The sequence below is a fragment of the Desarmillaria tabescens genome (assembly GCF_030435595.1).
Source record: "Desarmillaria tabescens strain CCBAS 213 chromosome Unknown EV420scaffold_83, whole genome shotgun sequence".
Classification (NCBI taxonomy): Eukaryota; Fungi; Basidiomycota; class Agaricomycetes; order Agaricales; family Physalacriaceae; genus Desarmillaria; species Desarmillaria tabescens.
In genome coordinates this window covers 50,515-119,360 of record NW_026848382.1, presented here as the reverse complement: position 1 = coordinate 119,360, position 68,846 = coordinate 50,515, and the positions used below count along the sequence as shown (strand labels likewise).

General features: G+C 46.9%; 14 protein-coding genes across 14 annotated transcripts; 6 read left to right on the top strand and 8 right to left on the bottom strand.

Moving 5' to 3' along the window:
- Nucleotides 1-3,369: 3,369 nt before the first annotated feature.
- On the top strand, nucleotides 3,370-4,468 carry EV420DRAFT_1279459 (uncharacterized protein; the record flags this gene model as incomplete). The annotated part of the gene is made up of 6 exons (XM_060468144.1): nucleotides 3,370-3,466; nucleotides 3,526-3,797; nucleotides 3,843-3,956; nucleotides 4,032-4,161; nucleotides 4,207-4,271; nucleotides 4,328-4,468. Coding segments are annotated over 6 exons (819 nt in total), but the record flags the coding sequence as incomplete, so codon positions are not given.
- A 1,138-nt stretch (nucleotides 4,469-5,606) lies between these two features.
- EV420DRAFT_1169797 (uncharacterized protein) lies at nucleotides 5,607-6,011 on the bottom strand. Its single transcript, XM_060466188.1, has one exon. It carries the CDS (start codon nucleotides 5,928-5,930, stop codon nucleotides 5,673-5,675), a length of 258 nt encoding a protein of 85 aa, XP_060323334.1. The 5' UTR covers nucleotides 5,931-6,011; the 3' UTR covers nucleotides 5,607-5,672.
- A 1,115-nt stretch (nucleotides 6,012-7,126) lies between these two features.
- On the top strand, nucleotides 7,127-8,369 carry EV420DRAFT_1733624 (uncharacterized protein; the record flags this gene model as incomplete). Its single annotated transcript, XM_060479964.1, has 6 exons — nucleotides 7,127-7,226; nucleotides 7,273-7,314; nucleotides 7,367-7,614; nucleotides 7,672-7,750; nucleotides 7,803-8,137; nucleotides 8,187-8,369. 6 exons carry the CDS (start codon nucleotides 7,127-7,129, stop codon nucleotides 8,367-8,369), a joined length of 987 nt encoding a protein of 328 aa, XP_060323333.1.
- Nucleotides 8,370-13,062: 4,693 nt separating this feature from the next.
- Nucleotides 13,063-14,322, top strand: EV420DRAFT_1650809 (uncharacterized protein; the record flags this gene model as incomplete). Its single annotated transcript, XM_060478501.1, has 7 exons — nucleotides 13,063-13,185; nucleotides 13,237-13,560; nucleotides 13,607-13,744; nucleotides 13,797-13,926; nucleotides 13,975-14,036; nucleotides 14,093-14,110; nucleotides 14,161-14,322. The coding sequence occupies 7 exons, from the start codon at nucleotides 13,063-13,065 to the stop codon at nucleotides 14,320-14,322; spliced, it is 957 nt and encodes a 318-aa protein (XP_060323332.1).
- EV420DRAFT_1169699 (uncharacterized protein) lies at nucleotides 14,055-15,188 on the top strand. The gene has a single exon (XM_060466187.1). The coding sequence runs from the start codon at nucleotides 14,333-14,335 to the stop codon at nucleotides 14,948-14,950; it is 618 nt and encodes a 205-aa protein (XP_060323331.1). The 5' UTR covers nucleotides 14,055-14,332; the 3' UTR covers nucleotides 14,951-15,188.
- A 1,187-nt stretch (nucleotides 15,189-16,375) lies between these two features.
- EV420DRAFT_1650808 (uncharacterized protein) lies at nucleotides 16,376-17,636 on the bottom strand (the record flags this gene model as incomplete). The annotated part of the gene is made up of 6 exons (XM_060478500.1): nucleotides 16,376-16,564; nucleotides 16,619-16,953; nucleotides 17,005-17,083; nucleotides 17,141-17,394; nucleotides 17,446-17,487; nucleotides 17,537-17,636. The coding sequence occupies 6 exons, from the start codon at nucleotides 17,634-17,636 to the stop codon at nucleotides 16,376-16,378; spliced, it is 999 nt and encodes a 332-aa protein (XP_060323330.1).
- Nucleotides 17,637-23,377: 5,741 nt separating this feature from the next.
- EV420DRAFT_1486211 (uncharacterized protein) lies at nucleotides 23,378-24,344 on the bottom strand (the record flags this gene model as incomplete). Its single annotated transcript, XM_060470363.1, has 5 exons — nucleotides 23,378-23,445; nucleotides 23,476-23,561; nucleotides 23,758-23,822; nucleotides 23,855-24,246; nucleotides 24,293-24,344. 5 exons carry the CDS (start codon nucleotides 24,342-24,344, stop codon nucleotides 23,378-23,380), a joined length of 663 nt encoding a protein of 220 aa, XP_060323329.1.
- A 19,520-nt stretch (nucleotides 24,345-43,864) lies between these two features.
- Nucleotides 43,865-44,956, top strand: EV420DRAFT_1650801 (uncharacterized protein; the record flags this gene model as incomplete). The annotated part of the gene is made up of 3 exons (XM_060478499.1): nucleotides 43,865-44,249; nucleotides 44,310-44,565; nucleotides 44,617-44,956. 3 exons carry the CDS (start codon nucleotides 43,865-43,867, stop codon nucleotides 44,954-44,956), a joined length of 981 nt encoding a protein of 326 aa, XP_060323328.1.
- A 589-nt stretch (nucleotides 44,957-45,545) lies between these two features.
- EV420DRAFT_1486209 (uncharacterized protein) lies at nucleotides 45,546-46,626 on the bottom strand (the record flags this gene model as incomplete). The annotated part of the gene is made up of 5 exons (XM_060470362.1): nucleotides 45,546-45,590; nucleotides 45,622-46,093; nucleotides 46,256-46,381; nucleotides 46,452-46,493; nucleotides 46,538-46,626. 5 exons carry the CDS (start codon nucleotides 46,624-46,626, stop codon nucleotides 45,546-45,548), a joined length of 774 nt encoding a protein of 257 aa, XP_060323327.1.
- Nucleotides 46,627-53,567: 6,941 nt separating this feature from the next.
- On the bottom strand, nucleotides 53,568-54,419 carry EV420DRAFT_1583365 (NAD(P)-binding protein; the record flags this gene model as incomplete). The annotated part of the gene is made up of 7 exons (XM_060474727.1): nucleotides 53,568-53,675; nucleotides 53,729-53,746; nucleotides 53,828-53,873; nucleotides 53,910-54,163; nucleotides 54,227-54,228; nucleotides 54,299-54,316; nucleotides 54,389-54,419. Coding segments are annotated over 7 exons (477 nt in total), but the record flags the coding sequence as incomplete, so codon positions are not given.
- A 767-nt stretch (nucleotides 54,420-55,186) lies between these two features.
- EV420DRAFT_1486208 (uncharacterized protein) lies at nucleotides 55,187-56,456 on the bottom strand (the record flags this gene model as incomplete). Its single annotated transcript, XM_060470361.1, has 6 exons — nucleotides 55,187-55,284; nucleotides 55,327-55,375; nucleotides 55,431-55,774; nucleotides 55,827-55,905; nucleotides 55,957-56,210; nucleotides 56,357-56,456. 6 exons carry the CDS (start codon nucleotides 56,454-56,456, stop codon nucleotides 55,187-55,189), a joined length of 924 nt encoding a protein of 307 aa, XP_060323325.1.
- Nucleotides 56,457-58,213: 1,757 nt separating this feature from the next.
- Nucleotides 58,214-59,668, bottom strand: EV420DRAFT_1169631 (uncharacterized protein). Its single transcript, XM_060466186.1, has one exon. The coding sequence runs from the start codon at nucleotides 59,533-59,535 to the stop codon at nucleotides 58,432-58,434; it is 1,104 nt and encodes a 367-aa protein (XP_060323324.1). The 5' UTR covers nucleotides 59,536-59,668; the 3' UTR covers nucleotides 58,214-58,431.
- Nucleotides 59,669-61,049: 1,381 nt separating this feature from the next.
- Nucleotides 61,050-62,835, bottom strand: EV420DRAFT_1583350 (uncharacterized protein; the record flags this gene model as incomplete). Its single annotated transcript, XM_060474726.1, has 3 exons — nucleotides 61,050-61,251; nucleotides 62,202-62,485; nucleotides 62,635-62,835. Coding segments are annotated over 3 exons (605 nt in total), but the record flags the coding sequence as incomplete, so codon positions are not given.
- Nucleotides 62,836-67,203: 4,368 nt separating this feature from the next.
- On the top strand, nucleotides 67,204-68,237 carry EV420DRAFT_1279466 (uncharacterized protein; the record flags this gene model as incomplete). Its single annotated transcript, XM_060468145.1, has 5 exons — nucleotides 67,204-67,381; nucleotides 67,436-67,707; nucleotides 67,753-67,890; nucleotides 67,944-68,073; nucleotides 68,119-68,237. The coding sequence occupies 5 exons, from the start codon at nucleotides 67,204-67,206 to the stop codon at nucleotides 68,235-68,237; spliced, it is 837 nt and encodes a 278-aa protein (XP_060323322.1).
- Between the last annotated feature and the right edge of the window lie 609 nt (nucleotides 68,238-68,846).

Sequence of the window (68,846 nt, the reverse complement as noted above, 5' to 3'; positions counted from 1 at the left end):
AGAAGTGGGAGGGAAATACGCGACAGGTGAGCCGGCTCTTGGGCTTGCCTTGAGTTTCTTCTGTGTTTGTATTTTCAGGCGGAATGTTCGATTCGACTTGGAGGATTCACGCAGAACAAAAGGAACAAATTTCTCGTGGTTCTATAGCAGAGCAGTGGTACCTGAAGTGGAACAAGAACCGCGGAAATGAAAGAAATCAAGAAAGACCGCGCATAAACAATTGACACATTATCTGCATCTTGATGGACAGCACGAAATGAGGTTCATGAACTGAAGGAGCAGTTCGCCAAGGATGCATAGAATGAACTTGGATAACATACCTCAAAACATTTCTCCATGGGACGTTTGGTAGTACGCCGAAATCGCAGAGACGCATAGTCTTGAGATCACTGATCTGGAACTTCGAATGACATTAGCAACCTAACATTCTTTCCCCGACGCGTTTCGCCGTCACTGATATGCGTGTTCGACGCTCCTAACATGTCCATCATCGCCTATTGTGATGAACACGCGTCAGCGAGCGAAATGTGTCATGTCGGAACACATACAGTGCCCTTGAGAGCCATTGTGTGCCACGCTGCTCGAATAGGATTAGTCCACGACACCGAAGATGAGAATATGGAGACGTACATCCACTACTAACCCACCACACATCGACAACAAATCCAGCTCCATCATGAATTTCCATCAAGTGCTGATGTTAGTTATAAATGTTCGGCTAGTACCGACTCCAATGCTAAGAGACTTTGGCCGCGAGTGCCACGGAATGCGAATCATGCTCGTGTACTGACGCATCGTAGCTACGTCGTCGCTAGTAATTATGAGGATATATGCAAGAAGAATATGAGGTTGGACGTGGTCTCAGGAGTAGCACGAGAATAGGTAGATCCTGCCTCCAAATGCGTCCACCGTGGCAGTCTCTTACTCTCGTCACCGGTCTGTCCCTCCATGCTGTTCACCAAAACGTTCAAGTACATTGTCGTGAGGCTGATGTAGTTCTTCAAAGGGAGGAGAGGGAGGAGAACCTACGCACATGAGAAGAAATTAGCCAACGAGAAGAAAAGGAAAAATAAACCGCGTACCATGAATCCCAAGGGAACGCATAAGTATGTACATCACGATTCTCCACCACATTGAAACCGTCATCAAACATGGCACGAGTCGAAAGGAACACCTGGAAAGGATGCTACCGGAACGTGAAGCGAGAGGAAGGAAAAAGAGAGCCGAAAACGCGTCATGCCAAGCAAACCCGGTTTCGCGGAACATCGGTCCGGAGGCCGCCACCTTCTCCTTTCACTTTGATCAAGCGAATATGGCACATTAGCAAAGGACCGTGCACGTCCACTCACGCAAAGATAGGCCAAAAAATTGCTTTCCAATATACCATTCTGATGCGTTTTGGTTGTAGCTTCGGGCTTTGTACCAGCAAATATCCTCTACGGCTTGTTCAACGACTGTGTTGGGGACTGTTTTTCACGGAATCGGTACCCAAATCCTTCAACTGCTCCTACAGACTCAGAAGCCTCGGTTCAAGATTTACACATCTGGAATGGAGACTATGACAGAGTTCGATGTTCCTCTCCTACCTTTCTGGTCAGGTTGTTCAATAATCTAGCCGACTGTGAGTCAGGTACTTTATGTTCGTTTTCTGGTTTTATCGGTCGTAGGATGTGCAAATATTATTAACCGCCGATTGTCAACCGTTTCCCCTGAAGTGGGTTGTATCTTGTTCATTGTGTCTTTCCTCACTGATACAATGCAAGGTTCTAAACCAGTAATCAACACGGAAGTTGCTCATTGCTACACGGCCCTGTTGGACACGCATTCAATAGCATATCTCGTATGGTTATACCCTCTTTTCTCGAAATGGTCCGTGGTCGCCTTTTGACTTGTCTTTTCTTTCTTTCCTTTGAGGTATCCCCCTGGTCTCATGTTTTACACACTCAACCCATTCGGTTTTCAGCTCAGCGAAATAATCTTTGTCTTTAATTTTCCTCTCTGATGTTCTGGATTTCGTTTGTTCCTCGACGCTTTAGGGTAGAAATATGCAAGGTACATACATTTTGTTAGCTATAGCTTCCACCCATCTGCTCCTTCGCTCATCTCATATTCTATGTCAAGTCCGATGAAGGGTATGACATGTATCATTCCTTTCTACATCGGTCTTGCTGGTTCACGGGTGTACAATCGTAGACATTTGCTTGAGACAACGTATGCCAACTGTTACGGTAAAGAATGTTAGTCCTTCACGCGGACCCGCTAATCAATCTCACTGGACGTTCTACGTATCGATTCTCCAGAGTAGAGACAACGTCCCTGTCCTTGCTTTCACTTATTCCTCGGATTGTATTCCTAGGCGGCAAGCACGCTCTCTAGTTTCAGGATTATGCCAATGCGCCCTTTCTCATTCGCTCTCGTAAACTGAGGTAATGAATACCCAGAATTGTGGTGTATTGGATTGGGGGGGGTCCGTGTTGGGTGCGTTGGAGGGAATGTATCCATAGGTTTGGCTTGCTGGAAAGGGAGTTTATGGACTGGAATGTATTTTGTGAGTCTGCGGTGCTGTTGTTTCTCGACAATGTGAGCTCGTGAGTCTGCGCTAGGGTAATGTACCAATTTATTGTTGTGGTTTTCGCGTTTTGTGAGTCTGAAAAGGCCCAGAACGCTCAAGAATGATTTCCCGGCTGGTTGTGAACTTCCTCTTTGGCGAGAGAGAACTAATTAGTCGCTTATTGCTATTTCTGTGAGAAAAAGTCGACATCCGAGACCGTCTCAATGAAATTGGACAGACCAAATAAACACCTCCAAGATAAATACGTCGTGGGAGAGAAGCTTGTTTCTGGGTCCAAATTTAAGTAGTATCGCAGTCAGATAACGGGACAGATTCTGTACGAGGCAGGTTACTGGGGATTCGTCGAGCATTGGTATAGAAGGAAGAACGGGATAGAACGTTCAGGATACAGCAACATAAGGAATTAGACGAGCATGTAAGGGTCAGAAAGTGGGAATCCAGTGTAAGAACACATGTGAATGATTTCAGTGGAGGCAAAGAGCAAATTTAGGTCGAAATAGCACTCGAGGTTTAGCTAGAAGGTAGCCTTAAACCTAAAATTTTCGAATTTAGAAGCTATCAGAAAATCCAAAAGGCGCAGAAATCGAACCAGAGCCAAGCAAGAAAGCAGCGCGAGAAGTAACCTGAGTCCGGCACCGTTCCGAACCGGTAAACGAGATTGGTCATCGGCCCCTAAAGATGACATCGCAGGTCATTCCTTCCTTTTGCTCCCGTCCATGAGCTCTCCCAGTCCTCCTCGCAAACGCATCAAGCTCGAGTTGCACTCTCAACCACCATAATTCCAAGACGAGGAGGAAGATAACTGCAGTATATGCCTGCAATCCCTCGTTGACCGGACCGTTATCCCCACTTGTTCGCATGAGTTTTGTTTTGATTGTCTGGTTGTTTGGACTGGTGCGGGTTTTTCTTTTCCGGTGTAGTTGTGGCTGATGATTGAGATATTGATCCCTCAGAGCAATCGAGGAAGTGTCCGTTGTGTGCTCAGACGATCGGGGAGTACCTTATCCATCGGATTCGCTCACGGTATGATTATCAAAAGCATTACTTGGCGCCTCTCTCCAAGCCCGGCTTATTGCCGTTACGTGTTGTGCCAAACCAGCAGCCTGAAGTGCGTAGACGAAGGCGTAGGAGGGAAAGGGCCAAACGAGATCAGGACGAGGCAGATAAGCTGGAGAGGTCGATAGAGATGCGGCGTTGGGTGTACGAGCACGGGCTTTATGCCAAGGTACGTTAAATGTCGTTATGCTTGTGCAGTCTGACTCCCTCGTAGCATGTAGCCTCGAATGGATATACAAAATATCGGCCATACCCCACTCCGGCGCAGTTTACTACGAGCCAGGAGATGGTGAGCAAGACGACGATGTTTCTGAGGCGTGAGTTGAGGGTGTAGGATGATCTAGACGTCGAGTTGCGGTTTTTACCTTCATCTCTTACGTATGGACGACTAACGAGAAGGTAGTTCTTCATGACGTTCACGATATCTCTCATGAAATCCATCGATATATGCTCCGAGTCAGCTGTGAAGCTGCTAGCAGAGTTTTTAGACATTGATACGGGTGGTAGGGTTATGGCGGAGCATTTTGCACATGGTAAGTAGCCGTTCGTTTCTGCGAATCATTCTTTACTGAAGCGAGTAGAGGTTTACTTGTATGTGAGGTCGCCGTTCAAGGACTTGTTTGTGTACGATAGCGCCATCCAGGTGAGCAATCACAGTTCCGTTCATATATCTCCCTGTACCTAAAACTGCTTGACTAGTATGATATGCCTCCCCATATAAGCTCTCCGCCAAGACCGAGACCAAGGCGATGGCGAGAGGCAGACGAGCATCCTCACCGGAGATCCAGATCTAGGTCACCAACCCCCTGCAACCACGACGATGCACCGACATCACCTTGAGATTCAAGATGGCGCGAAGACGACGTATCTCCTGTCCGGTCCATATCCTGGTCCCCTTCGGGTCGCCATTACCCTAGCGCGAGCAGAGTGTCGTCTCCTTCCCTAGTGCGGGTGACTATACTCGATGAAGTGGACACACCTGCCTCGACTATCGATCTCATTGAACCTCCTAGACCTTCCGACGGGAAGGGCAAATCCAAAGCTACTGACGAACCGTTTCGTGCTACCCCCGAGTAATGTTGGACTTCAATCCGATGTGAAGGGAAAGTCTAGGGAAGATACATATCGTCTTTCACCGGCACCCCCCAACGTTCCCGAAATCATACGGCCGCTGTCCAAGAAACCCGTCCGTACGGCCTTGGACTCCTTACGTTCTCATTTGGGTGTGACTTCAGAGTCATCGTCATCGAGTCCGACTTTGCTTAATCGGCTATCATCAAGAAATGATGATTAGAAGAGGGGGATAACTCTGCCGATGCATCTGGCTCTCAATCCTTGGGTAATTCAACACCGGGCCGGGATCATGAAGTGCCGTCACCACTGGGAAAGGAAAAGTCGCTCATGCAGGGTAGGGCGCGTTTATTGGGGAAGCTGCTAGAGGAGAGAAGGCACGCGTCTCGACAAGCGAATCCAGTAAATGACGTGGAACGTCAGCTAAAGACTCGAGCACTGGTGAGGGTCCGGCTTGCGGCTGAGAAACGGGCGGGGCGGTGATTGTCTTGCTATTTCGTCGTGGATGGAGGTGGAAAGCTGCGGAATTTGGTTGCTGGAAGGAGAATGATGAGAATGGAATGTAATTGACAGGACTGATGCCGGAGTGCGCGAATCTCCTCTTATGGGCGGCATGTGCGAGTCCCGGGTGGGTGGAAAGGACATTTTTGTTATCTCTTTTCTACGCGCTGCGTTGAGATGTCTACCGGGGTTACGAGTTATCTCGTTGGGCGATAAATTGTGTGTTTCTCGTGCCAATGTTGACTGGAGAGGATTATCAGTTTTTCTGGGGGATCGACTAGCGGAAGGCGGACCGGATCGCCCCAGGTCCTGGGTGAGCAGTTGCATCATTAACGGTTGAGACGCGACCCGATATCCATAACATCCATATTTCACACCCGTAAGATCATCACCATAACAGAAAGATAATGTACGGGGGAGGTAATTAATGGAGTGGATGATTCTGGATGAGAACAGCCATTAATACTCTAGTTTAAATTCCATTCGATCCGCATCTTTTGTTCGGACCCTTGAACATTCCTCGCTCACTCAGAAGCTTCAACATCCAAAGCCGCGCTGTTGCCGAAAGTAAGGCACGGATACCCTCCGCATGGCTCTGGGACTGGAAGGGCACCGACAATCTATCTAATGTTGATTCCTTTGTCGCACTATACAGGAATGAGGGACTTACAATATTGGCATAGATAATGAGGGCAATTGCCCACATTGTGATCGAGTGGTGGAAATGCATTCTCCCGGGATGCAAAGATGTTTATCGTGTGGGACACAGAGGATGTGGTGCCTGCGTGTCTATGTGATAATGAACTGCTCTTATCTTCAAGCGGTGGCTTTATATGTTTGCTACATCTCGGTGGCTTCCATATATAAATTTAACATACTGTCATGGTACCTCACTACATGATAACTTTAACGAAGGATGATAATAGCCATGCCTGATTCCGTACTTTCTCTATATCCAATTGTCTCGAGATATCTGTGTCAGGTATGTAGACAGTGTAGACAGTACTGTTAGTCTGCGGTGTTATGCATACTTGCAGTTCTCTAGCCCATGGCTTTGACTCTGCCATACTGAACCACTCGAGTGTGGGCCATAGTGTTTCAGAAAGAATAATCATTGCTATGGAATCAAATTGCGGTTTATTCGGGGATGCTTCCATATATTATATTCACCATGACCCTGGTTTTCAAATTGTGATAAAGTGTTTCATCATTCACCTTCAATTCAGACATTGGAGTGGAAGTTTTTCAGTTCAGGTTTTTATTATTATTCATGGTATCCGTTGACATGTTTTGGCATTGATTGTGGAATTTGTGGTCACGTAGAATGAGTTACAGCTGAGTTGTATAGGCAGTTGATGGTCATCACTTTGGACTTCGATCCTTAATAGCAGTCGCCAGGACTTTACTTGTAATGCATCGGTTTGGTCACGTAAGGCGCCTTTTGGATTCATATTCGGTTGAATCCATGACCATATCAGTTTCATGTTCAATGGGTGATTCCAAGAGTTCAGTAGATATTGATAGACAGAGGGAAATTGAGCCGATGTCACCGAGGGAGACGTCTATGATTGAGTTGATGGGCAAGGGTGTTTGATCAAATCATGCCACGATCATCCATATCTGTCTCGAAATAGACAATAGTACCAGCGATCAAGCATCTCTCCTGCAGACATGGTATTTCGTACGTCTCATCGTGTTCCTATGATACGTATCACAGGAGTGCTCCGCTCAGCATCTCAGGTATCCTGTAGCTCGATTAGGCGTACTAATATTAGCTACATGGAACCAATGGTAGTGTTACCAATGCTCGCGCAGGGTGGTATCCCATTCATAAACCCCGGAAATCTGCCTGACTTAGCCAGTACCCTCCCTCTTTTCCCAGACAACCCAATAGCGAGCTATTGGTAACCTGGAATCCAGCACATCATGTCGCAGATTGACCCAGGCTTTGCTTCAATTCAAGTACTTGCGTTGCAGACATCTGACTCCTGGTTCAACGGAGTTATCATCGAATCTCTAACTCATGGTGAGATTTTTCTTTTTCAAAAATTCCCACCGTCTAAGCGATCTAGGAATATATACGGCCCTGCTTGGAGTTATACTCTGGCGAATACGTGCGTCCTTAATGTCACCCGATGTGTAATGGAGATCTAAAGGTCAGATCAGTAATTTCGAGCACCTCTCGGCAGACGAAGGTCCTAGCTGGAATTTCGGTTTTCATGTATGTCCTGGCTACGGTGCATTTCGCTGTTAGGTGGTTCTATGCCAGGCGGGCGTTCATCACAAATGGAGAGACAGAGGAAACGAGGTTCTATTCCCTCGCAGACTCCCTCATCGCTGGTGGTCCACTTTGGGTCCCGACGATCAGCAGCGTCGTCGGGGGCATCAACATATTGACGGCAGATTGCATCATTGTACGTTCTCGCTCAGACTTTCAGGTGACCAAGGTAATAAAGCAGCGTTCGAATTAGATTTGGAGGTGCTGGATCATCTGGGATAGGAACTGGAGGATGATCGTACTCCCTTCCTTGTGTACGCTATGCGGAACGAGTAAGTCACTCGAATGTAATCCAAGTGAAATTGAATCGCTCACTGCTCCCAGTATTCGATATTTTCTTTCTAATTGAGCAGTTGACGCCAGCGACAGATTCTCAGGGAAAGTCACCGACTCCCTGGGGGAACAGTTCCATCAACTGGGGAATAGCGTTCAACAGTATGACGCTCTCCACGACGGTTATATGTACAACGCTCATCGTATTCCGGCTTGCCCGAGCGAGGACGTCCCTACGTTTTGGGCCAAATCTGTACTACCGAGTTATGGAGATCATAGTAGAATCTGCCGCGCTGTATGCCGTTGTACTGGCGGTCTATATCCCATTCATTGCGACGAATAGTCCATACAGCAACTATCCGCAAGTCGTTCTGGCTTCTGTAACTGTGAGTATTGGGTTATTTTAAAAGAGGCATTCTGACCGATTTTGGATAGGGCATAGCTCCGACTTTGATACTCCTTCGCGTTGCCTCTGTGAGGAAGATGGATCTCGGTTCACATGCGCAACCACTATCTGTAAGGCATCTGTCAATATCTGGAGTGGAAGGCAGCGTTACCTGTGTAGAGGAGGATAGGGCAATCCTTATTAGCCAGGAAAAAACGGTTGAAGTCGTATGAGCAACGCTTGTTCATGATCATTGAGATCATATTTACTTAGATGGAATTGACGAGAATACGTTATTTACTTGGCCTGTATGTACTATAAGGCAACGATGCGACAGCAGGATATACACTTGCGCAGTAGGATGTCGTATTTTTATTTTGGCTTGAGATACGGCGGTGAGGAATCAACGATGGAGTTGTGTCTGTGTATTTCATGCACCATAAAGGGCCTATCATAGGAAATGACATGTTACCCGGTTAGAAATTAAGAACGCTAATCCACGTACCAGTTATGGTATGTTTGTAGGTCAATACACCGGGTTTAAGGGCAAAGACGATGTCCTGTCGTTGTAGCTGATCGTTAGTTGCGCGCATTGAGTACTCGACCATTCTACTTTAGAGCCGAGACGAATGGTTAGATTGTCGACCCCAATCCTCCGCCACGGTGAAACCTAACCTTTGTAGTTCAGAGTTCGTATTTCGGTGATCGTGCAAATCTAGATGGATCGTTCATACATGCGATGAGAAGCGTGAATGAGAGAGTGAGAATCATGTTTTTGACTGCGTTGAACCGGCTGTGTCAATGCCTACCGGAGATCTGTTGGGTAGGGATTGGTTCGAGTTTTGGAATCTGCGGGTATTCATAAGTCTTCTCGACTGCTGTATCTCTTCTCGACTTTACGACGGCAAAAGTAGCATGAACTGGGCACAATATCATTTTTCGTCGAAACGACGTATCTATTCTTGCGCTAGTTTTCGCATTTCCAGACTCTGAAAAGGAGTAGACTCAGACATTCAAGAGAAGAATGGGTGCTTTGTCTTAGCTTGGACTCTCTAAATGACTATAGGAGAGAGCTAACTACTCCCTTAGTACGGTGTCCGTGAGCAAGGTTGATTTGCGCAACGTGAGAGATCTTTTCAATGAATTCGCACGGAATATGAAGGACAGGAGAAATACGACCTGTACAACAAGATACACTCATTGAGTGAGGGCACCTTGTTTCCGGGACCGAATTCGTATTGAGGTCAGATAACGGAAACGCGGATTTTGATATCACTGCGAGAGGAAGCTAACCGATTGGGTGATTAGTTTTCGGAGGTGGGAGCAGTCTGACTGGCTGGATAGGTCGGCGGAAGAGAATAGATGAACGCGTGTCCTTGGAGAGAGGATCGTTGATGCGAGGAAGATTTGCCTTAGAGTGGTGGTATCATCCTGCAATTCTTCGATGATAGTATCGAAGATCTCTTGAGGGAAAGTCCTGTGAGGATACTCATGTCACGTATTAAGACTAGGCTCACTTTTTATCTTCGCGGGGACGCCGTCTCATCAGTATATTATTGAGCATGGCTTTTTTTCGATATCTGAAATCACAATGAGACCTGTATGCGAGGGACGTGACGGTTGAACGAAAAAGTCGACCGGGATTATGTAAAAGAAGCTGATGTGTATTAAGTGCCATGGCATCCGAATTTGATGGCAGAGACGCTGTCCTATTGGCGTAGGCTTGATATCTGATCGTTAGCGGTAGGTCCTACGACTAAGAGCGTATTGCTTACTAGACCATTTTAGTCTAGAATCCAACCTAACAGGGTGGATTGTCGACCCCCAACCTAGGTGCTTGAGAATGAGTCGTGTTTTGACTGAGGGCCGTGTTCTTTAGTCCTAGCTATACGTCAAACCGCAAGCGATTCTAGTAGGTTTGTGATTAGACTAGTTCGAGTTTAGGGATCTGCAGCTGTGGAGCAAATGCGATGTATGGGTCTCCGATATATTTGAGTTCTAAGGAAGTTAGTTTCCGCGGTCAGAAATGCAGATTTTCCAGTTCGAATTTTTGGGGGAAGTGTACTTGTACAGAAAGGGAGAAACAGGAAAATGACACGGATCCCGCTACCAGAGTGGAGATGGGGCCAAGGCGCATTTTTGCGTACCTCGTGGGGTGTTCGCACCCTCCATGTTTAAAAGTGAATGTTTGATCCTTATCTTGATGATGAGAGGGGATCTTAAACGGCTGGGCACTAGAAATTCAGCGTGGTCACCTGCGTGGTACCACGCGGGCCACGCAAGTCCTTAGTTGAACTTGAGTTGAACTTGTCTTGACTGTACATATATACTGCGCTATGATAAGAATGCTTCGTTAAACATTTCCTTGTATCTATTTCTTATTCTTCTGTAAACTGTCTGCAACAAATGGACCTTTGTTCAAAAATGTTTCAAAGCTCAATTTTTGTCAATTAAAGCTTTTATGCCCTCAAATCTCGGATTCCTAGGCTCCATTGGATCTTCTATGTGTCTATCTATGATTATGAGAAGGACAAATATCGAAATTTAGGTACTCTCTCATTTTCCTAGCTTGAAGTCATTAATTCGAAGACATTACAACACTGAACATCAATTCAACATCGATTTTGCATCAATTGCTCCTTGATTGTGCCAATACCACGAAATTGGTCATTTAATTTCCACAAGAACAGCCCTCCCTTATGTACGGATATACCTCCGACCACGCAAGTGACCACGCTAGCAGACCACGCAGCCACGCAGCCACGCAGGCATACCACGCAGGCTGACCACGCACCGCCACGCTGACAAACCACGCAACCACGCTCACCACGCAGGCACCACGCAGACCCATATAAGTTTGCCCTCAGAAAGTGTATCATTCGTATGATTGCCTCTTCATTTGCTTGTTTCTTTGGTGTTGTTCATATCAAGTATAGAACTCCGTATTCTTCTCATCATGTCCGCTCAACTGGGAACCCCACATTGTGTACCTTATTGCTTCTAGCTTGGCAGACCACCTCTAAGGCCTTTTTATACTGTTAGGATACTTGTAAAATTATTTACTTCAGCTGCAATACTTTTGATGTTCTTAAACTTGACAATCCAGTTTGAATGATATTTTCATGATATTGATCATATTTTGAAGCATTTCAATATCACACTAAAGCTGTCATATTTAAACTTTCAGGAATTCACAATCCAGCTGATTCTATGCAAGTACTAACAGAAAAGAACGGAACGCGTCGACTCAAGTTGCATTTGATGGACTTGATCAACTTTTGATCGAAGTCCCACAATTTGTCAACCACGCTGACGACCACGCTGACGACCACGCAGCCACGCAGGCGACCACGCAGAATTCTTCTTGCCCTAAACGGCGGAGTTTAGTTTGTGTTTTGTCAATGATCGTAATTCGTGACAGCCACGCGTCAATGGCCGAGTTACCTCATATTAATCAGTAGGTGCATCAAGACGGGACGCCCGCATCATGTCTTCCCGCAACGACCTATGTTCCGTTGTGTATAATGCATTTCGCGATCCCATTCCTCTCATCGGATCCGCTGAAGAAGTTCTTGGAAGTGTGAGGTGTGTCGGTAGTTCTTTGCGGACAGGTAGATATTGAGAACCTTCCTCTGGAGATGGGGAGTCGTCCTGGGTGCGGAAAGAATTGATTGGAGGTGCGGGTTTGGATTCTGGAGTCGTAAGTCTCACCTGACTTGGGATGGAAGCTCTTTCTGGGAAGAGGATCATTGAAAAGTGCGACATGTTTTGCCTACCTGGAGATGTACTTATGACCTCCGGCATCTCAAAATAGTAGACCGAATTTGAGGGTAGATACCCTTTCTTGTCATTGTACCGATCGTTAGTTGTGATTCCTCTGATTATGAGCACGTCACTTTAGTCCAGAATCGGGCCAGGCTGTTGTCCCTAAGCCTTGGACCGTTGGGAGTTCCTATTTGGGTGCGGGATCGTCAAGCGAAAGATGGAATAATGACATATTTCGGTCGCGTTCTTGAGTCCTAGCTTTGCGTTGAACAGGCCGTATCAGGATGTATTAGCGATCGAGAAACAGTTTCTGCTCACCGGAGACCAGTCGGGTAGGGATTGGTTCGAACTTGGGAATTTCCGGCTGTTCAGCGATTTTGCGGTACTGTTGTTTCTCGACTTTGAGACTGGAAGTAACGTGAACTGGGATGCAATATGAGTTCGCACTCAGGTAACGCACCTTATTCTCCTATTTTTGGCATTGTTTTTATGGTTTGTCTCTGAAAAGGAGCACCGTACGACGGTAAAGAGAAGAATGAGATTTCTTGTCTCAAGATATCAGAGGGGAAGGAGCCAACTGCCTGTGAGCAAAGTTTACCTATGCGGCCTTGTTTCCTGTACGGCGTCCTCTGGAACGATTAGCCCGAAATTTAAGTAAGCCGATATACATCAAGATACATACATCGTGAGAGCGAAGATTTTTTCTGCGACCGGAATTTGGTATTGCAGTCGGATAACGAAAACACAGATTCTGATATACCTAACAGGGGATTCTGCTACCGTTGAGATGAAGAAGGAGGGATGAGATATAATGTTCATGATACGGCGGCGTGCGGAATTAGACGAGCATGAAAGGGATAGAGAGCGAAAAGCCAGTGTAAGAACACGCGTGCATGGTTCCAGGGAAGCGAACGAAGAGCAAATAGAGCACCTCTGAACAGTACTCGTGCTTTGGGCTTGACGGTAGCATTTTGCCTAAGGAATCTCTAGATCGTAGACTTTCAGAAAGGGTCAGAAAATCTCAAAGCACAGAACCCAGAATACAAGGAACGCAGCCCGAAACCGGTACGAATCCCGCCGTGCGGCATCGGCAAGCGAGAAGATGTGTCATCAGCCCCTAATTGATGATGTCAGCCGATTACTTCCTTTTTACTCCCGCCCATGAGCTTTTCCAGTCCTCCTCGCAAACGCGTCAAGCTCGAGTCGCCCTCGCCACCACCAGAAGCACAAGACGAGGAGGAAGATAACTGCAGTATATGCCTGCAGTCCCTCGTTGACGGGACCGTTATTCCTACTTGTTCGCATGAGTTTTGCTTTGAGTGTCTTATTGTCTAGACTGGTGAGGTGACTTTTCGCATACCGTGGGTGCGTGTGCTGATGATTGGTGATTTAGAGCAATCAAGGAAGTGCCCGTTATGTGCTCAGACGATTGGGGAGTACCTCATCTATCGGATTCGCGGTATGATTATCAAAAGCATTACTTGGCGCCTCTCGAAGCCGGGATCATTGCCGTTACGTGCTGTGCCTGTCCGGGAACCTGAAGTACGAAGACGAAGGCGTAGGAGGGAGTGGGAGAGGCGAGACCAGGACGAGGCGGATAAGCTGGAGAGGTCGATAGAGAAGCGGCGGTGGGCGTACGAGCATGGGCTGTACGCCAAGGTGCGTCCATTATCTTTATGCTTGTGCCCGTCTCACGCCCTCGTAGCATGTAGCCTCGAACGGGTATACCAAGTACCGGCCGTACCCCACTCCAGCGCAGTTCGCTGCGAGCCAGGAGATGGTAAGCAAGACGACGATGTTTTTGCGGCGCGAGTTACGGGTGTGGGATGATCTGGACGTCGAGGTGCGGTTTTTACCTTCGACTCTTTTGTATGGACGACTGACGGGGATCATAGTTCTTCACAACGTTCACGATATCTCTCATGAAGTTGATTGATATACGGTCGAAGTCGGCTGTGAAGCTACTGGCGGAATTTTTGGACATTGATACGGGTGGGAGGGGTATGGCGGAGCATTTCGCACATGGTGAGTAGTTGTTACCTTATGAAAAGTGTTCTTTACTGAAGTGAGTAGAGGTTTATTCATACGTCAGGTCGCCGTTCAAGGATTTGTTCGTATATGATAGCGCCGTCCAGGTGAGCAATCACAGTTCAGTTTGTATATATATCTGTACTTAAAACTGCTTGACTAGTACGATATGCCTTCCGATGTGAGCTCGTCGGCAAGACCAAGACCAAGACCAAGACGATGGCGGGACAGACGAACACCCTCGCTAGAGCTCCAGGTCCAGATCCAGTTCGCCGACTCCCTGCAACCACCTTGCACTGTCATCACCTCGAGATTCCAGATGGCGCGAAGATGACATCTCGCCCATCCGGTCGATATCCTGGTCACCTTTGGGTCGACATTACCCTAGCGTGAGCAGAGCGTCATGTTGGAATTACTGTGGCTGTACGAGCCATCGGAATCAACCGGCTCCGAACCCGTTACGTACCGTACCCGCCGTTTTCTTTTCTTTACCGTTTACCTCCACGTCGACGTACATAGGCTAAACGAGTTGCTCTTATCGTCCCCCCCCCCGTGCTCGAATCTCAACACGTCATCCCCTTCAGCAGTGCGAGCGACTATACCCGATGACGTGGACGCACCTGCCTCGATTGCCGATATTGCTCAACCGTCCAGACCTCCAGATTTAAAGGGGAAATCAAGAGCTAGCGGCGAACCCCATGATGATACCTTCAGTGCTCCACTTGACGTGAAGGGAAAATCTAGGGCAAATACACCCCGTCTCTCTCCGGTACTCTCCAACGTACCCGAAACCTCATGCGTGCGGTCCAAGAAGCCTATTCGTACAGCTTTGAACTCCTTACGTGCACATCTGGGTGCGACTTCGGCGTCATTGTCGTCGAGTCCGAATTTACTCTCCCAGTTATCGTCCGGCGGTGAGAGTAGGAAAAGGGAGGATAACTCTGCTGATATGTCGTTGGGGGATAAATTGCGGGTTTTTCGTAATGTTGACCTTGGATATAGATGCGTCAGGTTAATATGAACGTTGGTTGGCTAGCAGGTGTGCTGCATTTGTTCGTGTACCGTTTCTTGTGCAAGACTGTCCGTCGTCCCCCTTTGACTGGCCGGCTCGATTATGTCGCCAGCTGAAGACTGAATCAAGCCCGGTATTTGGGGAAGAGAAGAGGGGCATGTCGTTCCGGCAGTGATGACCTTGCTGTTGTTTGTGTATTCAACTACGAAGCCTCAGTAAATCAATCCAAAGCTACCAATGAATACCTGCAGTGCTCAAAGGCAGACTTTCACCTGTACCCTCCAAACGTGGCTTTGGGTACGGGTCCGAATTCCCTCAGTGGGGCTGTTCGTTGGGAAGAACACAAATAGGGAGGATAAATTGTTGATATGCCGGAAGACCTCCTGACATATCGTCGAGCACGTTTGCTGAAGCATTTGTACGATTAGACTCAAACTGGACGAAGTTCATGACACCTTCTGGTTTGTATGGTCTCCATTCTCATTCACGAACTTTGATATCTGAAGGGTTTGAACGAGAGCCTGTGGTAGCTACTGTTAAAGGCTAAGATATAAGTGAGCTCATAGTCATTTCTTCGGAGGAATCACAACTCACCTCAGATCTTCTAGCTGCTGACTATCTTCGTCGAACCCCCGGCATCATAGATGGTAGGTACGACCGCTCGTTTATTACAGGCAAGATAAAACTCAATTTATTGCCATAGCAGGTGAGTGTTACCTGAATTTTGGAAGGTAACATGGAACAAATAAATGCGCACATTTAGTAAATAAAGAAAAAGGTACTATCTGAACCCAAACCGCATCCTAACCTTCATGCTCGGGTACCCGCAGGTTCAGGTTCAAGCCACTCTGAATCGCGGAACAGGCCTTCCGGCGTCAAGAGGCTGATGGCACATTGGTGTAAAGCAGTGGACTGCGTGCTCTTGCATCGAAATAGTGCTAGAAGCGCCATGCCTACCGCGTATATGTATGTTTAAACCTCTATCTTGAGGTGAATGTGTGAGCAAGAGCCGGGCTCACAGCATCGGATCAGATTTTCAACGGTATGCTCAGAGTACAGACTCATTTTTCCATTAAGGATATGGTACGTCTGTTTTTCCTGCATCCTTACAGGTTAGTAAATCGCTAATTTTGACGTTAAGATCACCTAAAAAATGGGAGATGGAACGACATCAAAGTGAAGTGACGAATCAGCATCAGCCTTGCTTGAGACTCGCGACCCTCGTCTTACAAGGTAGCTACATGAGAAGATCCTATTTCGTACTTGTCATATCTAGCATCATACTCAGGCATGAGACAATTCTATAGGACGGAAACATATCTTCTGATAACTGTGCTACCTACGTGTATATGGAACCGACAAGTACACACTATTATTTCCATCTTTCCGGTTATTTAAATCACTATCATCTCCAGGATGACAATTGTACGCAGCTCATACCACTTGGACCGTCTTTTCCGGACCAATGATTATCACTTCATCATTATCCACTCGTGTTTCACCGTCTTCCATTTTTGATCTCGGCAGGCGCTGTAAATGCCACGAATCCATATTATCACTTGATGGATACAGATCAGGGTCCCTAGATACAACCCGAAGAAGTATCAATGCTGGCGCGATTCCCTATTTCAAACCCCAGTAAGTGTTTTATCTTCAGCGAACCCATTTCAAACTTACAATGACAGACTCAAGGATCGCTGCTGGATACCTACTATACGGACTCTTCGTCGCTTCGAACACGATGAATACCACCAGGACAACAAGATACAGCCCGGATGATTCTACCAACATCTCTATGACGTGGTAATATGGGTTTGGCGTAAAGCATGGGGAATTCCTAGTGTTGCTGGCCTTAGCCAGACGGTACACGATGAGCGTGGTACACATGGCTGTTGTGGGCAGTCCCATAATGTAAAATGCCATTGACCAGTCGATTGAGTCCCCCTTTGAAATACTTATCTGCAAATAGTTCAAAGGTACCAGCTGCTGAAGGATGCTTAAAAGGCCAAATACTTGGATCACTGAGTGATTCGATTCTCCCAGACTAGAGTCCGGACTCTTACCTGTTGCGCATAGGGTGCATATGCAAGGAAGGGCGACGATCCTCCAGTTCCTTTCCCAGATAATCCAGCACCTCCAAATCTAATACGAATATCGATTCAGAACGTGGGTCTCCGGAAATTATTGCAGGAGACGTACGGTGACACACTCCGAGATCAGTGCATTGATGTTTCCGGCGATGATATTGATCATCAAGGCCCATATAGGGCTGCCAGTAGTCAGCCAACCCATGAGAGCGTGGTACCTTGTTTCTTCTGTCTCTCCATACGCTATGAATGCCCGCCTGATATAAAACCATCGCACGGCAATGTGCAACGTTGCCATGATGTACATGAACCCCGAGATCCCAGCGACGATCTTCACCTGCCACCTATAGATAGTTGTGCTCGACACTACAGCAGGAACTTCAAGTTTGATTGTGTTGGCTAGGATCAACTACGCACGGATTCGCAATAGTGCGATGGCAAGCACGGCTGTGTACATGCCTAGCTCATTGTAAGCTGCTGGATGACTGATTTAAATTAAAAATCTCACCGTGCGTTAGGGACTCGATGATAACTGCGTTGAACCAGGCATCAGAGTACTGCGTCGCGGATTTTTTGATAGATGCAAAATCGGAATCGATCTGAGACATTCTACGGAAGGTTAACAGCTGATTAGCGAGGAGGAAGGTGTGTGTTCATTTCGTGTGGAGACTCGACGTTTATTAGTGCGGAGCCGACATATTTTAGTCGCATTGTTCAGAGTGAGACTCCATCAAAGGTGTCGGTTTGAGCTCTTGTAGTGGCGCATCTTGGAAATATCACATCAGCCACACTGTATGTGTCTCAGACTTTCATTTGTCGGATGTCACAAACTGGGAGTCTTTGTACGTTTGGGTGGCGCGCAGTTCGGGATTTGATAGGGCATAGGAATATACCTGTTAATAGATTCAGCATCCTTTCGAGTTCAAACTCACAGCCATCGCACAGGTGATCGCGATGAGAAGAGTGGAAAGGTTCGAACGTTCGTTGTCCAGGAATGCTTCAGGTTGTCTAGACCGCATCTATGAGTGCAAATGGACGTGGCTATTAATGTGACCAAGCCGTCCTTTATATTTCTCAGACCCGTGATCCCTATTGCGGTGCACCAGTCGGTGAGTCATAGCATTCACAGAAAGTGATATTCTCAGAGTTACTGCGGAATGAATTTATGACTCTTGGAAATGCACTTGTATATGCTGTTCGAGTCGAGTCCATGACTGGTGGCTGGAACGACATTCTTCTTCAAATCAAGGTCAAGCTGAGGAGAATTGAACGTCATCGGATCTCGACTTGACTCTCCCGCACCGATTCCGCCAAACATCGGCAAGAGATATGTGTTAGCAGCATCTAAATGATGATGTTAGCACAGGAGTCTTCCTCGAACAACGCATCAAGCTAAAGCCGCCCTCGCCACTACTAGAAAACCAAGATGAAGAGAAAGATCACTGCAGCATATGCCCGCAGGTCCTGGTATATCGGGTCGTCATCCCGACTTGCTCGCATGAGTCTTGTCCCGTCGTCTAGACAGGTTCAGGACTTTTTTCGCATACAGTCAACGTTTGGCTGATAATGGATCTTTAAAATTAGAGCTATCAGGAAAGAGCCCTTCGGGCGCTCAGACGATCAGAGAGTACTGGATTCATCTGATCTGCCCGAGCTACGATTATCAAAAGCACTGTTTGGCGCCTCTTTTAAAGACAGGATTACTTCTGTTACGTGCTGCGCCGCTTCGGGAACCCGAGGTACGAAAGCACAGGTGAGAATGGGGTAGACGAGACCAGGTTGAGGCAGATAAGATAGACCGGTCGATAGAGAAACAGGTTGAGTGTATAGGCAAGATAAATAACGTTATCTTCGTTGAGACCAAAGTCTGTAACATCGACTGAAACACTGGTCCCTGTCATGAGCTCGCTCCTTGACAAACTCCGAGGTCCACAATCTCACTTGTTTGCACTCGTCGAAGATGGCTTCATGCACGGTGGCGGGGTGGGTTCGGTATAGATGTACCCAAGGAGAATGGCATGGCTACGGATGTCGCGGTCTTGGGCTGAGAGAGAGAAAGAAGTGTTAGTAAAGGGGAGAAAGGCGAGAGAAGGAGACGTACCTGCAGCCTTGGTTAAGGCGTTTGTCGCATACTTCGCACACATATGTTCTTATGCTGCTTAGTGAGGTGAGGCGATCACCACCACTGACACGACAATGCTCCCGTACTTGGAGGGGGGGCATTGTAGAGGTGATATGCGTGACGAGCCACCTTGATTCTCCATGTGGGTAATTTGCTCCCGTAGGAGCCAGTCTTGGGTAGGTATTGAGGATAACCTAGTAATAGTACCCGTCGTCCATACAAAAAGGTAATACTTGAGCCTGAGTTGATAAGAGAAAGTGCAGACTGACCTTCGATGTTAGCGCAACAATCGATTCGTCCGAAATGGTTCATGATGGTCGTCATGAGAATTGTGACAGATTCCTCAATGCTTTTGTTGGTGGCCAGGACGACGACGACGCCGGAGTCGGGGTTCTTGGGGACGATATTGCGCTAGAGTGTGACGGCATGGTGTGGGTCAGCAGCGTCTCCAGTAAGGTAGAGTCAGCGGACAGTGGATTCGGCCAAGGAGAGGGCAGTGGATTAGCTGGAGCCTTCCACAGTGCCGGTGATGAGGGCGACGTCAGATATGTGGAGGTTCACGATGACTATGGCGGCTTGTGGCCGGGCGGGGCTGGATGACTGGGGTGTGAAGTCAATGAACTGAAGGAACAATTAGGTAAAGATGCATAGAAAGGACTTGGACAACATACCTCATAACATTCCTATGTGGAAAGATCGGTACTACGCCGAATTCATAGACACGCACAGTCTTGAGATCGCCGTGAAACCCTCACATAATCCTCTCTGGGCAAAGCACATTCCTTCCCCGACGCACTTCACCGCTACTTACACGCATGTTCAATGCTCCTAACGTTTCCATCCTCGTCTCCTGTGATAAACGCGCACTAGCGAGCAAGATGTGTCATGCTAGAACACATAAGGTGTTATTGAGAGCTGTGAGCGATACGCTGCACGAATACCATTAGTTCTCAATACCGATAATTAGAATGCGGAGACGTACATCCAAAGTGCCAGGCACTCTGACATAATCTCTAACTCCGCCACACATAGACAACACATTCGGCTTCTTCACGACTTGGAATCTGGTGCTAACGTCGGTTGAAAAAGTTCGGTCGATACCAGCTCCAATGGTAAGACTTTTGCGACCGGTACCACAGAACGGGAGTAGTGTACCGACGTGTACTAGTAACGTAGTCGCGTAGTTGGCCTTTAGCGAACTGGTAATAACGAGAATGTATGCAGGCAGTGGTTGTGGGTCGCGGAGTTATCGGGGAGTATGCTGGTTCTCCCCCCAGATGCGTCTATGTCTGTCCTCCATCTCGCTCGCCGGAACAATTGGTCAGGCTGGGATAGTAAGAAGGAGGAAGGCGGGCGTTCGTGGGAGGAGAATCTACGCAGGCGAGAAGAAATTAGCTAACGAGAAGCGATGCAAAAATAGACTACGTACCCATGAACCTCAAGAGAACGCGTATGCATGTCACGGGTCTCGACCCTTGTTGAAGTCGTCGTCAAACATTGCTAAAGTCGTGCAGAAACGAAGGGATTGGAGAAGATGGCAGAGACTGGTACTGAATAACGATGTGTGGTAAAAATGAGAGGAAAGAAAGTGATCAAGAGCCGAGAACGGGCTTTGTCGAACACCAAGCATCCCCCGGGCCGTTTCCGGCATTCACTTTCATCCTTTCACTTCGACAAGGCAAAAATTTAAATAACACACGGGAAAGGAGCACACCTCATCCACTTATGGAAAAATGGTAGGCCAAAATTATGTACTTCCCATTTAGAGTCTTGACGACTTTCCAGTCTCGAAACAATGATAAACGCATTCTTCCCAGACGTGACTCTGATGGGAGGGCCTCTTTTTCACAGCGGCAGCAGCATGAAAGTACGCGTCATTTTCTCGACAATGCTTGATGCGAGAGATGCGTGCATCAACAGGCCCCGAGTTCAAGGGTTCCAGTTCAGCTGATATTCCATCCTACAGTCACGGTCCTGGGTAGATCTTTCTACGGCTAGTGCCAATCTTGTACAACTTCCACGGTAAAAAGTATTTACCTCCTTGACCCCAATCCCTACTAACCAACCTAGCCGTATTTCATAATTATCAATCCCACCTTGATTTGGGTCCTTTCCTGGCTTGTTAGGATGTGCGAATAGCCGAAACCACGAGTCTAACACTCATGAAAGTCGACAATGTGTACGCTGGTCCCTTTTGATTGTGTCTTGTCATAAACTCATACTTCGCAGGGTACTCCAAGGGGGTCCGAGATTTTTTTTTAATTACATTAAGCCCTCGTCTGACCGATCAACCGACCTCCGTGGAAATAACATACTCCGTATGGGCATAACATAGTGTATTGGTAAGCGCACTGCCACCCAGTACACAAAAGTTGCCGGTCATAGCTGGTCCCCCCTGCCGGAAAGGGAGAAGCGGTCTTTGTCGTGGACAACCTCAGCACCTTTCCTATGTCTTGTGTACATCCCTCCTAAGTCTTGGTGAGCTGGTATTAATTTGAAGGTGAAGGAAAGTCTTTTTTACATTGAAATATATTGTATTTATGCAATATCATACCTATGTACCCTCCAGAAGCACAAAAAAAATTCCATAGAGAATTTTTTTTAGGCAGCCTCAAAGGCGACCGACCGACCAACCCGGTGTTCCGGAACAACGGTCCGGAACCCCCTTGGGGTACTCTACCAGCGCCCAGTACCTAATAAGTACCAGTGCTAATTCCTCCTATCTGCTTCCTTGCTCACCATATGTTGAGGTTGAAGCCGATGTATGGTAGGTCGTATTTTATGACACCCTACACCTGTTTAAGTATCCAAAACCACCTTTTATCAACCATTGCAGGTAATCAATGTTCAGTCCCTTCATGTCTGGGTCCGCAAAGATCAGGGAATTGCCGAGACACTGAACCTGCCCCTGATGGCGCATTTACAGCAAGCCTTGAGCTTGTATGGATAATATAAGTCCATGCCAATACAGTAACACCCTCAGAATATATATAATAATCGATGACTACATACTAATGTCTTAGAAAAATAGAAAAGAACTCTACAAACCTCGGAAATTTGCTTCCAGTTGACTTCCAGTACAAAGCTGGACCCAAAATTGAGGTTGTGGTCGTGGAATTCTACATGGATGATGGAATCGCTCTGCCCCAATAGTGTGGTCATTCATCATGGCATGGGCATCGCCTTGTGGCATTTTTTTTTCCATGGTTGAAAACGTTAAGCTGGATTGAGCGCTATCTTGAGTCGGAGTGTCGTTGGTATGGCATCACAAGGCTGGGTTTCCTACAGATGAGCAAGAGTTGTATGTAGATAGCATCCTTCATCACATTGACCTTCGATCTGTGGCCTAGCGCTATTGAAGGTCGGCTCAAGTTTGATGTCAATCATGTGCATACTCAAAATTCAGCAACAAAGAATACCTTGGTATTCCCCGATGCTGCATCAGAGCCAGAGATGGCGACATTGACAGGAGAGAGCTTCGGTGGTGCCTTGAGATGATCCTCGCTGTTGGGAATTATATTGCTTTGTTTGTACATGGGTCCCATTGAGTAGTGCACTTCAAGTTATGACCCGCAACTGGTGAGTCCCAGTATCCTTCGTTTCTGATATCGTCTCTAGCTGCAGACTCAAATCTACCGTGACCGACGGCAAAAGATTAATACCCTTAGCCACAGATCCTTGATGAGCTGGCCTTCACATTAAATCATTTCTATTTCCCAACATTGCTTCGTTTCTAACCTGGTCAAGATTCTGCGACTTCAATTCCATACCGTGTTCCACTGAATAAAAGTAAGTTCTTTCCTACCTCACTCCATCCAATTTCATGCTGATAACAAATAGCGAACGTTAGAACAGAACTCCGCCCAATCATTTCAGCTGAAGGATATTGGAGTCGCGTCTACTAAAGGAAGACAAGCCTGTCATATTCACTGACGCTTTATGAGACAGGGAACCTTTATCCTCACTGTATCGTGCCCTGGTCTGCTAAAAAGGATGGGATAAATGTGACAGACACCTGCATCCTGGAGTCGTTGCTCTCCACAGAGAAACGGCGCTGGAATGAACTTTTTTAAACGACTCTTTCTAAACATGCAGCCTGGAACGAGCGCTAGTGCAAAGGAATGAAATTATGTTTTCATGGCACCCGCATGATTTGAGTGTCGGCATCGAGGTATGTTTCCTCCCTAGGGTATTCCGCCTACATATCTCTGACGAATGAAGAGTTAGTTATAGTTCTTCACGATACATATCTACTAGCTTGACTTTCTCTCTCGAATTTCGACCTGTCACTAGCTCTGTGGAAGGGGTGTGCTGTTCATATCTACCTATGATTTCTCCTTTTAACCGAGACTTGAGCGTTCCGGACTGGGACATGTTCAGGATATCCAGTCGATGCATGCCCATTTCATTTCTGAGTTGAAATTTGAAAGCAAATACGATTCACTGAAATGATTACATAGAGTGAGAGAAATTTCCCTGATAAAGTTACGGTTTATCAAATCAAGTATTATCCTTTTCAAATGCCCATATTTATGGTAATTAGTACGTTGAAGGGTATTCAGAAACTGAAACGCGTACCAAGGTCAGTAATCACTGATGTGCATCACCTTTTGTGCAGTTGCAAGACCTGAAACTGAAGAGGGATAGCTGGAAAAGTCTGAGCCTTCCTCTGCTATAAAATAAAAGAACATTTTCTGAACTCACTGATGAGGAGAATGTGGTAACATGGATATTGAGCTCCCTCTGAGGATCCCTCATCTTGAAGCCTTCTATCATCTGCGCCTCTGCCTCATTCCATGGCCAGTCTGGTGACATATTATAGAACGTGAGGTCTACGGTCTTTAGAGAAGGTATTCCATTAAGGGCCTCATTCATCTGCTTCCACAGGTCCCCATAGTTAGGTGTGGAGAGTGACGGCATATTCTTGACATCTATCTTCAGGCGTACGACTTTGAGAGCAGAGTCAGCTTCGATATCGCGGAAGGCTGTTATCCACCAGCCCAGGATAGATTTTGGCTCGTTGCTATTGTGATATACAGATATGTCGATCATAAGGGTGTTGACATGGGAAATGTGAAGTGTCAGAGTTGGAGATACTATGCTGATTGTCAGAATGCAAAAGACAACAAATGTTATGAGTACCTGTACTGGTATGGGTGATGTGGAAGGAAGGTAAAGCCTGCCCGGGGAGCATTTCATCCAGGAAACGGTTGAGTTGTTCGATGAGGGCAAGATTGGTGTGGGAAATCAGAATAAGTAAAGCATTGATGAGGACCAGATGGCTGACTGGTCCCAACCTCTGGGTAAACCAGAAGGTCCTGGGTTCAATCCCAGTGTAAGTCACAATTGGGAGGTTTAGTGGGTATTATGTAATGTTGAGTCCCACACTGTTTAGTAAAAAGCCATTTGTGCGTAAATGCATTCCTACCTGGCCTGATCGCGGTTAACACCGTGTGACTCAATGGCGTGGACCAGGAACGACTATGTCGGGCTTGTGCTCTACAATGTCTCAGAAAATGACTATGTCGGGGCTTGAGATAACCATGCCACTAAAAATAAAATAAAAATAAAAATAAAAAGTAAAGCATTGACTCTTTCCATGGAGATAGGGCACTGACGCGGTGAGAAGATTGATCCCAAAATGGTTCTGGCATCACTCTCAGCGTCAGTGATACTCAGGGAGGTCGGAGAAGGGACAACACCTATTACGACTTTACCCCTATTTTCCTTATCTTATCTTATCCTTATCCCTCGGAACCCCAGACCTACCTATCTTATCTCTCGGAACCATAATATTCTGCTGGCACACTCCTTACCCGTTTACCTGGTTGCCATCACCCCAGTTCACAGCTGCCACATCCCAGATGACCAACAACCCACATGCACCATCATGCTTCTTAGTAGTTGGACAGGAGTCAACCGCTAGTTGAGGGCAGTCTACGGGATGCAGCCCATTCAGACGGAGTCCCATGCAGATGCAGGTGATATGCGCTCTTTACTCTCATTTGTCAGGAGTGCACTTCTTTTAGTGTCCTCACTTCTCATTTTTTAAAAGGCACACTTCTCACTGCATGCTGATATGCCGTCTACGCGTTCACACCTAGATTTTGCGATTTTATAACAATACTGTTGCAGGTCTATCCTATACTAGTTGTATATCAAGGGCTATAGTTGAGACTTCAGACTGATAGTCAAGTTAGCATGCTACTAGTCGAGTCAGGACTTAGGAATGATACCACTAGTGGGTCAGCCCTACCAGCCGACCGGACTAGCACCTCCAAAGCTAGTATGACTTAGTAAAATACAGTCGCTAGTAAAGAATACAGCTGCTAGTGCCCAAACAAGAAGTAAGAACCCACACAGATCTCGACTATTCAGTTGCTAGTGGACCAATCTGGGCATGAATGCCTAAGTCAGGATGACTAGTCATGTGAGCACTTCTGAAAGGACTTAGAAATGAACCAGTAAAGGCATAACCCTTAGCCCAGATCCGGCTAGTGTGATACAGATCTCATATGATCAGCACTAGTATAGCCGGGCTGCACCCCGATCACAATTGAGCAGTTGCTACAGGCACGGTTACCCGACTATTCGTATAGCCATGTCACTAGTGGAGCACTGCTGGGCAAAGGGTGTGGAAACGACCCAATAGCAGAGTCCCTCGACCCGCTATCCGACAGAAAGAACAGGCTAGGCCAACTATTGTGTGATTATTCACCATAATTCGTGACTAGCCAAGATATCCTTACCAATATTACCCCTAAAGAATCTATTTATATTTATTCTGTACCTGTCTCTGTAGTATATAAGTAGTAGAAGGGGCAGCCTCGCATGCCAGGCAAGCCATCCCTGCAATTGTGACCTACTAGTCAGTATTCTAGTGCCCCAATTAAAGGCTTTTGTGCTTAACCTCGATGAAGTGTCTACTAGTCACTTAGTCACCTATAGTATTGAACGAATTGGAGTGTCTTAAAGTTACTATTCCATCTTGGAGTGACTCAGAGCATTTCGAAGTTAGTTAAAGTATTTTCTCGGAGTTAAAGTATTTGTTCTTAGGCCAAGAGTGCCACTAGTCGAGCCTAGGGTGCTGCTAGTCAAGTGTAGACTGCTTGTGAGACCCAGTATTTGGCCCAGAGTGCCACTAGTTTCAAAGTATCAGAGTTAGACCGAGCGCAGTTGCTCAACCCAAGTCACTATTCATCCAATCATGTCTTAAAACCCTGCTAGCGCGAGTATTACATCTTGTGTAGCTCACTAGTACCAAATATACGTCTTTAAACAACCTTTCCCTGATTTGTTGAAGTCTGCAGAGTGCTTCTATCATACTCGAAACACCGGAACTCAATAATATTGGTGATTAGTGTAGAGTAGTAGAGGGTTTTGGTGTTGTGGTGTTCATATCCATTCACTAGCCTTTTGTCACTCGCCGTTACCGAGCACATCAACGCGCCCTTGTAGGTACTATTCTTAGTATGAGCCTAACATGTATTTAAGCTAGCCTACACTGTGGCTTTAGACCCCAGCTTCGGCTAAGGTTATATACTCCTAACTCTTACAAGCTCCTTGCTTTCGCTATAAGTGATGCCTAACTTCTTGCAATCTACCAATGCCTCTCTAACACTGAATCACTGAACATGAGTGACAGGATAGAGACCAGCCTTGGCTCGGATTAGAGTTAGTGCTTAACAACACCCTGATGATCACAAGGAATGTCAGGACCAAAAACTGTGAAGCTATGATGTGCATGGTTTTGAGAGAAGGGGAGTTGCATGTCAGGGAGCAGATATCTGCGACTGAGTCAAAATCTATGAGGATCAATGCTAGGGATGTGTATGAACGAGCTCCAAGGGCAGAGATGACAGAAGGGTGGAGATTGGAGAGATCACCCAAGGTGAGTGTCAGCGCTCTTAGGTTCATGAGTTTATGGAGAATTTTGGCTGGGAGTGATCTGGTGAAGGACCAGGAGTGGAATTCGAAGGTGAGTGAGGTGAAGTGGCACGTGAGGTGTGGGGATTGGGTGATTAGTTTTCAGAGGCAGGTGCACTCTGTTTTGCTGGATAGGTTGGCAGAAGAGAATAGATGAACGTGGGTCCTTGGAGACAGGATCGTTGATGCGAGGGAGATTTGCTTCAAAGTGGTGGTGTCATCCTCTAATTCGTCAATGATAGTATTGGAAATCTCTTGAGGAAAGCATGGTTCAGTCATCCTGTATTCCTATGAGGATAACCATGCCATGTATCGAGACTGGACCCACTGCTTTTTATCTCTGTGGGGATGCCATCTTTTGAGTATACTATTGAGCATGCTTATTTCGATTGAGACCTGGAATGCCGAGTTATAGAAAGGGATATCAACTTCTGAATCTGAAATGGGGATTTTAGGATTAAACTCATGCACTGCTGTTTTCTCAGTGTGAGGGATGTGATGGGTTGAATGAAAAAGTCGACTGGGATTATGTAAAAGAAGCTGTTTGGTAGGAACAGGGATCTTTATGTAAGCAGCTTTGTGACCAAATGTCGGGCCTCAAATGCCACTGCCAGAAAAAAGCAATGGAAAATCTGATACCTGGGAAATGAATGTATTGATGGTAGCTACCTTTTCCAGGAATCAGATTAAAAATTCATCCAAAATTGATGAAGTTATTGATGAAAAAAGTTTTTTATCCCAAAAGTGCTTCTTTTGTTATTCTAAGTTCTTTGGCAACATTTTACTTTTCCTGACCTCCAGATTTTGCACTGGAACAGCCACCTGACTATGATGTCATATTCTATAATAGGTAGGACCCTTGATCCCAATGGTGGTATCCCATCCCCTGCCTCCTCCCACCTGACATGGAAGCTACTGTATCACCACAAAACTCATCCAATGTATGGATTACATATCTAGTTGTGTTCTAGCATCATTTATATTATCTTATAGATGACTATGGCTCTGCCTGGTGCCACAGAGGCACAATCAATTTTTTTGCAGCAGATTTTGTGGCTTATATAATGTAACTGTCATAGCTTATATAAGGGTCCCTGTTCCTGGTGATGCCTATCTTATCCAACACCACAGTGCTGGAGGCTTGTTGGTTTTTCTGTGGATCGGATCGCTTGCTAGGCTTGAGGTAAATTCTAATAGATAGCTGTTAAGCACTAACTCGAACCTTCGCCAAAGCTGGTCTCTATCCTGTCACTCGCGTTCAGTGATTCAGTGTTAGAGAGGTGTTGGTAGATTGTGAGAAGTTAGGCATCACTTATAGCGAAAGCAAGGAGCTTGTAAGAGTTAGGAGTATATAACCTTAGCCGAAGCTGGGGTCTAAGGCCACAGCGTAGGCTAGCTTAAATACATGTTAGACTCATACTAAGAATAGTGTCTACAAGGGCACGTGCAGCAAGAAGTGCGTCATTCAACAAATGAGGAGTGAGGACACTAAAAGAAGTGTACTCCCAATGAATGAGAGCAAAGAGCGCATATCACCTGCGTCTGCATGGGACTCCATCTGAATAGGCTGCATCCCGTAGACCACCCTCAACTGGCGGTTGACTCTCGTCCAACTACTAAGAAGCATGATGCCATCAAGAGAAGCATGATGATGCATGCGGGTTGCTGGTCATCTGGGAGGCAGCAGCGTGAACTGGGGTGATGGCAGCCGGGTAACCGGGTAAGGAGTGTACCAGCAGAATATCATGGGTCCGGGAGATAAGATAGGTAGGTCCAGGGTTCCGAGAGATAAGAATAAGATAAGATAAGGAAAATAGGGGTAAAACTGTAATAATACCCCCCGACTAAGACTGTTGTCCTGACAGTCCTTTAGACGTACTCACTCCCTGAGTCGAGGGAGTTAGTAGATTCCATACCCCATTTGTAGTCCTTGGTTTGTTCCCAAGCAGACATGCCCCGTTCTTCTTGAGGGAAGCTGGGTTTGGTCTGAGTCGTTAGAGGAGACTCGGAACGTTCGTCTTTGAAGACATCTTCATCCATGTCCAATGAATAATAGCCCTGCTTGTCAAAGGATAATGGATCGGTATGATTCTTGCTCGAGACTGGAAAGAAAGTTGAGCTCTTGGTCGCTGAAGAGCCAGGAGATGATATGGTTATGTATCCTCCTTTGTTTTCCAAGTGTCGCAAATCGTGATCCTGTATGTGGTCTTCCTTGTTCTCGTATTCCTTGACGAGTTCTTTGGCATTGGCGAGGTTGCTCCTCTTGACCCAAGCAGCTTCCTCCACTTGGTATCCCTTCCATTTGACCAAATATTCCATTATGGTCCTCCGGCTGTGTCCTCGACCGATGACACGGTCGCAGTCCTGAAGTAGTTCCTCCACTTCGTATTCCTCTTCGCCTTCCACGAGTTCTGGCTTGGGTGGCAGAGGTTTCTCCTGGTTGGAAAACTCCAGGGGGATGTACGGAGTTAAGTATCGTTCATTGAACTTGTTGTGGATCCTCCATCCTGGCGGCAGCTTTAGTTCGTATGCAGAGGGCCCCTTTTTGAAAATTATTTCAAAGGGGCCAACACGTTTGTCGCCTAGCTTTTTTGCTGGTCGGGGGAGGTGAAGGTTGGTTGAGTCCAGCCAGACTTTATCTCCTGGTTGGTACTCCTGCGCAGGGCGAGTGTGTTTGTCATAAGCCTTTCTCATAACTTCAACGGCTTTATTCAGAGAGTCTTCCGCTTGCTTGCGTACTCTCTGGAGGCTTTTGACAAAGTCAGTTACCGATGGTGTTTCCGACTGCCTCACCGCGGTTGGGCAAATTTCCCCATCTCATCCGTAGACTACTTTGATGGGAGAAAAGCCCGTTGCAGAATGTTGGCGGTTGTTGTGAGCAAATGCTGCCCACTGCAGCCATTCACTCCAGTCGTCCTGTTTGTGGTTAACAAAGACTCGAAGGTATTTCTCGAGTTCTTGGTTAACCCACTCCGTTTGTCCATCCGTCTGAGGGTGATAGGCCGTCAATGGATTTCCTTTAATATTCATCATCACGTATAGCTCGGTGATGAACTTCGAGACAAATTGTGGGCCTCAGTCTGAAATGACTTTGGAGGGGGTGACTCCAAATCGACAAATAATTTCGTCGCGTAGGATTTTGGCCCACCCACTTGACGAGAGTTCTTTCATGCATGGGATCAGCACAATGTATTTTGAGAATCAGTCTACGATGACTAGTACTGTGTCGTAGCCTTTGGATTCTGGAAATCCGGTGATCATGTCGACTGAGATGTGTTCCCAAGGTCGAGATGGTACAGCATTGGGATGTAGCGGAGCTGCTTTCTGCTGCGTTGAAGAGGCTCTGTGCGTGCCAAGCTAGAAATGCACTAGCGTATATAACACTAACACACCCACACTCACACTCACACACACACAAACCCTCAGTAGTTCGGGGGTGATGTGCGATACAAGCACACAATAGCAGTAGTATTGAAATAATCCTTGCACGTTACAATATAATATAGCATGCTTAGCAATATAATATAGCGTGCTTAGCAATATAATAATCTTCTAAGTCCAAATGCTTTTGGAACAGGAGGTGAGCGACAGAATCGCTCGGCCTCAAGGCAAAAGTATTATTTCGCAAGCCCCCAAATGTTCTACAAGAACGTATAACCCTCAAAATATGTCGCGCGCAACACACAAGTGTCCACAACATTTCACAATACACTTAACACAACTTAAAGCCTTGCGCTCCAAGCAGAGAACACTTCAAAACCCGTTTGTAGATCCACAGGGTTCTAACCTATGCGATCCAGAGATACACAAACACAGAAAACATGTCCACAAGCCACAGGGTTTGAACCTATGCCACTTGGGAATAAACCAAAAAAACCTCAGAGATTACTGACAAGCCAAAGGGTTCGAACCTCTGCCACTTGCAATAACTTGGAATTCACAAACAAGTTCCAAAAACACAAATGCACATTCAAGTTATCACAATACAATATTCTCTAAGTAGAGCGCAATCAATTACTGTACTTTACTTGAACGAATCAAGCGCGCTTGAGCAAGGTGTGCCTCGCGAGCTCTCAAAGTGTTCAAAATAATTCTAAGTTCAATAATACTCTCTCGCTCGAAGCTTCAAATAAAATCCTTTCGTCGTACACTAAGCACGCTGCTTCGTAGTACAACTGTGGGGGTCTGAAAACTTGCTAACTACCTGTAACTACTGCTCTTATATTTACCGTTAACTATATGAAATGTAAATACTGAAAATAGACAACGCTCCACCTCGGACTCCCTTCCCTTGCGTGCCATGTCAGCCGTAGTGATAGTAATCATTATTTTACTCAGCACTCCGTGTCGGCGCGCGTGCTACTGCTGTTTTCTCCACTTGGCAAGGCCTAGCCTCGTCATGCCATGCGGCGTGTGTCTTCTTATTGGCTCCGCGGATTTAATTACAGTGCCACGCAACTTATCTAGTGAGTGAGTTTTATTTTATTGGTTGCCGCGCAACCATTTCTAGTTTAATATTTCATATGGGCAGCGGGTTTTATTTCTCTCCAGCCGAGAACTCCTTAGAGTATTCGGACTTGTTGATTCTTCATTCAGGATGATGTTTCTCGGTGATTGCCGGATCGGCAGGGTTCGCGCGTCATAGATCAATGTAGCGTGAAGCACCTTCAATATATTATCTTCAGTGAATTTAATTGAGTGATACACTGCAGAGGAGGGCACAGTGTGTGTGTATAAGCACTGAGACTGCACACTTAAATGACACAAGTGTGCCGTTCTAAGTCTAAGCCATGCGCTCTACTCATATTATTTTTATTATAGTGCTTTCTGCCTCAGTGTGTAGCGCTCTATGCCTTACATGCACTCTAATATTATTCACAGGGCACACACACATTTGCATTCCTAGAATTCGCAAAATTACATGTGTGAACACGTTGCACGCGTGTCAGCATATCAGTTTTCATCCTCTGACACGCCTCGCATCCTTGTACATAGGTTTCCACATCTCTTCGCATCTTAGGCCACCAGTAGTCTCTTAAGACTAACTCTTTGGTTTTTTTGACACCTGGGTGTCCTGCAGAGACATGGTCATGGTGATGGGAGATGAGTTCTCCCTGTAGGGTGTGGTCGTGAGGAACGTAGATACGTCCATCGTAAAATAGAAGGTAGTCCTTCTCAATGACCCCCTTCTCATGGTTGAGGCTCAAAGCGATCCCTCAGTCCCATCATTGATGATTGCTTGTTGCTCTCCGAATTTTGCCATGAATCTCTTCCTCTGTTGGCATTATCAAGGCACAGAAGAATTCTGGCTTCAGAAGGACAATATCGTCGTTGTCCTTCTTGCCTTGGTCGTGGTCGGCCTTCCTGTTGGCTGCTCCTGGCTTGTGGTTGAGCGTGAAGTGGTATTCCGCTAGTTCAGTAACCCACCACGCTTGTCTGTGGTTGAGTTTCTGCGGTTTGTGGAAATATTGCAGATTTGAGTGATCTGTCCAGATTTCAAAATCTTGACAGGCACCCATAAGATAATGTCGCCACTCTTCTAAGGCGATCATTATTGCTAGTAATTCCTTGTCATGAATCTCATAATTCCATTCCATCGCGGAAAGGGATTTCGACAGGAATGCAATCGGGTGCCATTTTCCTTCCTGTTCCTGTGACAGGACAGCCCCGATCGCCCCTTCACTGGAGTCTGCCTCCAAGCGAAACTTGTTGTAGTCGTTTGGCATCGCCAAAATGACTCCTGTTGCGAATTGGCGTTTGAGCTCCTCAAACGCCTCTTGTTGTTCCTTTCCCCATGTCCAAGGGTTTTTCCCTGTGAGTTTCATCATTGGTTTGACGATGGCACTATAGTGCCAGATAAATCATCGGTAGAAATTGGTGAATCCTAGGAAGGACTGTAGTTCCTGTTTCTTGGAGGGTGCTGGCCAATCCATAATACCAGTGATTTTTATTGGATCCATCTTAACGGATCCTTCGCTGATGATGACTCTGAGGTACTCTGTTTCAAGTACCTCGAATTCGCACTTTTCTGCTTTCAAGAACAACTTGTTCTTGTGCAGAATCCTCAGGACCTCCCGCACGATTCTTTGGTGTTCAGCCTTGTCCTTGGTGAAGATGAGGATGTCATCCAAATAAATGGTGACCTTTCCTTGAGCAATGAGATCTTTAAAGATATCATTCATCATCCACTGGAACGTGGCCGGTGAATTGGTTAACCCAAAGAACATAACCAGGGGCTCATAGAGCCCTCGGTTAGTGTGGAATGCGGCTTTGAATTCGTCCCCCTTCTTGATTCAAACGTTGTTGTATCCCCAACGGACGTCTAACTTAGTGAAATACCTCACATCCTTCAGCTTATCCATAAGGTCGGAGATAAGCAGTAGAGGATAGCAGTTTTTGATGGTTATTTCATTAAGTTTGCGGTAGTCTTGCATGGGCCGCAACTTTCCATCCTTTTTCTTAACAAAGAAAAAGGGGGACGCCATTGGGGATTTGGAGGGTCGAATTCAGCCGGTAGCCAGGTTTTCATCCAGGAATTTGTCCAGCTCCTCTTGCTCCCTTGGGTTCAAAGGGTATATCTTGCAATCCAGGCTGGCATTGGCGTTGGGAATTAGTTCAATGGCATGATCCCAAGGTTTGTGAGGGGGAAGTTCATCGAAGTTTTCCTTCGTGAATACATCAATGAAGTCCCGATAATGTTCGGGGACGATTTCCTCGAATGTTTTTGTTTTCTTTCCCTCGTTGGCCTTGGCTGCTAAGTCATTGGCTTTATGCCCCACCGCTTGTATGTGAAAGGCTTCTTCGGAATCTACGATGAGGATGGTATCCCCATCCTTGACTTCGGTTCCCCACTGTTGTTCTGGGTCTTCATCTGGGAGACAGAATGGTACTTTGCGGCAATCACAGCGCACCAAAGTTACTGAGCCTGTGTTCCAGTTGATAAGTGGGTTGTGCCTTTGTAGCCAGTCGTGTCCTAGGAAGATGGGTGTGGTTCCTAGGTCAATGACTGCTAATTCGATACGTTCACTATGGTCTCCGATCTTGAGTCAGACTTCAGCGAATTCAGTGATGTTGCCACCTTTGTTGTGGGTACCATCTGCATTGTAGACTGGAGTGGGGTGAGCTGCTTTATGCATGGTAATACCATGATCATGGGTCCACTGTCGGTCGATAGCGCTTCCAGTACAGCCACTGTTGATCAGGGCCTTTGTGGAGTGATGGGCCATCGTATCAAAGGTTTCTAATTGTAGGGTGATGGTGATATTTTGCCCTTTTGCTCTGCTGATGAGCCTCTAGGCTCTGTGCGCTCTGAAATCGCAGACACAACCTACAATTTATCACCTTTGTCCCTATAGCAGACTTTCCCTAATTCAATGATTGCAAGCAAGATCCAATTTAAACCAAGTCAATTGGTGTTCAGCACGCGAAGTTAGTGATTCGCGTATGATGTCATTGGCATTGGCCCTATCGATCCTTCCCTTCTCCCCACAGACTTTGTGCCTCGCAGTCTAGAACTAGCACTGCCACCCCACGTGAAACATCCCTGCGGTCACGAATTATCCATGCGCAGCCTTGCAAAACACGTAGCGTAGCTAAAACTACGGCAAGTCAGCTGCAGCCGTAGAAAATTATTCATCGAAGTATTGGAGATCTGGTTAGTGAGAACTCTTAGTCACATTAGTATAGCCTTAGGCGCAGTAACTGTGCATACTTACCAACCTTTGCTAAGTAAGTACTTGAATAATCTATGCTATAGTAATATTAGTGCTAGAGTAAGGTAGCTTAGTTAGCCAGTGTAATGAGTATTTAAGCTCGCAAGTTGGTAGCCTGATGGAGAGAATAGGGGAGACCCCAGATTATTCTCTACGCTTACCTTCGATCTCTAACACCTACACCATACAACATACACCCTTGAAGTAGCGCAATAAAGACATTTTTTGCTGCTAGAATTTTGTCTCGAACCTTTATTTCTCTAAGCAATGGTGAACCTTTAATGGTTACTTGTGCTTACAACCCATCCCTCTCTTCTACGCAAAGTAATTAGGAGTCCCACCACTAGGAAACTCTTTTATTTCTTTGCTTCGCAAACAAATTCACTTGCTTCCGCAGCTAGGAGACAGCGTTTTCATCCCTCCCATCAACACCTTCTCTTTCTCGCAGCCAGAGAAAGTCTCGTCAAGTATCAGACTGATCCTCATCACTTTGATTCAACCTTACCACGCAAGTTTAATAATTCGCTACAGCCTCTGAGTTCGCAGCTAGAACTTGGACAGTCTCTTTAGAGCTCTTATTCATTGCACTTGCAGCTAGAGTTGCAACAGGAACAAGGTATAGTCCTTGTACATTTACTGATTCATTTTAGGGCCTCTTCTAGGATCCCTTTCCCAATTACTTCCCTTCCTGTGAATTTTATAGTTCGCTACCGCCCTCTATGCTACCAGTAGAGAAATTTCATTTTTCTTTCCGAACTTAGGAGGCTTTAGTCACCGCACAGAGGTGCCCCGACTAGACTCGCTAGAACCATCCTTCAGATTCCGTGTCTGTTAGCACATACCGCACCTAGGTTTTGTGTTTCTGCCCACGGGAGTCTATAGGTTCATCACCACGGACGTACTGGGGTGGTTTGGTAAGCTGGTCCATATGTTCCAGCTTTCGGTATTCATCCAAATAGGACTCTCCGATTTGGTGCTCCAAGTCAGTGGTCAGCAGCTCATCCACCTCTGTCTGTCGTCGGGGGTGGACCCACTGTTTGAGAAGTGATATCTTCTCTCCTGGAGTCTTGGCGAGTCGCATAGCTTGCCGAGTCCAGGTGGCTCCGAAGGGCTTCAGCCATTGGGAGCCCTGAGAGTACTCCACCGATACTGGCGGTATCGGGGCCTTCCTCTCGTTGTTGCAGTCCATAGGCTGCAAAGGCCCTGCTCCTATGACCATGTGACCGGTCAGTTCCCTTTCACCTCGGTGCGGACACCCACTCGGGTTAGTTGGGACTTCACTGGATTTTGGAGAGTTCCGTAAACTCTTTAAATAACTAGGATTGCTCTTGCTGTTAGTGCAATCTTTAAAGGGGAGACATACCTGAAATGGGGAGTCTCTCTCCCCTGTTCGACCCGCTTGTTCCTTGTGGGCGATTGAGCTTTTTCGGCCGGTGTCCTCTGTGATAGAGGTGGCTGTTCCTGGGTTGTCCTTTCTACTTGGTTCCATGTGTTGTGCTGGGTTATCTCCAGAGGCTTTACAACAGTCCGCCATCGGGTCCGCTAGGCTCCACCGGCCTTCGGCTTCATCCCTAGGCTCGCCTGGATTCCCCGACCTCACCATCACCGAAGCGGTCTGTTGTCGGGGAACCTTGATGCACAGAGGAGATGCCAGTTCACCATCATCTGGATCCACTGCCGCAATATGCGACTTTCCTGGGAGTTGGACTATATAGTCCTTGTCTTGACCTCCCATATGGCAGACATCACCCGCAGGGAACAATGATGTCGCACCCCCAAGGTTCCACCCTTGGTCGCCTGTTGAACTGGTAGGCTCCTCTGCATCGTACGTGCACCCCAAAGGGGTATTTGCAGTGGCTTGGACACAGCAGGTACCATCAGCACTAGGACTTGGCTGATGGGGTTCATTGCTAGTTAAAGCAGCAGAAATCCCGTGTACGCTGTTGAAGGGCAAATTCGAGGGTCCCCCTCCTGCTTTTATGCAAGCGTCGGTCGGAGGGGACAGGCGCAAGGAGCCCTGTCGATCCTGGGCTTCATTCCTGGTCATGCCTGGACTCTTGATCCATTGATTGAGAACTTGTTCCGGGTTCTTGATTGAACGATCGAGAGTTGCTTCCGGATCCTTGATCAGCTGATTGAGATCCATCCCGCACTGGTATGGCCTCGAACTGCTAGTCAGGTCCGACTCTTTCATGCCTGACCCTTGGGGTTCATTGCCCAGCAGGTGGTGGTAATCCCCTGATACACCATTCTTGTTTTGCGATTCCTTCATAGTGTGAGATGAACGTGATGTATTGTTATAAGTATCTACAGATACAGCATAAGTACAAGTATTCGTGTTATAAGGCGCACCATGATAAACCCCAGCCGACGAAGTAGAATCGCAGAGTCCTACGCCGGCATCTCTTTTATCTCCTGAATCTCTGTTGAGCTAGCGAGGTCTTCTTCCTCTATTTCTGCTAGAATGGCTCAGAGATGGGTTGCAAAAGTCAATGGCTTTTTCTTCGGGAATTTTAGCCACTTTGACTTGTCAGGCGGGCACTTATTGTCCTGCCCCTGGTGTCCGGTGTGTCCGCACCGGAAACATCACTTTTCTCTTTTGAGATGATCGATGTCCATAGGTTTGCCTTCACCACCGTAGGTGAATCCAGTGGTGTCCCTCCTGCCCTTTGAGCCACTCGAAGAGCCCCCCGCTGTTCCGGGCTTGGAACCAGCAGTCCTGCTGGGATACTTCCCGCCTTGTGCGAGATGAACTCGATAGTTCTCATCCATTTGTAGGACCCTGCACCTCCACTCCCAGTAGGTGGTAGGCCGCATATTGTCTCTGCCCATAATGATCTCTTTGACCCTGGGTCAGATTGCGAGGGCGACGACTTCCTCCATTTCCGCATCATTATCGAAGCGTTCCACTTCCATGGCCAGCTGTTCAAATCTTTCAAAGAATTTGATGGCCATTTTAAACTGTGTTTGTTGCAGTTTCTTCCATTGCATCCGTTTGATTTGGATCTCTGCTACCTCTCGGAAATGTGTTCGGACGTTTTCCTGGAAGGTCTCCCAAGAGGGAAGGTGGTGTCTTCCACTGTGTGGGTCCTTGTAGTGTCATTGCTGATGGACCCACCAGGTCATCACTTCCCCACCAAATTGGTGGCCTGCGAAGACTACTCGACTTGGGCCATATCCATATGCTTCGTTAAGTGTGAAGTATTGGGCAAAGACTTGGAAGTAGTATTTGCAGTGACTGAAGAAATGATCTAGGTCACTGGCCTTCCCATAGAATTTGTCGAGGACCTCTATCAACGTCAGTTTTATGTTTCCCCAGGGGTTGGGCTGTCCATTGGGGATGACCCACCCATCTGGTGGGTCAGGTGGTAGAGGAGGATTGGTAGGTTGCAGTAGTGATCGGAGATTTGGGTCACTACGTGGTGATGGTGGTTGTGCTGGAGGTCGAGGCGGTATTGGTGGAGGTCCTCCTCCACCTTCTCCTCCTGGTCCTCCTGGGCCACTACCACCTCCTCCGGGAGCAGCAGGTGCTGGTCCACCTGCCTTTCCCATTGGTGCTGACTGGGAGGCTTCTCCGGCCATGCTATGAGCATGGAAGGTTCCTCCCCCTGCTGCTTCCAGTCCTAAGGCACTGGAAGGTACCCAGGTAGTATTGGGGATTGGATTTTCTGGACCCATGATTCCTGGTTCATGGAACGACTCTTCACCATAGCATCTTCCTGGTGCTATGGGTTGGTCGGGGTGAATTCGGTTCCAGTCAATCGCAGCGTGATACCAAGTTTCAGTGCGAAGTATCGTGTCCTCCAATGTGGAACCCAATTCTGCAGCCTTATATGCTTGTCCTTGGTCAGACGCAGTCCAATCCACGTTGTACCGTAATCGTCTGCTTGTCCATTCTAACATTTGCTGCCATGTTAGATCATATATTTGTTGGCCCATCGGTCCTTGTGCTTGAGCCCTGGACGAACTTGGGTGGATCGTAGGAGGGGCTTCTACTGGGGGGGCAACTGGCCCCCTCTTCCTCGAGTCGCTGGTCGATGACCATTCCGGCTCAGGTCCAGGGGTCTGACCTATTGTCATGGTTGGGTGGAAAACCGATGACCTGGTATCGGGAGAATATCCCGTATCCTGCATCCCAGTCATCGTTCCAGTCCCATACACCCCTGCAGTATCTGTAGTACTCATCCCAGATCTCCAGGGCATCTTCACATCTCCAGACCCAGGACCATAGGCCTCTGAGTGGGAGAAAGCCATAGTATCCATCGGGTAGGAACCCTCCTTCTGGGGTAAGGAAGGGCTTGAGCTCGATGGGGGGTTCTGCTCCCTCATACTCGTCAGCGGCCAAGTTCCTAAGACGTCAGCAGATGGAACAGTTGCAGTAGGAGTACGGATGGGGGGTCTGGTCAAGCTCCCTCGGGACACAGTTTGGGAGGATGATAGGGTCCAGAAAGGGTTGGTCTCCGGCAAACCAGTCGAGGATTCTGTCTCCTTTGGGGGTGTCTCCTGGAAAGATAACCCACTGTCCCTGACTAAACGGGGATCCTGGGTGGGTGTAGTACTCTGGGAGCTCTTCATTATTACTGTCAGAGTACTCAGTGAATATGATGTCCTTGGCTCGTCCGAGTATGACATCATCGGGTCCGTCTTTGATGGTGTCATTAGTGGAAGTTTCTGAGATGTGGGCAAATCGTGGCTCAGCGAAATCTCTGAGGTCGGCGATGTGGATAATGGTTCAGTGTAAGACCTTGGACTCGGGATGGGGGGAAGGCCAGACAAAGTCTGACTCATGAACGGACTCGTCGTCCCACCAGGATGGGGGTCCTTCAACTCTGTAGGTTCCATCGGGGGTGTATGATGTGAAAGAGGTTGGAGCGTCATGCCACTCTGGCTCAGGAGATTCATCTCTTTGATGTCCTCCTGTGTCAGGTATCCCCCATACTTCCCCTCATTCCCAGGCAGGGAGGAACAGGTTTTCACCTTCTTCAAAGGTGGTTCTTCACCTGGTTCGTCCATGGACAATTCAATCGAATACGTCATGGTAGAACCCACTTGTTCCTCTCCGGTAGAGACGTTCTCCATCATCGTCGAACCCTTGGATGGCTGCGGATAACTCTGTGGAGGCGATGGATGGCTCCTTGGAGTCATTGTCATCGCCCCATGTCGTGTCATCCCAGGATCCGTCCGTGTTGGTCCAGTACTTGGTGGTAAATCTGGGGTCGACTTGGTCATCTCCATTGTCTGGAGGGATGCCGAGTCGTCCGAGCTCTTCTTCCCAAAGGGATTCTTCGCCTTCACCGTCTCGGTGATCCTCTCCCTGAAGCTCAAGTGTGGGGGGTTGCTCTTCTCCATTGGGTAAGGGGTGTCGAAGTGTGTCTTGCTCCCCCCTTGGCTGTGGTGTGAGGGACCGGAGTTGGACGGTGCTTGTTGTTCGTGAGGTTCCTGTTGATGAGCCATTGAGCCCGTGTACTCTCTCTCTTCCGGGGGTCGGTGCTCTGTGGCGGCGGGTTGGTCAGAGGATATGAAGAACTGCGACTGCAGTTACTAGTGTCAAGATACTGAAGGTACTTCCGAAGATAATGGCAGTGTGGTCTGAGGGGGTGAGCAGCATAAAGTTCGTTGTACCACAACGAATGTTTATGGTCTCGGGGGATGGTGGGTGCCATTTTAAATAATGGGCTGAAGGTTTCTTTCTCTTTGGAAGTATAACAGTGACTGCCTTGAAGTGGTACAGTTACTGTTTGACAACGGTAAGGGTAGTAAGGGCAAGCTTCGGCTAATTGTTAAGCACTAACTCCAACCTTCGCCAAAGCTGGTCTCTATCCTGTCACTCGCGTTCGGTGATTCAGTGTTAGAGAGGCATTGGTAGATTGCGAGAAGTTAGGTGTCACTTATAGCGAAAGTAAGGAGCTTGTAAGAGTTAGGAGTATATAACCTTAGCCGAAGCTGGGGTCTAAGGCCACAGCGTAGGCTAGCTTAAATACATGTTAGACTTGTACTAAGAATAGTGTCTACAAGGGTGCATGCAGTGAGCAGTGCGTTGTTCAACGAATGAGGAGTGAGGACACTAAAAGAAGTGTACTCCCAATGAATGAGAGCAAAGAGCACATATCACCTGCACCTGTGTGGGACTCCGTCTGAATGGACTACATCCCATAGACCACCCTCAACTGGTGGTCGACTCTCGTCCAACTACTAAGAAGCATGATGGTGCATGCGGGTCACTGGTCATCTGGGAGGCGGCAGCATGAACTGGGGTGATGGCAGCCGGGTAACCGGGTAAAGAGTGTGCCGGCAGAATATCATGAGTCCAGGAGATAAGATAGGTAGGTCCAGGGTTCCGAGAGATAAGGATAAGATAAGATAAGGAAAATAGGGGTAAAACCATAATAGTATACTATATAATCTTGCATATGCAGCCCATCATATTCTTTTCTACAGTGTATAGAACAGCATACAATGAGTATATGCTAGCAAATGAACCAAAATGCGGTTTTTCAACCGTAAAATGCATATTAATCAATGCTGGGATTTATTTAATATATAGGAAAGTATATAACTATACTGTATAATACAATATCATTACATTCCGATGATTCTCGGGCATTCAGGATGCAGGAATGGGGCAGAGGATGCATCCCCAGTATTCATTCCACTCACCCAATCGCTCTGGTCCATGAAACTGTGGAGTGATCAAGTGGCTGTGCCACTTCTTTTTCCACTTCTTTTCCTCACCATATGCGGGACAATGATGGCGGTGGCAGCCAGGGAGGTAACAGCAATGGCATGAGGGTGGAGGTCTTTAGAAGCATAGTCATGAAAAATGGCAGCTAAGGGATGGAGGGGGATAAGGTGTATTGGAGAGGTGCAGAAGGGCGCGAGGGTGCGAGGGAGGTCGGGATGTGGATGGCAGGCGACGACAATGGAAAGCACATCTTTTTGGCCATTGAAAGGGTACTTGAGACCATAATAGATGTGCCCAAATTCATGGTTGCACAATCATGGAAGCCCCTGCTGCTACCTGCCGATTGACGTGGTAGCTGCCATATGCCTGCTCCCTATCCCAGCACCCAATTTTTCCTGCTTGTATCAGCCACTATGGCAGTGCAATAATCCCCTTTTTTGGCCATGCCTCCTAATCAATGCCATCAATATCGCCCACCAGTGCCATATTTTATCTACATATTGAATGACTAAATATATTCCTTTACTCTATGTATCTACTTGTAATATTATTTTTATATGAACCATGGGATGGGATCAGATTTTGTGAAAGGGAATGGGAAGCACAGGAAAAAGTAATCAAGAGACGATGCATGTGGGTCCTATCACTGGCTGTGACTAGAAAGGCAGCCCTATAGTTACTGGAGAAAATGTATTTTCGGTTCCACTATAACTACTGGAGAAAATACACTTTTCTGACAGGACAGGTTGGAAGATTCTGGAAGACATGGTTATGAACTATCATTCTGAGGCAACCAGTGGTGATATTGAGGGTGAGCAGATAAGTGTGAGGGAGTTCAATGATTAATGCGTGGAGTGACAATCTGCGCAATTTGAGATTCCTTCAGAAATGATCAAAATACCATATTTTGGTATACAAATATGGGGAGGGTACAAATGCATCCTGAGGTATGTGAAACATGTGTCTTGGCCTCCTCCATTGAATATCTACATTTGCAGAACATGCAACCTGAAACAGATGTAATTCAAATTTGATTCTATTCCACATCCCAGAAGGTCACCAATATCTCAAAATGTTTTCTAATGCTCGATACGAATTTTAGACAAATGTTCTGAAAGGTTGTAGATGGTCAATACTAGTCCTTGTACAACCGGCACTGCTTTCTGCTTCAAGTGAGAATCAAAAGTAGAATATCAACAACACTGATCAATTGTCTTGGACTTACCTGGAAATCAGACGTGTAACACCAGCACACATTTATAGCCATAGGAACTTCTTGATGTCAATGCAACTAGTGCTATTATTATGGTTTTACCCCTATTTTCCTTATCTTATCTTATCCTTATCTCTCGGAACCCTGGACCTACCTATCTTATCTCCTGGACTCATGATATTCTGCCGGCACACTCTTTACCCGGTTACCCGGCTGCCATCACCCCAGTTCATGCTGCCGCCTCCCAGATGACCAGTGACCCGCATGCACCATCATGCTTCTTAGTAGTTGGACGAGAGTCGACCACCAGTTGAGGGTGGTCTATGGGATGTAGTCCATTCAGATGGAGTCCCACACAGGTGCAGGTGATATGTGCTCTTTGCTCTCATTCATTGGGAGTACACTTCTTTTAGTGTCCTCACTCCTCATTCGTTGAACAACGCACTGCTCACTGCATGCACCCTTGTAGACACTATTCTTAGTACAAGTCTAACATGTATTTAAGCTAGCCTACGCTGTGGCCTTAGACCCCAGCTTCGGCTAAGGTTATATACTCCTAACTCTTACAAGCTCCTTACTTTCGCTATAAGTGACACCTAACTTCTCGCAATCTACCAATGCCTCTCTAACACTGAATCACCGAACGCGAGTGACAGGATAGAGACCAGCTTTGGCGAAGGTTGGAGTTAGTGCTTAACAATTAGCCGAAGCTTGCCCTTACTACCCTTACCGTTGTCAAACGGTAACTGTACCACTTCAAGGCAGTCACTGTTATACTTTCAAAGAAAGGAAACCTTCAGCCCATCGTCTAGACGGCACCCACCGTACCCTCGAGAACGTAGAGCATTCGTTGTGATACAACGAGCCTTGCGCCTCTCACCTCCTCAGATTGCACTACCATTATCCTTGGAAAGTACCTTCAGTACCTTGGCACTATTAGCTGCCGTTGCAGTTATCCACATCATCCGGCCAACTCATACCCCTTAAGAGCACCGACCCCCATTCAGTGGGCGAGTAACAGGCTCTACCGTAACTGCCATCATTGTTTTCAGTAACAGAATGATCACAGCATCCGGAGCATTCAAATAAGGAACCCTTGTCGCTATATGACAAATCCTTGGGGTTGCTCACCCCTCCAGAAATATTTTATACTCTCCCCATTGTTCAACGACGGTGACTGTATGAATCCTATAAATGCTACCATCACTCACGTCCTGGAAACCCTTACATCCCTAGTAAGGTACCCCTTGTACCGCAGTGATCGATCCTACCCACGAGATGGATCAGCTCCTGTTCACCCCATCACAGGAGGCAACCACCTTCAGACCCAGTACTCCGGAAATCCACAATTTGCGACTGGATACTGGGAAGATACCGAGGGATCCTGGGACAATCCCAATACCCCCAATATCCAGCAGTTCTACACTGATGAGTACAACCAACTCACCAATGCACGAACTCTGGAAGAGGGTGATGAAAATGTTGCTAACGGAATGAAGTGGCAAAGAACCACCTTTGAAAGGATCGGTGATCCTTTCCTCCTGACCCGGGGAGTCGATCAAGAAGGTAGCCAAACCACAATCGGAAGGACTGATGCAGGAGGACATTGAAGAGATGAATCCCCAGAATCATTCAGAGATGCCAAACCGATGCTTCACACCTCAGAGCTCGACAGGGGAATCTACTCCTCCCCCAGAACTCCAAGAGAGGCATGGGGAGTCCACATTTGGTCAGGCGTCTCCATTGGAGGCTCCGATACCAAAAGGAACATCTCCAGTTGGAGTCTGAACACTAGTTCTCTATGGGGATCAGAAGTCATCCGGCTCGAATCCGAAGTCGCCTCAAAAAGATCTGCTGGCCTCTGTAGCCAGGTATATCAATGGTACCATCAAGTCGCTCTCCAAATTGCGGGCTGAATCCACAACTTGGCCAGGAAAGAAAGAGGAGTGGCCGAGGAAAAAGGGATACTGGATTGGGGGACTGTCTTTCCAGTGGATTTCTGGATCACCCCTGAAGAGGGATCCTGGGAGCTACCCCCCATGTCCTCCAATGACACCTGGCTCCCCACCACTGGGGATGGTTGGGAATCCCCCTGGCCGGACACCTCGTATGAGGCTATATGGCCCAACCCCATGGCCCAAACGGCCATCTATGAAGAACCATGGGACTCACTTTCCACCCCCATACTCATCGGAAAGGAATACCAAACAGCCCCGGAGGAAGGAGAAGGTGACGAGACCATCCACATCTTTGGTGCTGAACTTCAGCACTAGAGACGTCTTCGATACAAAGAAATCTGGGGGAGACTGGACCACACCACACCTACCATCTGAGGTGTTTTGGACCACGACTCTAGACCCAGAACTAGGGAAGAGGGTCCCCTCCCTTTCCCAATCCCAAGGCATGTCACGCCTCGAAGGGATGGACATGGATCGTCTCAAGAAAGAAAGAAGGTGCTTCCGATGCAGAAATGCAGGGCACTTCAGTCGGGACCAGAGGTGCCCCACTGATAAATGGAAATGGCATGAGATAAAAAGGCAAGGGCCAATATCGATGCCATTTCAGGGATGCCCCAAAACCGCATTGGGAGGAGGTAAAAAACAAGAATTCACGAAGGAGTGATGTCTCCGCTGTGGATTCAATGGACCTATCAGATGGGACAATAAATGCTCATTGGACAGGTCCAAATGGTGTTCTGCTTAAAAGGCAGAGCAAGGACCCCTCAACGACGAATGCTGAGGGGAAGGTGCCGATGAAGGACTAGGCAATTCACCCTTGTACACCGGGACTCAGTTTTCTTTTAGGTAAAACTGGCTCTAAATTTTATATTGAAATCCTATCTGTAGGTACCACTATGGAGTATCAAAGTCGGCGCAATGCCCTGCGAAAATTCAGTGAGAATTTTCCCTTGATGATTAGGATATAACTCGAGACTCACTGTAACAGAAACCAGAACAACTTGTGGATAAAGACTGTATGGATTATCCATTGCAATGAACAGGATGTAGACCACTAGCGTGACAACATATAATACAGCCGATTCTACCATGATCTCCATGACTCGGTGGTACGGATTAGCGGGAACGGATAGAGACAAGCTGGTAGTTCTTGCTTGAACTAGCTTGTACACAATGAGCACCGTACATATGATTGTCGTCGAGAGTGTCATGCTATAGTATGCTACTCCCCATGTGATAGAGTTGCTTCCCCACAGAGTCGCAGAATCCCCTTGTGAACCAGTAAAGGGTGTCAACTCTTGAATCAAGAAGAAAACATCGAAGACTTGGAATAGTGAGCAATTCGAGTTATGTTCAGAGTCGTAGTGACTTACGTATCCCACAGATTGTGCATATGGATGGAAGGACGATGACCCTCCAATTCCTTCCCCATATGACCCAGCACCGCCAAATCTAGGAAAATGTCGCATCAAAATATTGATCTTATAGAGAGCTTCCACAAGACTTATGATCACACAATCTGCCATCAATATATTCACACCTGCGACAACACTAGCAATCGTCGATACCCACAATGGACCACTGGCAATAAGTGAGTCTATGAGTGCGAAGTACCTGGTTTCCTCTGTCTGCCCATTTGTGATGAATGCCCGTCTAGCATAATACCATCTCATAGCGATGTGGATCGTTACCATGATATACATGAAGATGGAAATTCCAACTAGGACCTTCGTCTGATGCCTATGGAGAATGTTGATCGGCACTATGCCCTTATTTTATCACAATCTCATTGGAAGAGTTTACTACGCACAAATCTGCCACAGTAAAACTGCCACTAGTGCCGTGTATATACCTAGGTTGCGATCAGTACTTCAGCAGATGTAGTTTGGAAGATACATCGCACCATGTGCTAGGGACTCGATGATAACTGCATTGAACCAGGAGTCAGACAACTGTATTGCAGTTACTTGGTCAATTTGTGACATGTCGTCAAGCTACCTGTCGGGATATCGAGAGGGGAGAAAGTATCTGTCAGTCAAAACAAAATATGCAAGGATTATGAACACGTCGAAGTGTCTATAAAACCACCATCATTTCTAAGCAGAGTAATTGCAGACTAACTATCCTAAGAATAGGAATACGTGACTCACTGATGAGAGTGTCCAGGCCACAGTATTGAGATGCACAGGTCTTGATCATTTCCTTAGGGATGATGAAAGAATAGCCTGTCTTACCATTCTCGTCTGCTGTTATTGTATTGACTTACTTCTTCATGGATATCCCGGGGATCCAGACATCTTTGAATCCATTGGATATGACGCCCATACCGTCACGATTTCCAGTTTTCCATCCATTTCACTGGGTGTCGGAGGTCCCAAAAGGAGAAAAATAATAAAAAAAGAAAGATTTCGCGTGCCAAAATGGGCGACCACCCACGTTTGTTTGTTCATGTTATATTTAAAAGACAACACTGATCGCCGTTCATTTGCCTCACTCTCTGCCTCGACATACACTAATTCAAGCCCGGAGGGCCATGCATTTTTTCCCTCCATCGACGCCCCGACATTCATCCAGTCTCCTGCACCATCGGCAAGGTATAGTGTATGCAATCTGACACCGCAAAATGTCATTACCTCTAGGGCAAGTCTCATTGCGGCAGCGTCGACAGCTATGGATATTACAGCGTTTCCTCTCCTCTGTAGGTACGGTACGTCTTCTCTTGCTCTCTCTTTCCATGTCCATGTGCTGATGGCTGCTGGAACTGCCATTTCTAACAACTATGGACAGGGAATCTGATTGAGGCTCACCTAGTGGCTGATTTTGGGCCGGTTCAGTACGGGATGCAGGAATTGGATGAGGACTTGTAGGAAGCTCATCAAATGTAGCAGGGATAGGTGCAGGGGACGGAGTGGATCGAGGTGCACCACTGCTTGTGGGATGGGTGGATATCAGTGTATCAGTAAATCAGGAAGAATGCGAAGCAGCGGGAGCCGTCGAAACTGGCAAATTCAGAGGGAGTGACTGTTCTGAATCTATTTCAACCACACCTTGACTTGGATGAGTGAATGACGCATCTCCAGCCAAATAATCTGGGAATGGAAGATCTGCAGCTGCAAATACTTCACTGCTGCGACGTACTTCTTCAAGCCCATCAGACATCAAGTCCACCATTGCTCGGATATTGTTTGCTTTCCCCCATGATTTTGAATATGCAGCCAGGACCTCCGGAGAGACATAAACACGCTTAGTTCCATCTGCCATCTGGTTCCATTCCTGAGCAAATGCTTCATAATCAACTCTGCCTTTGCCATCAGCACTTGCATTCACAGAGAAAATGCGTATCTGAGCAAAGAAGTAGCGGCAAGCTTCTTGAGTGGTTGGAGGAAGAACAGGCAGAGCTAAGCCCTGTCACTGTCACAGCCAGTTGTTACTCGCGTTGAGTTTATATGCCTTGGCAGACCTTGTGAGAGTCGCCAATAGCCAGCTGGTCTGGTTCAAGTAAAGATGTATGCTGGTTGGCATCAGCTTCATCCCGTTCAATGGCTTTATTCAACATGGCGGTAAGATAGCGTTCACTGGGAATGAAGCCACTGTAGCCATCTACATCACTGAAATTTCTGATCAAAGGGACTTTCATAGAGGCGTCAAAGTAATTGTGCAAATCAGCATTGGCTGATTCTCGAGTGTGAAGCCACTCGAAGATTGACTCTAAATACTGGAGCTGTATTACATTGAATCGATGGGTGTGCATTTCAAACAGTAGTGAGTGAACACCGGATGGTCCCATCTTATGCTGATTGCCAACACGGAGAGTCCTGATAATGTTGCATGACAGGCCTATTTTCTGGGAGAGCACAGCAGGAAAAGCCATATGCACATATGGGGGGTAATGAGTTTAGAAGATGCTGGCTCCACCCATGAAAATGTGAGCGGCAGTCCTGCCGGCAATAATATGCCCATGCGATGATGTAGAATGAATCTTTGAGGTCTATGACATGATGAGGTGGCAGCGCACCATTCTTTTCAAGTGGTTTTCTGTATTGGGGACAAGATAATACATCGACAAAGAAATGTACAAGCCAAAGCAAGACATGTAGGCGGAAGAGAAGGGTGGGCTCAAACCGATGCACAGAGAGAGACATGACAGGTTCCGGAGAATGGATCCAGAGTGTTGGCGGGGCATAAGGTTTAGACTCTGTGAATGTTGGCGGCGCAAGCAGGATCTTGCCGCCATTTTTATTGTGGATAAGTGGGTGTATAACTGTAGCAAAGTACCGGTACAGCCAGTCTTGCATATATTTTGGCTTATCGAACCACACTAGTGAAAAACGTCTCAATTTTTTTACAAGGAAACTTTGAAGGTGCGACATACCTCCAGGTTCATCATTTGCATTAGGTCTTTGCGCTGCTGGCTCATCCCCAGTATTGCAACTGACACGTAGTGTCTCAGCTTCGTTTTGGGAGTCCAAGTGCTCATCCTCGTCACTCGCCGCATCAGAGAGGGGTCCTGCAAGTGGATTAAAGAATGGTTCTATAGGAAAATATGAGTATCCCATGTTGCAATGAAAAGAATGGTTCATACAGCTAAGCGGATCATTCACAGCCTCCTGCAGGTCTACAAGACGTTTCTTGCAGGCGTCTGCTTCTGCTTTCAATCGCTTGAGCTCTGCATTAAGAGGCAGCCAGAAAATCAGGAAAAACTCCGAAATTGAAAGGAGAATCAACTTACTGGCTATGGCATTGCTTTCAGCCTTATCCAGCCTCCTCAAAAACTCCTCCGAGTACTCCTCATCATCAAATTCGTATTCATCATTGCATCCGAGTCTACAGATGTCGCATACAGTGAGTAGAATATCTGAACTCCGGAATGAGACATACTGACCATTTTCCTCCTGGGATGGAATATCTTGTGGCTTTGGTGGCTGTCCTCTCCTTGGAGCATTGTCTGGTCTTGGTCCATCCTTCACACTGCTTGGACATGCCATGCTGCAGGAGACAGAGCTTGAAAAATGAAAAATGTGAGCTATTTATGCAAAGAAGTTCTTTCAGCATGTGTACCCACATTATATCACAAAAAGAACATACCAGACTGACACAAACACATCACTATGATAGTAGCAACTAAGCGACATGACTAGGGACAGAATATGTGACAGGATTAGAGAAAGAACAGTCACGCGGGTGAAACTCGGGATGATGGCAGATAACTATAGGGGCTGATGGCAGATAACTTTGGCGGGGAATTGCGTGTTGAGTGAATAGCGTTATCCTCATCGCGTTTTGAGCCACAAATTTTTACTGCATGGTTTATATGAATATATTCAATTTATATATACAAGACTTATGAGGGTCAATGAAGAAACGACCTCAAAATAAATTGTTGAATGCGTGGGGCCCACCTGCCCAGTATGGGCATGGCAGATAACTAGCAGGTAACATGGCATGGGAACCCAGTGAAACCAGCGGTAAACCCAATTTCCTGCAGATGATGAATTCAAAACATGCCTTATGTAATCAGAGGGATGATTCTCAATTCAGTCCGGGAGAAGCAAGTTATTACAGGAGTCCAAGGCGATGTAACCCAATTTCCTACACACTTCGGTTCCAAAAACAGAAACTTCATAATCAACAGGATAACTATTTGATCCACATCGCTTACCGTGATACAAACCTGAAATGATGGACTCGAAATTCTAAATGTAACGCATTGAAAGGCATAAATTCATTCTGATTTGAAGATAAGGGTCGTTCCAGCCATGGAGTAGTGGAGCAGGTAAGCACTCAGACAACTATGCTAATTTAATTCCACAGTAACCTCGAGAATATTATTTCTTGTAGATGCTATGACTCACTGGCCGGTGTACAACAATGAAAATCATGGGTATTTATTGGATCTGAGCGTGGCAGCCTGCCTCCCCTGATATGTATTTGACTCTTAGAATCAGCACTTAGCATGAAATCAGTATGATCACAGCTTCGGCCAGAGATATATTTCAAGGAGACCTTACATCTGATGAATCCCAAGTAAAGGTTGGGCGACCCAGTTTATTCCTTATGGGACTCCAAAAGCACAGCAACCAAGTGCCAATACGACTTAGCTCGGAACTATTGTCATCAAGAGAGCCCGGTCTTACACAATCAATCATAGCCATTGGGTATAAACCTCAAGTCCTTTAAAAGTGGACTCCAAGATCCACAGTGAAGCAGAGCATCTGCGACCTACTTACCTGATCTTCATGTAATGATCCCCCTCATGGATATTGTGGCGCGCTGCGCAGGTAGGGCTTTCTTCAGAAAAGAACCACAGTTCAGCTTCGTACAAACAATGACACTAGTGTTTCCCAAAAAGGCTTCAGAGAACCCAGAATAGGATGGTTCTTGAATAGGAACAATGGGTCTGAGCAGTATAAAGGAGGACAGAAGTGGACTAACAGCCACACCAATTTGCACCGTGAACCAGAAGACCCAAAACATTCCTAGCGAATAAATATCTTTGCTCTTTTAATCGTTGTCGCTTGTACCACGGCTGTGGGTGTTCATTTCACATCCTGGATTCAAAGAGACTGACCTTCGCGACAGACATGTGGCGCCGTGATAACTCCCATCAAGTGCCCCATCAATGTATGCTCAATCCCACCCCGCCGAATGTCTAGCTCGAATGAGGAACTGTTCATCAGCTCTTCCACAGAGAAGAAGCATGCGTCTTGAGGAGCTCTAACACACACGCATGGATTATGGCGTTTATTAGACAGGAAGGGGTTGACCGTTATAGCCATAATGTTGTGAATGGAGAAGTGTTAATTCGGGAAGTCGTCGTGTCGCGAGGTGTAAGATGTTATACATCGATAAATATATAATACAAGAGCTAACGTGTATAATCAAGTCCGCTTTTGGCACTACATTTCCCCATTTCATGCATGCCACGATGCCGACACTATATTATCTGTCGTACACAATAAACCTTCCTGCCTTCCTGGTGAATACGTTTCATCTCTTGGAAGCCTATGCCCGATTCCCCTCGTGATCCATACCAGTTTTATACGAATACCGTAGGTACACCACCTGTATTACGGAATAGCAACGTGAGGAATGATAACAAATAAACCGTCTATGCCCTTCCAGCAGCAGAACCGTTCAGAGAGATGGCACGTGGAATTTTCGAGCGTTTAAACATCCGTGATGGTGATTATTGAAGGGAATCTGAACGAATGATACACCTCAGATGATATCGAACCTCGAGTTGGGGTACCGGTCCTTTAATTACGCCCTCCCATACTTCTTCCTTCTATCGTAAACTGGGCCATTTTGGTGTGTGGTGATTTGTATAGCCACCGGTGCTCATCCGTATTAACAGCACAGCCTGAGCTTTTCTCCTAACTTCGGTTAGCTACTGCGCCGTCAGGGAGAAGAAGAAACAGCAATCCAAAGAATTTTAAACGGGAGGACGAAATGTAGGGAAATAGTACTAGGGAAAGTCCAAAGGTTTCGGCCCGCTAAAATAGAACTGCACTGTCAGCATGGTAAAAATATCGGAAACACAATTACGAGACAAACATTTCTCCATCCATGATTCTGCTAATGCCCAGTGACACATGTTGCCTAATGCATGATGAGTGCGACTAGTGTTCAGCCACATCCTGCTTGCCGCCAAGAAACATGATCCATATCTCCAGTAAGGAGTACTGCGTGCTGCGAGCCGACTGTAATACAAGGAACAGAACGACAGACGAATGATGGGGACAGCAAGTAGAACCATAAACTTACCTAGCTGTTTTAACAAGATAGGCTCCTCAGATACGCGCTACCGGAGAGAAAGAGTGTGAAATGGAGGTAGTACGAATGGCCATTGAAGTCGCTGATGAAAAGTTGACTGACGGCTGAAAGCTCCGACGACCCATGGAACAAGGCGGTCGCGCCTCACCCCTAAACACATCAATGCGTGGCGGTCTTCTGCAGACAGTAGACTGAACGCAGTCAAAAATCTTTGAGTTAAAAGGTACCAGCAGGAGAATTTTAGAGGTCGATGACTGGGTAGGCCACGAGACAATACGGCTGAAATCGGTGGGCTGCTTGGGGTGTTTGGACAGGAACGTGTTTACCGAGAGGGAGTAAGACTTTCGGGGATGGCAGAAGTATAGAGTATGCATGCACGGATATTGAGGAGATATGATGGTGCGGCACATTATGAGTAACATTTTGAAGTTGAAGAATATACCGTTCATCCCTCCTAGTCGATACCCGGATACAATGGCTTTGTCCTCAACAGAGAGTAATACATTCACCGCTAATGAAAGCGTAAATCATCGTTGCCTAAAAGGAGTGATGAATCAGATACCTTCTGACAATTCTATTGCCGGAAAGTCCTTGATACATGTTTCACCGATTCCGATTAGGACACTTCACCGTCACTGAAATCGTCGTGGTAAATGATCGCGATCCGCCATCAGGGTCGATACGCCTCTCTTCTCCCTACAATGTGACTTTTCAGTTTCTGCAAATTGCACGATGGTATCCAAAGGAGCGTGAACGCCTCCTTGATACTATATCAAGTAGGTACTCGGATCACGTTGCCAAGAAAGATTCTCAGTTCAATATATCACATTCGTTGGAACAGACATAGCCTTCAGTACGCTCCAAATCCATTAGAGGTAGAAAAGACCATACTTCGTAATTGTACAAAGGAAAACACGATTGAAATTATAGTACGGTGTTCGACCTTGACAATACATCAAATGCTCTACCACTTCTCATGAGCAGGACGCACTGAACTCTCACATCAGCAAATAATTAGAAGCGAAGATGAAAGTGACTGACGATCCAATTCCCAGGTCCAAGTCGAACGAGGTTGCTTGATGAGATGCAGGTATGACTAGGGAAGATGGCTCATCATTAGCCATCCGTAATGATAGCAAAAATACAAACGTACCTCTGCAATTCCGTCCGGCGACAACCTAACGTCTTCGTTCTTCTCCCACGTTTGGTCATTACGACGCTGCCGAGCCAGATTCGTCAAGATGCCGCCATCGATAATTGCCTACAACGCCCAGTCAGTCTCTAGATCAAAGCCGGTAAGAGAAAGGCACTTACATGCGATACATGGATGTTCTGTTTTCAAAATTCCTTCGCCAGGCTCTGCGACAACGCCCTCAATGCATGTTTTCCAGCCGAGAATGCGCTGGTCGTGACATTCCCTCTCACGCTTGCCGTGGCCCCCGTGAAGATCAATGACCCTCTCTTCCCCTTCTCATCAACTTAATTGGCCTGGAACGCCTGAATAATGTGCTTCGAGAATGCGAAAGCGCCCTCGATATTGGTTTGCGTCACAGCTTGGACGTCCTCGGGTGTGATATCGAGGAATGGCTTCCAGACGCCGTGTCCTGCATTGTAGAGTGCGACATGGATGGCTTGGCCTTGGTAATGGGAGTGGATTTGGGAAAAGGCAGCGTTGATATCTGTGGTACTGTACGAGGTGATGGGGAACGAAGCGGCGGTCCCGCCGGCATTGCTGATCTCGTCAGAAGGCTTTGAGAGAGTCAGCGCCACGGGCTATGAGGGCGATGGCGTAGCCTTCCTTGGCAAAGAGACGACTGGTAAAGTTCAGATGATCGTAGTGGAAAGCAGGAGTAGAGAAAGCGTATGCTGCTGCCGCGCCTGTACCGGACCCCGAACCAAGACCTAAACCATGCCAACGCATCGGTAATGTTGACTATTAGGACTGAGTACTTGAGTACTGAAAGGGCGATTCACCTGCGATAACAGCCACGGGTGTGCTTGACATGTTGTGGAAGAAAGATGAGGATGATTCGAAGGACGAATGGCTATTTATTTGTGAGCAAGATGGCGGAATTATCAGGTGAGAAGAGCATTACCAATCGATCTCTAATGCTCAGTCATGTTGTCAGATAGTGACCGAGACTGACGCCATGCCAAGAGGGAGGATGTTAAAGCTGCGAATGAGAGGGTGTAGATCGAAGATTTGAAAATCGGAAATGTTGTCCTTGTTTGACGCAACGGCCCGGATGGGAAATGCCGACTTGCCGAGCCGTCCATCTCAACTTCCCTACACCGTCACCAAACTGCAGAGGTGGCATGCACCAACCGCGTGTTTATGAGTGTACACTCTATGTACCATTCCTGAACCAACCTTGAAAGTTCTGAACGTTCAAAAATTTTGAAGCTCATTTGTGCGTTCCCTCGGAATCCGAGTCTTTCTTTTTGACGTCGCCAGGCCCTTGAGGCTGGAGTTTATAATCTGGCTAGTTCGCCCGGACTCTGGTTTCTAATAGTCGTGCTTTCAGTGAAACCATCCAACCATGAAAAGAAATTCTCCATTATCTACCTAATGTTCCATCAATAACTGTGGGTCTTGCATCCACAATGACGGGGTATCTCCTTTCATCGATCCTCTTCCTTTTTTGGGTGTTATGATAGTAATATCGGTGTATTTATCTTCATATGTATGGGATAAAGAAGGTAGCTATGCTTATTTCCGTTTAATACAGTTGATTAAATATGATCTCTAGGATCATAATCACAGCGAACAGCTTATACAGCTTCAACCCTTCTCCCCGGGGTAATGAGTATCACATCGTCCTTCTCCACAGATGTGACACTACCTTCAGTATCTGCCCTCGACAGGCTCACTGAAGGCTGTGAATACAGACTATTACATGGCGAACGCTGACCTGGGCTTCTAGACGCGACACGAAGAAGTATGAGAGTAGGTGCGATGCCCTATCCCAAATCATGAGTAAGTCTTCTCTTCTTAACGAAAAAATTCCTAGCTCACGGTAACCGAGGCAAGAACAACCTGTGGGTAATTGCTATATGGACTATTCGTCGCGATGAACGGAATGTATACTGCCAGTGCCACGACATATAATGCAGCAGATTCTACCATTATCTCCATGACTTTATGGTACGGATTCGGCGCGAAACGTAGAGACTTCCCGGTTCTGTTCGCTCGGATCAGCCGGAATACAATCAGAGCCGTACAGATAATCGTCGTTGAGAGTGTCGTACTATAATACGCCACTCCCCAGTTGATAGAGTCACTCCCCCAGGGAGTCACAGGCTTTCCTTGTTGATCGGTCAACGGCGTTAGCTCCTGGACAAGGAAGAAAATGTCGAATACTGCACTTCGTGAGGAACTAGAGTTCATCCAAGCTAAAATGTAGTCACTTACTTGTTCCGCATAGCGTGCATATGGAAGGAAGGACGATGATTCTCCAGTTCCTCTGCCAAATAATCCAGCACCTCCAAATCTAATGCGAATGAATATCACTACAGCACTCATAGTCTGATGAGAGACATACAATGACACAATCCGCGGTCAATATATTGATGCTCCCGACCACACTACTGATAGTCGGGACCCACAACAGACCGCCGGCAACAAGCGAATCTGTGAGGGCGAAGAACCTCGTTTCCTCGGTCTCTCCATTAACGATAAATGCCCGCCTGGCATAGAACCACCTCACAGAGATGTGCATCACAGCCATGATATACATGACTATTGAGATCCCAGTAAGGACCTTTGTCTGAGCTCTATGGGGGGTGTTACTCGACACTAAAGCGCAGAAATATCAGCCTGGATGCTATAAGAAAAGGTTAACGAAGTACCTATTCGCCACAGTACTACGGAGAGCAAAACTGTGTACATCCCTACATCACGGTAAGTACTAGGCAGGCCGCGAGGTTGAATACAGATCTTACCGTGAAGTAGAGACTCGATGATAACCGCATTGAACCAGGAATCGGACACCTGCCTCGCAAGTACTTGGATAGGCACAAAGTCGGGGTCGATCTGAGACATGGTGGGATGGTTACCTGTAACTTGCTTTCGGGGAGAAGAAATTATCTGTCAAGCCAGGCAGAGCATCTAGTTTTTATGAATTTGCACGACACCGCCTACATTGGTATAAAACTACCATCATTTCTATACAACTAATGTTAATCTGAGTAATCAAATACAGCGATCCTTGAGTCACTGAGGGGAGCAACTTATACTGTTGAAACGCGATTTAATGGATATGGATGGTATGACCTTTTTAGTAGGGTGACGACATGGCGATACTCAAAGAGAGGATTCATTATCGATCCTACCCTGACTTATCGTTGTAATAGGCATAGATGATCGTAGCATGTTATGATCAATGAGCGCCTAGTCCTATTGTCTGCACTGTCATATTTATCACTGATATCTCCTAGGCGACGCCGGCCCATCTCCCATGGACCCACCGATACCTATTGTATTCATGCTACTGTCATTGGACATGAGACCACCATTGTGACTTCAACTAAAATAATAGCCGCCTGAATCTTTCCTTCACTCCGGTTTCCATGGGAGTACAAAACCATCACCCCCAGGTGTCTATACAACTCAGCTCTTACTAGTTTATGTATAAGCATTGAAATGCTAGAAGCTTGGTACAATGGTAAGGCGACCATCATTTCTATTTGGCTTCCATGCAATTACACGATGTCTTGAAGTATAGGGATCATTGGATCGACGAAGATGAATATCCATGAATAGAGGGCTTTTTTTATCCTGATTTGGCGACTCATTGTAGTTGCATCGTAGCGATAGCTATTAATGACCTCAGTCATATCTTCGCCGATACCGCTTCAATCCTTCTATGTCTATTTCTCTATATGACTTTGACTCACGAAATAGAAAACCCATGACAGACATAGATTTGGATGACGTCCCATTTTAAGTAGCTGGACTCTATCCTACTCCAAGGACAGTTCGGAAAACAAGTCAAATGACTATAAGAGTCAAAACATGATTGTGCTGAGCGCCTATACAACCCAGTCACAGCCTAGGTGCCGTATCTTATTGGTGTTTAGGCAAATATGCACCGGATTCCAACAGTAAAAGGTTCACAGACAGTGAAAGACGTCAATGGATATCATATCTGGTTGCAGTATTTAAATAGGGTCCAGACTCCTAAATGGACCCAAATTCAGAACAATTCTCGCCTAGAAACCCAAAGCATTCCTTCAGAATGAACATTTTTACTGTTTTCATTTTTGTCACTGGCTGCATGGTTGTGAGTATTTATCTCGTCTTTCCGAGTCGAAAAGACACTGAAGATTGTTTCGCTAGACATGTGGCACTGGAATGCCTATACCAGAACCCTGTCCCAGAGAAAAATGCTACATCATACCACTTGGGTGGTAGCGTGAAGAAGGTGTTAACGAACCCATCTCCAGGGAACACACGTGAATAGATATCATACACTCGTTATCGGTCAGGATGTCTATAGATCGTGAATTAGTCGATATTGTAGATTGAAGGCTTTGATTTAGGTGTCTATGAGAATTTTTTTATCCCTCGTTGACGTTATCGCGTCTTGAGGTATACGTTATGCATGCAAGCAATAGTGACATATGACAAGTACCTGATACCAGAGCTCATAAGTCAAGATCTCTTTTCCGCGGTTTATGCATCTGACGCCTATACTTTCCCATCTCCGTCCCATAAGTTAAACATCCTTGTGTCTCTGAAATTTCACTTCCAAGTCGATCTGTATCCGATTGCCCTCGTAATACATGACAACATCTCGAGCCTTTATTACTGTGTAACAACACGGGAAATAATACTAACTAGATCATCAATGCTCTTCCAATCCCAGAGCCGCGCAGAAGGATACGAATCTTCAGTATTGGCAGGTATGGTATGGATTGCGTTAAAATCTCCATATCCGAATAAAATATGCGGATCAGATGAAAATGAGACTGGAATGGTGACCGGTTTTCCTCAACAAGAAATATTAAAGATCTAATTACCCCGTCCCGTACTTCCTCCTTCTATCGTCGTGACCATCATCCGGGTACGCCAGCGTTGGAGACCCGCCTTCCGAATGGCGTTGTCTAGGTGCGTCCCTCGCGAGGCCTAAACCATCCGGGAGCATGATACCACGATGACTCGCTGGATTAGGCTCCCCATGACATTCTCCTCCTGCATGTCGAACACCTATCCTTCTACACCGAAAGCATCCCTGCCGACTCCGCAAAAAGTGCCTCTGTTCATTCGTAAGCGACGGAAGGCTCGGATATGGATCAAACTTGGGTCGATCCGGTAATGAACGACTGTGAACTCTGAGTAGGAGCGTGGGGGATGAGGGTGGCGGTGGGAGTGAGGACAGGGACGATGATTTGGGCACGTTGTTGGTGCGAGGGATGGGCGAGGGAGGAAGAGGAGGACTGGTCGTCGCGCGTTTTGGTGATAAATCTGGGTCACGTTTGTGCAGACGTGGATCAGTTGGCGTGGCGGGTACTGCCGTGGTAGTCGTTATGTCGCTCTCTGAATCGCGATCAGCATCATCACCCGTTTCCTCGAGACACCTGATCAAAAGGATCCACTGCATGAGGTCATCCTCCATCGGAGCATCAGTGTCGCGTAGGTGTATGGAGGAGAGATGATTATTGAGGTGTGATTTGAAATGTTCGAGGAGCTCGTGATTGCTGAGATGATGGGCCGTATTCCGGAGGAAGGTGTTCTTAGAACGAAGTCGTGTTATCCTTACGATGACGGGTTCGTCTACTCCCTGATAGGTCGCCAAGATGGAATCCTTCATCTTCCGATCCCAGTCTCTCGGAAGAAACGCTGCCCGTAATTCAGACAGGAAGTTAGTAAGCGTCAACGAGCAAAGACGCGTCATATCGGCCATGAACCAGTCTCGTACAAGTGGATCCTTGAAACCGAGCGACAAACAAGCAACGTGCTTTGAAAGAAGAAGAGCTTCATTGCTCTGGATGTAGGTGCGCGCCATGAATTCATATTCTGTGAAGTCGCAAGGAGTGAACGGATCACAGCAAGGTTTGATGATAGGGATATGGGAATTGCTATACTCGAAGCGCGAAGTCATCCCAGTCGAGGAGGTCATGGTACTGTAATGGTCGAGTAGCTGCCCCAAAATCAGTTGTTCGATGCGCTGCTCGAAGGCTCTCGAAAATACATTTTTGAAATAAGAGATGGACCCGAGTTAACAAAGCACCACGACATGGTACGCGGTGGATCCCGAAGATGAGATGGATTGAACGATAAGGTACCAAAGGATGAGACGAGAATGATATGAATGGTCACGTTGAAGAAACGCAGAAAAAGGCTAGAGAAAGGTCCGCCTAGTAAGGCGCAGCAGGAAATCGGACGTTTAGGCCTGGTATGACCGCGCTTCCCAAAACAGACGACAAAGGAAGAACCTATGGTTCGTGATGGCAGCAATGACGAGATCATGAATTCTTGATGGGACTTTGGTCCGAACATCAAATTCATTCAAGCGCGAAATATGATCTGTGGCGTAGGATGACTGAATAAAAAGAAAGCTAGGCCATTTTGGTACGTGGTGATTCGTCCAACAACCGGTGCTCGTCCGCATTCATGGTACAGTCACAGATTTGCTCCCAGCTTGGATGAAGCTACTGCGCGGTGCGGGCGAAGAAGAAGCGGCAATCAAAGATATTCCAGATGTCGAACTGTAGGGGATAGCACACTTGGAGAATCTGAAGGATTCCTCTCGCTAACATAGAACTGCCTTATCAGCATGGTAAAAATATTGGGAACGCGATAATGGGACGAACGCTCTCCCTCCATGATTCTGCTAAGGGCCAGTAACACGTGTTGCCTGATGCATGATGAGTGCGACTAGCGCTCAGCCACATCCTGCTGGCTGCCAATAAATTTGATCCATATCTCCAGTAAGGAGAACTATCGTACGAGCGAAGAAAACGTGCTGCGAACCAACTGTAATGATCAGGACAGTTGAATGATGGACACAGCAAGTAGCACCGGAAGCTTACCTAGCTTTTTTCACAAGATACGTTCCCTAAATACGTGATACGGGAGCGAAAAGAGACTGTCAATTGGCGGTAGGTACGAATGACCATCGAAGTTGCTGGTCAGAAGTTGACTTACGGCCGAAAGTTCCGACTCCGGTCCACGGAACAATCCGGTCACACCTTACCCTTAAACACGACAACGCGTGGCGGTTCTGCCTTCTTCTGGAGACTGAATGCGGTCTAAAACGATTGAGTTAAAAGTTAACGTTAAATGGCAATGTAATTCTCAGCTGTAGGCTTCTACAAGTTTTCTGAAGTGCTTCAGATCGCCAGTCGAATCCCTTTCCTTCACCTCGCTAGACCTCGACGCTGTGGTCCAGACTCCAGAATTCATAATAGTATTGAGGGAGGACAGTATTCCAATGACTTTATCTGAGATCCAAGGGCTCATATGTACCACGTAAGTGTCTGTTGCATTGATGTCTCTTGAACTTTACATTTTCATGATAGGCACGACACTCGAATCCGGTTCCGATGCATGGGCCGCGTTGATCTCTTATTGAAACAATGCATCCCCATCTGGCATTGCTTACACAGAGAAAGACCATATATGATAGAAGGCGTGTCACGAATGTTCATTATTCATTACTCTCAGTATTCATGAATCGTTAAGTACCCTCATTGGTTTTGTCCAAATTAAGGACTCATGCATCGCGTTTGAACACCCAACCTACAACCCTCTGAAGCAAATTCCTCTCCTTCTTTGCCTTATCCTTATTCCGCATCGGCGACTTTGAAAGTTGATGCTTCGTCGCCACACCGTTCTCGATCACGAAGAACAACGTTAAGGATTAGGGTATTTCGAGCTAATACATGAAGTAATGAATACTCGAGTAAAACCCAAGTTGCGAGTGAGAATGTCCGAAAGCCGAGTTCCAACCACCAAGAGGGATCTGTAAGGGTGCTAACAAGCACTAGGCGTAGTTAACGGGCGTCAGCAAGCGCTAGGCGTAACTGACAGGATTTCCGAAAAGCGCTAGGCGTAGTCGGAAAGCAATTGATTGGCAAGCGCTTGGCGTAACCGATCAAGGTTGCTTAGTTCACACAGTTAAGTGGACGTTCGAAGAGGAGTAAAATTAGCTTACCGGGTTTCTACAAAATAATGAGAATCGATCGAACTTTTTTTCGGCTGCCCAATATAGTAATTCATAGGTACCGGCTTTCTTTCAACAGCGACTCAACACCAAGAGCAACAGTAATGAAAGAATAAATGGTTTAGAATTGATTCCCGAAGCAGTACACAATGTTTTGGTGTCATCAAGTCATGCAATGGAGCCTGCAGTGATGAAGAAAATACCGCTGATTTGGGATTTGACAGACCAGATTAGCGGATTCATGAGGATCACAAACCAAAGGCCCGGGTGGTGATATCAGAGCCTTTGATGGGTAATTCGGAGGAATATAGCCCAGTTGTACGTCAGGAAGGTATAATTCGCAGTGCTTATGCATTTGGTGGAATCCAAAATGGGGAATTACTATATTGGGCAGCCGAAAAAAAGTTCGATCGATTCTCATTATTTTGTAGAAACCCGGTAAGATTCTAATACAAGGGCAAGTACAATATTTATATACCACTAGTAAGGGATTGAGTCATTATGATTCTAGTATTAGCAAGAAAATACTAGTAAGCCGAGGTCAAGGCCGAGAAGACCGAGAGTAGGCATGTGTTGACTCATGTACAGACCGGAAAAGACATGAAATCCATGACAAACACGGTTGACTTCATCTTCGAGCTCGAGGGTACAGGCTCCACAGGCGCAGGCTCTGCGGGATCAATCGATATTCCTGCTGCCTGAAGCTCAGCTTTCAAGCCATCGCTGATCCTTGGAGGAGGGATCCTTTGTGTTATTCTTCGCAGTGGACGAGCGAGTTTGGTTTCTTGTATGGGAAGGGATGACTCTTCTTCTGCGCCTGATAGTACGTCTCCCTCCTCCAGAGATTTTGCCGGCGATCGATGAACTGATTTTTGCGGCCGAGGTGGTACGGGTTTCGTAGCTTCTGGTAGTAGATTATGCGACGATCATCGGGTGGGAAGCAATAAAAGAGACATCGGAGTGGAATTGGTTTCGCAGATGGGGATGCTGAAGGGAGTTTGTGGCTGTATTTGCGGAATTTCAGGTCGCGGTTCTTTACTCTGGAATCCGTACTTAATATCAAGTCTGAGAATGGCAACGGTAATCTCACCCTTATAAGTGACCGAAGGAGTAATTCTCCCTGGTTCAAGTAACCCTCTACTAGGCGAAGAGAGCTCATCGCTCGGCGAAGTCCGGTTACAGCATTATTTTGGTGGCCTAGGAGAAGGAGGAAGGTAAGGAATTCGTTCTGGGTCGCAGTGGTGTCATCCATCGCTGAAGATATTGAGTTCGTGGGTTCATTTTGGATGGAATATGTACCGAAAAGAACAATACGGATCTGGGTTAAGGATTCTATTGTTCATTTTCCCTTTTTTTTTTCGGGTATAGGTTGTCGCCTTGACGACGCTGGTCTTCGTGAACAACTGTTTTAGGATCTATCAAGGCCACAGTGTTTCCGGTTAGTGATGATAAAATAACAATATCCAAGATAGGCGCACGAAGGTCATCGAGCAAATTAACCCTCGCCGGAGAGACTTAGTACGTGTTCTCATTTTCAATTTTCTACTCATCGCATTCGCTCTGATAAGTGTTGTGCTGTCGCAGAGATTGATGTCTTCCCAAAACACCTGAGGCAATCTTCAGAGAACCTGACAGGCAGAACGTCAGTGGAAAACATTGGGCCATATTAAAAAAATGATGCGTAGCTTTGGATCACACCTGTTTTACTTGGTTGCGAAATATGGAGAAGACTGTCTATAAGTATCTGGCGTAAAGGGCGGGATAGACGTTCACATTCAGGACAGAAGGTCGGCAATCATCCGGCAAATCATTCGCAGTTCATCCGGGCCGGTAAGTTGTAACCCCGAAAAAAGGGATCATTTACTGCTTACTCGCGGATTTACCAGTGCGTGCTCTGGTTCGCTCTCGCTGTGAATATTTGGCGCCCGTCTCTGCATGGTTCTGATATCGGTTAGTGAATTTGTCCTGTTGCAGCACGACTGAGCAATAAGGATCTTAGTGCCTTTTTCATGCGATTTTTCTCGTGAACGGACATAGTCGATATCTGGAGCACTCAATGATCTTTACCCTCTTCATCACTGTAAAAACATTTATAGCTACCTATCGACGTATCGGATATGTTAACAATATTCGTTGAACTGCCTGCTTTTTCGAGTGCAGGTGCACCAGCGATCGGCAGGAGATACCTCTTTGTCGCCTGTGTCCGGTGTGCTCAGGCTTCCAGGCTTTTAAATTTCAGGCTCCGATGAAATACCAGTTACCGTTGATGGACCCATGTGTTGACTGACTTGCTTCATCGTTCAAGCAACTTAGGGTGGTTTACCATGGCTGTGCACAATTCTACGGATGCGACATGTTATATCATCTGCACTGTGATAGACAGAGCAGATGATGCATATGGAGCACATCCGCTCCGGAGCACATACATCTCCCAGGACCCTCCATAGCCCACAGCACTCTAGCAAGACTTATTGTGTCCATGCATCCATCGCCTGCCTTCCCATTATGCTCTTGTCCAATGCTCCTGACGCCTCTTTCCTCACCTGATCTGGTAAACAGGTTTGTGGTATGAAGGAGCAAGTACAGTGTTGTTGAGAGTAGCACGTGGTCAGTTGAAGGATGCAGATAAATGATATTAGTCCTCGACGCTCTTCAACACTGATAGTCAAACTCCGAACACATATGGAAGACACTCGGGTGCAGTCTACCATAACCTCTATGCCACTACACACAGACCACAGATCCAACTCCGCTATGATTTGAAATCCAGTGCTAACGTCAGCTTTACAGGTTTCATTGGTAATGACACCTGTATTCGTGTATCCATCTTAGTAACATAGTCGTTACATATAGCACGCTAGTAGTAAGAATGTATGATGGCAGAGTTTTGGGTGGATGGGTTGGATGTGAACGGGGATTTATAGAGGAGTCTACTGATCCTTCCTCAAACGTGTCTATCTTGGTAACTCCCGCTAGCGATGTCTGCATTCTTCGGCGAATATGAGCAGAGTATTCTCTCTTCGAGGCGCCTGATCATCCCCCGTTCAACCAACAAATCCGGGGCGGAGTAGCACCAAGACTCGCAGACAATCCCCTGGGAATCGATGGCAGGCCACCGATTGGAATTCAGAGCACAATCACTAGGGTCTTGTTCAAGTTTGGGAGAGAACAGGCAGGAAGCGGGAGGTCTGCAGTTCAGAGAGAAGCTGCAGCACAGAAAAAAATAAAGGCGCCACCACAATGAATGGCTAGCGAGACCTGAAATCTGAGAACTCGATCATCCCTGACTGACAAATTCGTGATTAACTTGTGATGTTTCGGTCCGGGAAGATATCACCGAGCTTTGCCGTACGCTGCCTCATGTACTGCATCAGAGTGCACACCGACGAAAAAGAGGTAAAAAGAGCAAGATGACATTTGATGAGTCTACTCTCCACTGAACGATCGCACAGAACGCTGCTCCTTATCGATGAGAAGCCTATTGATCATGACGATGAGGCTACTGATTCGCCTGCTTTGCCTAGGCCTCGGGTGCGGCAGAGATGAATCTGGGGAGGATGACGTTACGACGGGGCAGGGTGGTGGGCTGGTGGGAGAGAAAGGATTTTCAGTAAATGAGATGGAGAAGGGAGATGCACACGTACTGGAACTTTAGTTATGTAAGTCTTTTGTCCCGGATATACGCATCTATCGGGTAAGGTGATGATTGCCCTTGCTATAGACGATGCTCTGAAGCTCGGTGAGGAGCTTAGGAGAAGTAATAGCTATGGTGAGTCGTCCTTGCTTATCCATGATGCTGATTAGCTCCCGTACGAGCCAGAAGATACCGTTCAGCTGAATAGCATGGAATTCCCCGGTAGGTATAGAGAAGAGTTTCGTCTTGGTACCCGCCATCTATACAAAAACACAAGACTCGTGTTGGTAGAAGAGAAATCGCTGAATAACCCTGCCGACGTTCGAACTTGGTCGAAAAGGTCTACGGTAGTTTGCATGATGTTCTTGATAGTCTTCGAATGAGGGCGTCCTTAAGGTCCGGGTGGTCGACAATGATTCTAAATTAGAAGGTGGTGACGTTGAGTTGCGTGGTTGTGCACCCAGTGAAGACCAGGATGCGGATGCTCGGTTCAGCGAAGGAGGATGAAGGCTTAGTCGCAGTTGTGACCGGCACTGGTAACGCGATATTTTATCTCCACGACATAGAATGAGGTTGAGGAATTATTACTGAAAGAACAATCAGCTAAATATGCGCATGTAAGTTCAAAACATACTTCGTAAAATGCCGCTGTGGAATATTGCTATAACATCGAATTTTCAGCGACCCGTGGTTTTGAGATCGTTGTCTTGATCTTCAATGATGTCAGCAACAAATACAACGGCTTGATTCCAAACCACGTACCCCTCCCTAGCTTGCGACACCTGAGCGAAATGCATTCTCTCCGCGACTCGCCTCCACATTGTACCCGTTTTCGATGTCGTCTGTCCACGGCTCTTGTGATAAATAGGTTGTAGCGAGCGAAGTGTTTCATGCTGCAGCACATAAGATGTCCTTGAAAGCGGCGGATGTTGGGTTGAACGGCGCGGAGGGTAACATGCTGCACAAATGATAAAAGTACTCGACGCCCATAGTCAGAGTGCAGACTATACATACTTCCTCCCGTGAGTGTATTCCGCTCATCCCCCGTCAATCGGAGGGCATACGATCCCTCTCAGGACGCGTCTGCCATGGTGTTCCCCTACGCTCGACCACCGTCCGCTTTTCAGTCTGGTGCAAATTTGCAAGGTTGAGATAATCATTTAAACGAAATACTTGTCATTGGTACAGTGAGTCAGGAGAGATAGGAGGGTGGATGTTCCCAGGAAGATGATCTACGCGACAAGACATGAGCCAACAGGAAGTGAACCAAAAATAGACTGTGTACCCCGTAACCCAGAGGAACGCGTATGTACGTCACAGGTATCAGCTCGGATTGAAAAGGTCATGAAATGAGAGTGCACCCCCATGCTAAAATTTAAAGTCGCAGTGGAAACAAGGTATGCAACAAGCGAAAGAAAGGAAAAAGGCAGGTATGGAGATGATGATGTCGATCAAGAGGCCGAGATCCCGAATTGGACTTGCCAAACATGCCGTTTTCGGTATACTCCGCCCCGTAGATTTGGGTCCTCGGAATAGCACTCGATGCTTGGCTTGAAGGTAGCCTTCAACCTGACGCACTTTTCACATTTAGAAGTGTTGGGATTTGGCAATCCGGCATCATGCTGAGTCTGCTTATTAAGGAAGAAGTCTGAGGAAAAGCGTGGAAAGTTCTAGTAAAAGTACATTTAGTATAAAAGTAGGTACTTTAGCGTAGATCCTCATGCGTTTGCAGAGCTCAGCCAAGCGCAATACTATTGGCTTGCTACTGCACATGTGACACTGGGAACGAACCGATACCCCGATTTCCAACAAGAAGAATTCAGAAAATGCAGGGGCACAGAAATCGAAACCAGAGCCAGGCAAGAAACATCGCGAGAAGTAACCCGAGTCCGGCACGAACCCTGCCGTTCCGAACCGGCAAATGAAATTGGTCATCGACCCCTAAGTGATGATGTCAGCTGGTCGATTCCTTCCTTTTCCTCCCGCCCATGAGCTTTTCCAGTCCTCCTCGCAAACGCGTCAAGCTCGAGTCGCCATCACCGCCACCAGAAATCCAAGACGAAGATGAAGATAACTGCAGCATATGCCTGCAGCCCTTCGTAGACCGGACCGTCATCCCTACTTGCTCGCATGAGTTTTGCTTTGATTGTCTCGTCGTTTGGACCGGTGAGCTGACTTTTCATCTATGGTGGGTGTGTGTGCTGATGCTGTGTCTTTTAGAGCAATCGAGGAAGTGCCCGTTATGTGCTCAGACGACCGGGGAATACCTCATCCATCGGATCCGATCGCGGTACGACTATCAGAAGCACTATTTGGCGCCTCTGTCAACGCCTGGACTGTTGCCATTGCGCGCTGCACCCCAACGAGAACCCGATGTGCGTAGACGAAGGCGCAGAAGGGAGCGGGGAAGACGAGAGCAGGACGAGGCGGATAAGCTGGAGCGGTCGATAGAGAAACGGCGGTGGATTTACGAGCATGGGCTTTATGCCAAGGTGCGTTCAATGTCGTTATGCTTTTTCCGTCTGACTCTTTCGTAGCATGTCGCCTCGAATGGGTATACAAAGTACCGGCCGTACCCCACTCCAGCGCAGTTCGCTGCAAGCCAGGAGATGGTGAGCAAGACGATAATGTTTCTTCGGCGTGAACTGAGAGTGTGGGATGACCTTGATGTCGAGGTACGTGTCTTATCTTGGATATGTGTCATGTGGAAGGCTAATCGGGAGCATAGTTCTTCATGACGTTCACGATATCGCTCATGAAATCTATCGATATACGCTCCGAGTCAGCCGTGAAGCTCTTGGCGGAATTTTTGGACATCGATACGGGTGGAAGGGTTATGGCAGAACACTTCGCACATGGTGAGTAGCCGCCGCTCCCTGCTGAACATTCTTTACTGAAGCGAGCAGAGGTCTACGCATATGTGAGGTCGCCGTTCAAGGACCTGTTCGTGTATGACTCCGTCGTCCAGGTGCGTAATAACAATCCAGTCCATATATTTCTCTCTGTACTTACGACTGCTTGACTAGTATGATATGCCTTCCCATGTGAGCTCACCGCCAAGACCAAGACCAAGACGATGGCGAGACTCAGACGAGCACTCCCGCCGGAGGTCCAGGTCCAGATCTAGGTCACCAACCCCCTGCAACCACGGCGATGCACCGACATCACCTCGAGATGGCAGATGGCGCGAAGATGATATCTCTCCTGTCCGTTCGATATCCTGGTCACCGTCAGGTCGACATTATCCTAGTGCGAGCAGAGCTTCACCTCACTCTCTGGATCCTCCCGCAGCCCGAGCGACTATATTCGAGGAAGCGGACGCACCTGCCTCGATTACCGATCTCATCGAACCGTCCAGAATTCCAGGTGTGAAGGGGAAATCAAGAGCTACGGACGAACCGCTTCGTGCTACCGCGAGTAATGTTGGACTTCAATCTGATGTGAAGGGCAAGTCTAGGGAAGATACGCCTCGTCTCTCGCTGGCACCCTCTAATGTCACCGAAATCATACAGCCGCAGTCCAAGAAACCCCCCCGCACCGCTATGGATTCTTTACGCGCTCATTTGGGTACGACTTTGGCGTCGACGACTTTGCTCTCCCGGTTATCGTCGGGAGGTGAGAGTAGGAAGAG

Bases quoted from the DNA above. Each gene is read 5' to 3' on its own strand.
- EV420DRAFT_1169797 (XM_060466188.1), bottom strand. From the start codon at position 5,930: ATGCATTTCCACCACTCGATCACAATGTGGGCAATTGCCCTCATTATC.
- EV420DRAFT_1169699 (XM_060466187.1), top strand. From the start codon at position 14,333: ATGTTGGAATTACTGTGGCTGTACGAGCCATCGGAATCAACCGGCTCC.
- EV420DRAFT_1169631 (XM_060466186.1), bottom strand. From the start codon at position 59,535: ATGACCTCCTCGACTGGGATGACTTCGCGCTTCGAGTATAGCAATTCC.